The 72,089-nt window shown below is 41.1% G+C and overlaps 1 protein-coding gene across 1 annotated transcript; it reads left to right on the top strand.

The window, feature by feature from the left end:
• Positions 1 to 14,420: 14,420 nt before the first annotated feature.
• Positions 14,421 to 70,777, top strand: LOC136886166 (hemolymph lipopolysaccharide-binding protein-like). Its single transcript, XM_068230861.1, has 6 exons — positions 14,421 to 14,513; positions 50,516 to 50,641; positions 52,702 to 52,837; positions 55,248 to 55,436; positions 59,813 to 60,037; positions 70,583 to 70,777. The coding sequence occupies exons 1-6, from the start codon at positions 14,421 to 14,423 to the stop codon at positions 70,726 to 70,728; spliced, it is 915 nt and encodes a 304-aa protein (XP_068086962.1). The 3' UTR covers positions 70,729 to 70,777.
• Positions 70,778 to 72,089: the final 1,312 nt, after the last annotated feature.

Here is a 72,089-nt window from a genome sequence, read left to right as displayed (position 1 = left end):
ACATGACTTCTCCACAGAAGCTGGTTCACGTGTACCACTTCATTCATCGAGTTCCTTCCTAACTCAGTCTTAGTACCTTCGTGCCATTGTTCCCACCTGTTTGTAGCAGCTATTTCCAACAGCAAACAGACTGGTACACAGATATACTTCTTTCTTACAGAACACTGTGGCTGCGCGGCTCGAGTCACGCACCTGTCAACACCACTGTCGGCAGCCCTGAAGATGGTTGTCCGTGGTTTCCCATTTTTATACCAGGCAAATGCTGGGGCACTTCCTTCCCACTGCTGTCCCCTCGTCATAAGACTTATCTGTGTCATAAAGCAAATTGTAAAATAAATAAAACACACACTGCGAGCTTCACACTTACTGTGCTACCATCCTGGGAGAATACACATCCTAAATAGCTGAAGTGATCTACCTGTTCCAGATTTGTATCATCAACTTCAGATTCAATTCTCATAGGTTTATGGATACTCACTGCATCTATTTTCAAATTACTACTAGGCCACCATATCTCAGTGTTAGAGCAACAAACGCGAAGTTTCTAGATCCCAGGCTTTCAGCACAGTCTGCCAAAGGCCACTTTCTACATTACCACCACTTTATACTTTATACTTTATACTTTATACTTTTCAGTCATTTATCCATTAAAAGTACGAAATACAAACAGTTTTGTTCTTATGTCTGTAACTCCTCAGTCCGCTCACTGTACCCCAGTTGTCATCATAAATGCCTTTGATTGCTCAATTACAGTATACATATATTATTTGCTTTACGCCGCACACGGACACAAGATAAGTCTTACGGCGTCGCTGCGATGGGATAGGCCTACGAGAGAGAAAGGAGCTTCCGTGGCCTTAATTAAGGTACAGCCATCTTTAGGGCTGCCAACAGTGGGATTCGAACCTACTATCTCCCGGATGCAAGCTCAGAGCTACGCGCCCTTAACCACACGACCAACTCGCCCGATAATTATAGCATATTATATTATGATATATTATATTATAAAATTGATTTCGTGTGGCTATTTCTAGCCGGATGCAGCCCTTGTAAGGCAGACTCTCCGACGAAGGTGGGCGGCATCTGCCATATGTAGACAACTGCATTATATTGTGGTAGAGGATAGTGTTATGTGCAGTGTGTGAGTTGCAGGGATGTTGGGAACAGCACAAACACCCAGCCTCAGAGCCACCGGAATTAACCTATGAAGGTTAAAATCCCCGAACCGGTCGGAAATCGAACTGGGGACCCTCTGAACAGAAGATCAGTACGCTGACCATTCAGCCAACGAGTTGGATATTATATTATATTATATTATATTATATTATATTATATTATATTATATTATATTATATTATATTATATTATATTATATTAGCGGCTGAAGAGGGCATAGGCCTTTGATTAGGAGTAGATGCAAAAAAAAAAAAAAAAAAAATACAGCGAAAACATTTTTTTCACTCGGTGACATATTGCTTCTCGCTTCTGTAGTGTAGTGGTTAGTGTGATTAGCTGCCACCCCCGGAGGCCCGGGTTCGATTCCCTACTCTGCCACGAAATTTGAACAGTTGTACGAGGGCTGGAAGGGGTCCACTCAGCCTCGGGTGGTCAACCGAGTAGAGGTGGGTTCGACTTCCACCTCAGCCATCCTGGAAGTGGTTTTCTGTGGTTTCCTACTTCTCCAGGCAAATGCCAGGATGGTACCTAACTTGAGGCGACGGCCGCTTCCTTCCCTCTTCCTTGTCTATCCCTTTCAATTTACCCATCCCCCACCAAGGCCCCTGCTCAGCATAGCAAGTGAGGCCTCATGAGCGAGGTACTGGTCATCCTCCCCAGTTGTATCCCCGACCCAATGTCTCACACTCCAGCACACTGCCCTTGAGGCGGTAGAGGTGGGATCCCTCGCTGAGTCCGAGGGAAAAGCCAACCTGGAGGGTAAACATTAAGAAGGAGAAGACAAATTCATTCCTTCTTAAACGGTTCAGCCTACAGGGTTGCCATTTCCCTCGGACTCAGCGAGGGATCCCACCTCTACCGCTTCAAGAGCAGTGTCCTGGAGCGTGAGACTTTGGGTTTGGGGATGAAACCTCGTCCAGGTGGCCTCACAAAGGTTCAAATAAAGCGTATAGGAATGTTTTGAGATATTAGAGAGCTATCGGCTGTCCTGAAAATACTTTACTGCAGTTTCCTATTTTACTTGCAGGTAAACAGCAGATTCCTTCCAACTCCTCACCCAGTTCCATTCAACTTCATTTTTCTAGGAAAATGTTCAAATGTTGAGGATATTTCCTACATTAAAAATATTTTACCCCTGTTCAATCATTGTTGCCAATGGGCCTTATTTTATCCAAAATTTAACGATTAAAATCTCTCAAATTTTTGTAGTCATATTCCTGCAGATACTTGCGACTTGTAGTCGCTACGCGTTCACGTTGGGAGCTGAAGGCTTCAGCACTGTTTCTTTTACTAATGCATCTATTTTATTTTATTTTCTCAATAATTACTTCTTTGTTGTGGTCTCTTTTGTTTATTCGCACTGCAGCAACGCACTCTGCTCCACCACCAAGCTAAATTCCCTGATTCGTCATCAACTTTCACCTCATCCTTTTGTAGGCATGATAAAGTATTGTTTTCTGCTACGAAGTTTATCAGGAGAAAGAACAGTTCGTAAATGTGAACAACTTCTGCTTTCATCGTGAAGTAATGAGGTTAAATTGTTGTTCTTGCTCTACTTTGTTTCCAATACTTATGTGAAAAATACCACCGAATACGCGTGATAATGAGTCAAGGTCAGAGGAACAGTGAATATTATATATAACGAAAACAATAATGTAAATATTTATTCAGGATTGCTTTTCCTCTCGGACTCAGCGAGGGATCCCACCTCTACCGCCTCAAGAGCAGTGTCATGGAGCGTGAGACTTTGGGTCGTGGTATACAACTGGAGAGGAGGACCAGTACCCTGATAGCCTCTCCTGTTATGCGGAACAGGGGCCTTATGTGGGATCGAAGACTGGAAGGCATAAGGAAGGAAGCGGCCGTGGCTTTACGGTAGGTACCATCCCGGCATTTGTCTGGAGGAGAAGTAGGAAAGCACGGAAATTCACTTCGAGGATGACTGAGGTGGCAATTGAACGCCCCTCTACTCAGCTGACCTCCAGAGGCTGAGTGGACCCCGTTCCAGCCGTCGTACCACTTGTCAAATTTCGTGGCAGAGCCGGGAATCGAGGGCGTCGAGGGGATGGCAGATAATCACGTTAATCACTACACCACAGTGGCGGACATTATTATTATTAATAATATTATTTGTTTTACGTCCCACTAACTACTTTGACGGTTTTCGGAGACGCCAAGGTGCCGAAATTTAGTCCCCCAGGAATTCTTTTACGTGCCAGTAAATCTATGGACACGAGGCTGTCATATTTGAGCACCTTCAAATACCATCGAACTGAGCCAGGATAGAACCTGCCAAGCTGGGGTCAGAAGGCCAGCGCCTCAACCGTCTGAGCCACTCAGCCCGGCGCTTATTAATATTATTATTTTTTTTGCTAGGGGCTTTACGTCGCACCGACACAGATAGGTCTTATGGCGACGATGGGATAGGAAAGGCCTAGGAGTTGGAAGGAAGCGGCCATGGCCTCAATTAAGGTACAGCCCCAGCATTTGCCTGGTGTGAAAATGGGAAACCACGGAAAACCATTTTCAGGGCTGCCGATATTGGGATTCGAACCTACTATCTCCCGGATGATGATGATGATTATTATTATTATTATTATTAGTAGTAGTAGTAGTAGTAGTAGTAGCAGTAGTAGTAGTAGTAGTAGTATTCTTATTATACAGGGGTACACCTTCACCGCCCAGTTAAACTGCGCGCCTTCTATAAGGCAATCTGTGTAAGTGAACTTGAACTATTGTTATACAAGGTACTGGAGTTTGCAACTGTTTAGATGTCGCTACCATCGGTCTAAGTGTCCCCTCTGGCGGGATTAAGGACAATTCATTCCTAATCGAAAGTTAATTTTCAAAGGTGGTTAACCTTAGTTTTGAAGACTGTTTAGTTATTACGTCAAAATTGTAAACACTCCTACAGTTTCCTTCTTCCTTGGTTACCAAGCAACCTGGAATTTGGTGAATATTTTCTCTAGCCAATTAGAACTGGGTTGTGTGCAGGCATCCAGCCTAACTGTAAACAGTTCTGGAAACTTCCCCTCGAAATGCTGTAAAAGCTGAGCGCTTTAAGGCCGTATGGTCATCTTCATAGCTCCAGTCCAGTGAGTGCGGCGTGTTTTCCGGAGGAACGGGCTGCAGGTTCGTGTTCGGAAGACCCAGAAAAACAAGGTAATGGCAGAAGTTCCTTAACATGTGATAACTCCCGTAGATAACTTGAGGGGAAGGTTTAAAACCTCTTTCATTTTATGTAAATTTCTAATTCAATTGTTTAAATGTAGATTTTCGGTGAGTCTGAGGACTGTTCAAATCCCTGCTGGGAACTAAGAGTGTTCACCCTCTGTTGGTTCCCATTCAACTTGGTATGGGGTGACTAAAATAGTCTAACACATTTTTGGCATTTCATATTTCGTGCTCAGTCAGCCCTCTAGGCTTCGAGCCATAAGCTCACGTAGGCGTGCAAGAGTGTTTCTAAAACGAGTGCAAGTGTTTCACCCTCTAGCCTTGTGTTCGTGTTTAACCTCTTCTTTTGATATTAATTCCATTTAGAACTACACCCATTGCCCCTGTTTATTTTGTAACTGTTGAGCGACCGGCGTGTAACGAACTGTTGGGCAGAAGTGACTGGTAAGGTATTATTTGAAATTTGTCAAGCATAACTTTGTAAGAAACTTGTGGAGTTTAGACCCCTAGGCTATGTGGAGCAAACAGGCTCTTATAACATAGTGGACCTGTTCAGAGCTCTTTCACTGTATATTATCGCGTGGTTAGTTCTCTCTAATTACTATACCTGATCGTTGGACTCACAGGCCGCTGTTGCTATCAGAGCTGATGAGCTCATTTAACTGTTCTTTGTCCCAAATCTTCTATCCATCAAATACTAAAGTAAAAACGGGGAAAAAGAAATAGCATTTCAAAATATACTGCTTTATGTTTTGGTCGTTTCCTTGTCCGTCCGTTCACCCCAGCACCTTCTTACAGCTCTGTGTTCCACGAAATTCCCGTATCAATTATTATTATCGTACCTAACTCCATCATCCTTCTCTGTGGTGTAGTGGTCTACACGGCCTCGCAAGGGTGACTGATTACCACCTCAGCTCCTGGAAGTGGTTTTCCGTGGTTTCCCAATTCTCATTCAGGCAAATGCTGCGATGGTACCTAACTAGGGACTCCCCCCCGACAAGGCCGCTGTTCAGCACAGCAGGTGATGCTGGCGAGGTACTAGTCTTCCTTTCCAGGACACTGCCATTGAGGTGGTAGTAGTGAGTCCGAGAGATAAACCAACTAACTGCATCACCATTGTGGACGTGCTCGTGTATTGCACATTCATAGGCTGCTCGGAACACACGAACAGCAGATAATTATAGCTCGCACGGTACAAAGTATGGAACACAAATGATTGGAAATTGCATTTTCCTTAGTGTTGACATGCAGATAGGGCAATGAACCCAGTTAGACGGCCAGATGACCTTCCCGTCGCCAACCTTATGCAGAGGGATATATTTAAGATTGTGTCCAGAATACATCTCTTGAAATGCCACTGAAAACAGAGTCCCAGTGCCTCTGAGCTTCGAGGGCTCACATGGGTCCACTAGCTGAGTCTGGCATTTCTTCCATTAGATCCACCCTCTTGCCCTTGCTTTTCATTGCTCTTCATTTGGTTATCTCCTGATCGGTGGTCATGATCGTCAAGTATAATGTTATTGTTGTTCGTCCATCGAACTACTTTTACAGGCTCCGGAGACACCGAAACGCCGGAATGTTGTCTCGCAGGAGTTCTTTTACATGCCAGTGTACCTACTGACATGGGACTGACGTATTTCAGTACTTTCAATAAACACAGGTCTCAGGCAGGATCGAACCTGCCAACGTTGGCTCAGAAAGCCAGCGCCTTAATCGCCTGAGCCATTTATCCCGGTATATAATATTGTGACAACCATGGTTAGACGGTTCGATTCCTACTGATGCGTGAGGAACGCCATTAAGTCACGAGTTTCCATTTCTGCCTACATTCTGCGCAGTGATCATGTCTTCTGATGCTAAGAATCGCGGTACTCGACACTTTCGAGTCCAGGCTCGGACTCGTGTCGCTTATGAAGACATGTTGCCGGCTCTCAGCCGCTCTTCGATGAGTGGAGAATACTTATTAGTGATCGCTGACGTTTTATGCGACTGCGCTTGATCATCTACTGAAGAGGTTTCAGTGATGAACATCTTGTAATGTGTTGTCTAACATTATCAGTAAGCTGTCGTGAGAATGGTTTTCCGTGGTTTCTGAATCTCATCAGCAGGCCACGACTAAAATCCCCCTCCTGCGCCTTTCACTGCACCGCACGTATCCTGGCCAGAGAGAAAGAGAGAGCAACAAACCTTCAGCCGTGTGTGCTTAATTCCCCGAACTTGGAGACGTCATCCTCTCAACACACCGGTCACACTTTTGGTTAGCAACCCCGCTACTGAGAGGATCTTTATAGATAAACAAAGATTATTTTAGTAAGACGTAGGTCAGTCTTGATGGTGATGTCTTCCCGATACCCAGGATTCGTTTCACATAACGAGCTTTAATTTTCTCTAGCGTTATCAAGTCGTTAATTTTAATTTTATTCCGGATTATATGGATCCCATAAGTTGCTATTGGTGCTAGAGCTGTTTTAAATAGTATCATTGCTGTTTTTGCTGAAAGTTTTTGTGGTTGTTGAATGTTGTAAATTGCTTTTATTGTTGAGGTGGTTCTTTCTTTGATGTGATTGTTAAAAGATGCCAATGTTGTTTAAAGAGTAACTCAGAGATATTTGATTTTTGTTACTAATTCTGGAGGTTTTTTCGAAGGGTCAATGTATCTTTTGGATAGAGCTTACAACTTCTTCTGAAAGTCATTTGTTTAGTTTTGTCATAATTTACGTGTAAGTCATTTTCTAGTGCCCATGAATTGAGTCTTTTTTTTTTTACCATCTGGAGCTCTTCTCTGTCTTATGAACCTATTACGATATCAACTGAATAGAGTAGACGTATTGCTGAACTGTAATTAATGATATTTGTAATGCCTGCTGTCATCATATTGAACAGTAATAGGCTAATCGGATCTCCTTGTAGAACACCATTAGTTTGAATTAAACTCTTATAAGGTGATTTCATCAGATATTTGGATGAAATTGTATTTAAGATGTCTGAAAGCATTTTCGTTATTTGATATGCTTCGCCATTCAACAGACTGAGTTTGCGGATCAGTGTTTCCCTATTTATGAAATCAAAGACTTCTCTGTAATCTATGAAGACTACAAAATATCTTCTCCCTGGACGCCTTATTGTATCTTGAACATGTCCTAGTAAGCATTTCACAGCATGGAGAGTGATTCTTCCCTTCCTGAAACCAAATTGGTTTTCTGGTATTAGGACATCTACTGCATCAATAAGCCTGCGTTTAAAATTTCTATGAATATTTTGAGGAAGTGTATGAGACTGGGTTACAAGTTTACCCTTTCCCTTTGAAAATAACTTTTATTATTGATTTTCTCCATTGTTCAGGTATATTTCCTGTACGCAACCATGTATTGAATAATTATATCTAATGGTCCTCCATCAGATTGTAAGGTTCTTTGAGATGTTCTGTATATATTATTATTTTTTGCTTTTGTTATTGCATGATATATTTCCTGTCTCGTTATCGGGTATATTCTCTGTTATTTCCGTAGCATAATATTAATATGCTGTATCCATATGTTTGATGTTATAATGGTGACAAAACTATTTCCCCTGTGCCCATGGAAATTCCTTTCATTGTTGGTGGCCTTGGTTTTCTGAGTGTTATGAGCGGATCTTTTTGAGCAAGTTCTTCTTGTCTTCTGGCATCTAGATCTATGCGGTCTGCTGTTATAAAACTTTCTTTATTGGCGCGTAATGGTGAATCATGTTTTGCATTGTGGTTTTGGCTTGATGTAGTGCTGATAGGGTCTCCTTCCGTTCATCACAGTAATCTTTGCGATTTCCTATCCTTTATTTGTGTTTGACATGATTTTAAGGTCGTTGTGCATAGTTCTGTTGCTTCTATTATTTGATGTTGCTGTATTAGACGTATTTCTTCTTCTACTTTTCCCTCATTTCCTTTCATTTTTTCCAAATTTCATTCCTAGATATTCTGGTGACTACAAGGTTGATTGAATATAATGGTTGGCTAAAATCACAAGCTGTTATAACTGGTATATATGTTCTTATTTGTGTTATTGCCGATGTTCAAAGTGCTTCCTGTTTAATTACTTTTATGCGTTCTCTTCTGAATAATACAAGGCCTATTGCGCTAGTGCCATTCGGTGCTATGTATGATAACATGTCAGGTTTGTTAATGAGGCTATATCCTCTTTCTAATAGTGTATCTAGGATTAGATCTGTTTTATAGCTCGGATTATCAATTCGTGCATTGCGATAGCCTGCAAGAATTACTCGTTTACCAATAACCGTTCGTGTTAAGGCTTCTGTTATTCGATCAATGACATATACACTCATCTGAGGATCAGCGTTATGCCTATTATTGTAAGATAATTTGTTTTAACTGTAACTGTGTCTTCATCTCGTTTAATTCCTTTATTCATCCTAGAGAAGGTTTAAGGAAGATGGAAACACCTCCTGCAGGTCCACATAAAGTTTGGTGAGCCAACGAATGGATTCCTTAGAATCCTTTTATGTACCATAGTTTCGTCAGGCGGTCGAGCTATCAACACAGCAGACTCTGATAAAGGTATCCTACGACTCGGACATCGCTGGCAAAGTGTTGTACAACCTGCTGGTGACTACTTTGAAAGGCAGTTATTTCCTTATTATAAGTTGTAATTAAATATCTGCCACTATTTAAGTTCCAACCCTCGTAGAATAACAGTATAAGAACTGAAAAGACCTATTAAACTTTTACAACCTGATGTATTACGTTCTACAACACTTTATAATAAACAACCATATTCACTCTCATTCATGCGTCCCATTCACACTCAAGGAAGCTTGGAAGTGCCCATAAAACGACGTTCGCAGAGAGTGGACCACTGGGTAGGCCAGTCACAGATCAGAAGTCCTAAGTGGGCTGATGAACCACATGTCATACCACACTGTTCCTGCAGGATATTGTTCCTGGTCCTAAGCTTGTTGGCTGCTTTAGTCAGGTGTGGCTTGAAGCTGAGAGTCCTATCTAAATTAACTTGGGACATATGCTAGGTGAAAATGGTCAGTTTTAATTTATGTTGGTCAGTTTATTGCTAAGAGGTAGCACTAGGCTCCTAGCTCCTTGGTTAGTGCGTCCTCTGTAACTTGTAGGACTGACAGCAAGGGCCTAATCATCCGAGTATAGTCTCTGCGGTGTATATGTACATTAAACAAGACTGGAGCAAGAACAGAAACTTGTGGTGACCGTTACTAACCTTCCTCTGTGAGCTCATATTGTAACACAATAGATCATGGAAGCTTCTATTGCTAGCATATTACATATAACATTCCCAATTCTTAAGCAAGGAATAATCTGAAGGAGTTTGATCATCAATCCTTGTCTCCGCACAGTATCGTATACCGGTGTTAAATCTATGAAGGCTATTGAAGACTTTTTTGATGTTCCTGGAAATTAGCCTCAATGAATGTTGTCAGAGAAAGGACCTGATCTGTAAAGCTACACTGAGGACAATAACAACATTATTCAGCAGGTAAGTTTTCAAAAACTATATGGCTAATTCGGTTGTTGATCGACCTTTCAGAAGCTTGTATATCATACAATGCAAAGTAATCATTGAGATATGTCGCTTGGATTGTGTGGTTCACAATAATTCTTGTGCTTTATATTGACGGGTTTGAGAATGTATAAAAAGCCAGCCATTTTATTTACTATTTTCTACGGTTGGGAAGGAATTCGGGATGTATACCATCAAAATCTGGCGAACTTCCTGCTCTCATATTTCTAAGGTATATTCTTACTTCTTCTGTAGTGAAAGAGGTGGAAATTTCTGAATTCGAGGAGCTTCTTAACCTTGACTGTGTGTTGTTTGTTTTGTGGGGCTCTTGAAATATAAGTTATATTAGGTGTGGCAGTTTCAAGTGTCTGCAGGCTTTCTACTTGACGATTCACTTAACACGCCTCGCACTATCTAGACTATGCAATAGATCATGAGTTTTTCATCACTTTCAATTAAACAAAAATTATCTCACATTCCTTTGTCCACCCAGGAATATATTTCCGGTGATAGCCTCTTGGGACATATGTTTCCGGTGTACTTATCACAGTTCCAACAAAGGGTTTATAATTAAACCTTGTCAGTAGAATCCATTCCACACATGTACCTAAGTTTTCTGTAAATAGTGTCCAGTTGGATGTGTTTCAGTTCCATTTAAGATGTCGAAATGACCGTATTATTGTGATACTATGGCCCATTCCAAGGATAATTGCTGGTTTTGGCTATGTGGGAAATCTGTCTCGAAGTTGGCAGTGGTTGGCGATTATTGTCAGAAGAGACGGATCAGAAATCAGGATTATGGTCTGTCTTCCAAGCAGCGCATCGGAATAAACATAGGTCTTTAGCATGAAAGACAAGACTGAGGTTGTGCTGTTCTATCTAATCAACAAAAGCTATTCCATTTTCATCATTATGACGATATTTACGCATTTCATGATGACTGTTGAAGTCTCCCTCGTAGGATGGCTGTATGTTATCCGCGGATTTTTTTTTTTAGATATTGACCTCAGTAACTTCACTTACCATAGAAACAATCTCATGAATACCGTTATATGTTTCAGTTAACACAATATATACGTTGTGTATATTACATAGGCTACGTTGCAATACCATATAACTTGTCATATATAATACCAGTTATGTAGCCACATGAACAGGGTTGGTTTTCATCTTCTGCACGTGTTTCTTGTATCGATTTCGTTACTGCACAGGATCTTGTCCAATATTTAGGTCTGCTAAAGTTTTCCATATTCAATCGACAAATCTTCACACAGTGACCTAATTTTCTGGAGAGCAGGTCCCCAGAAGGACCATTTACTGACCCACTTTCCATTTTGTATGGTATGCCAGGAGATCCAAGGGATCATCTTACACCCAAAACATCAGAAACATGTGTACAAAAGAAGTTCATGAACTAACAAATACAAGGACAGGAGTGGACATTAACAACTGCTAACTGAACACAGTGCTATGATCTTGAGGTGACTTACTTAGAAACAGAAGGTCCCTCAGTTCTGAACTGAGGGGTCTAAAAACAAGAACGGCAATCTCCACTTTCGAATGTTTTGAGATATAAGCCAAAACTGTTCCAGGTACAGTGTATGCTAATTTTCATCAAATAATATGCACCGGTATCCGGAAATATATTCTAAGCCTCGAGGGATAATTAGAGACTAATGTACTGCTCAGTGATACAAAAGATAGCATTTAAAATCTGGAGATAGCCGCGTATGCTGGTAAAAGATAGAGATTGCCATGATTGCAGTGGTAAGTAAAACACATAAATGATTTACCGTTATGCATTGTTTAAACAATATATTTTAAACACTTCCAAAATAGAAATATATCGTCACACACTATTTAGTCATTTAGTTCTTCAATTTGGTCTGAAGTGTCTCGTTAATTCTTAAATTTGTAAGCAAATTTCAGACACACGTAGCATTTAAATCTGAGTCCCCACGCCACTAAGTTATCCAATTCTTCAATCCTGTCGCACAATGGCTCTTCCTTCCGTTCATCCCTTACAGACAGATCACTGTCCGCTGACGTTGTACCAGTCTTCTCCGTAACGTTTAATCAGTAAATTACGGATGTCATTCTCTTTCTTTTTAACACGATTCTCTTATCGAATTACCTATATCCAATTCGTAGTCAGGTTGTCCTCCCTTAACGGCATTGATACCCGTTCTAGTTCTCCTTAAGCGGAATCTCTTGAATTTGGAAATTTGATAATGCCATGATACAAATATTCCTGGACAACATTTTTCCAATTATACCCAGAACAATTTGTTTTCTAGTTTTACGACAGTAGTACGCTCATCATCTCATCAATAATGTCTAGGTAGTCACCAGACGTTACAATCACTTCATTTATGTGGATATCTTATTGAATATTTCCTAAAATGTTAACGTGCAGAATGAAGCTATGTCCCACTAGAGTAAAAATTACTTCCATCATCTTCAAGTTCTTAGGATTTTGTGTTGGGTCCACACTTAGGATGTTCTGGCAAATGATTTACAGGCATACTTAAAAATGAAGCGATATAACGTAATATTATTAGCAGAACTGATAATATCATACATGTGCCTTGCTATAGTTATGTACATTTGGAGAATATAATGCCAAATAGAAAGAACCTCAAACACTTTGCTACATCTTTTCCTCGTCTTTGGTATCCTCCTTGCATTCGTTGGTGACACTGGTAATTCCATTCTTGAATGCTCTTGTCTTCACATTAACATGTTACAATTGTAGCACAATAAAGGAAGGAATCAAATTCAAAAAACATTCAAGACCGTCGAAACGTGTTCTCCCACACTCTGCGAGCAGAGCAGTAGACTGTGTCACGTGATACCGGTGCTGTTCAGCGACTGGCTGTGATGGAGAGTGCAGTCTTTGCAGTGTAACATTGAATGGAAAGTGCCGTGTTTGCTGTTAATCCACAATTTCCTGCCTTCGTAAAACAGCGAGAAAGTCAAGTATGCTACGTAAAGTTTGAGGACATGGAAGATAACGCTTTCAAATATTATTATCCAGTGTCAGCTAAATTTCCCAGAAAAGTGGAGATTGCAGGGATTGCTATTAGACCCCTCAATTCTGAAGCAACATTAGGGATCAGTACAGATCTTTCACAAAGCCAAGACGATGATTTTAGGTCAGTGTGTTGAATGTCAGGGTAGACGTGTTCTATATGATCATCAACGGTGTATACCAAAGCGCAGAACCCACCCGAAATATCTATCACATTTTTCTGATCGTTCACCAATTTCAAGCGACGTCCTTGCGAATTCATCTGCCCTGTGATCTCTCCTAAGTTAGACTCACTTATTAGATGTCAATGAATGCCGCTATAATTAAGAATATTTCAGGACTTCAATGCTCCCCTTATGAGCCAATGTGAGTTCGTCCAAATCAAGAAGCCGGCAGTCATTCAACACTTGGATGATGTTCGGGTGTTCTTTCGTTTAGAGATTTTGCACGAAAGATAATTAACTGCGAGTGTAGCAGCAGCACGTGAAGATGATAGTGAGGCTGGTCTTTCCGATACCTCTTGGATCATCCCTCAAGATGAAACTGTATAAAAACTCCTTTGGTCTGCTGTCAAACATTTGCTCATGACTTATCTACCACAAGTACTACACATTTTCTAAGATTATACCACGCCACGTAGACTTGGGTAGATCGTACTTGTCGAGAGTGCCTCCTGCCATCCTAGGAATTGTATCCCCGAGCAAGACAAAGGCTCAGTTGAAAATTCTTTGTACTAGCACATTAGTGATTTCTTCCGTGAAAGATACTCTTTCAAACTGTTGCGTTCCGTCTTTTCACGTTTTTCGACAGAACTGCTGCGTCAATCGCCTAGAAAAACCGTAAAATTATGGCTAAAATCTCTCCCACAAAATAAGTTTATCCCGAAACAGCACCAAGTTGCAAACTTTTATGGCAATGACTGTAATCTCCTAACGGACAGAATGATTTGTTGGGTCCAACTCACCACTTACAGTTTTCGGGTCATCAAAGCAGATTGGCCCTCGTACATGTTGACAGTGTATTTCGAGTAGAAGCATTTTAAGTTGCTTGAATGCACGGTGCAAATCCTGACAATCTCTCAGTCATATTATACACCAGGATGTTTCGGGAAGGGAGTTCCTTGCTTCCTTCTAATAACCGTATTATTTCTTCATAAATAGTGCGTGCGTCGTCAATATAGTTCAAAGGAGGACGTGAATGTTGTATTTGCAACATCGTCCCTAGTAAAGTAGATGCGTTGTCCATATTCCAAGTGACTGATGCATTATCCGAGGAAATGGTTCGCGAACTGCAAAAAAGAAATCTCCCAAATGCTTCCGGGGTGCTGTCTGTTTGAAACTTACGAAATTCATCTCATCTGCCTTCTGCGGCAAACGTAGTCTGGTAACTTCCTTTGTTCGTATACCCACAGACGTATTGGGACGCAGCACGTGGGGGTATAACCTCTTCCCCTGCTACGACAGCACAGTAGGTTCGTGGTTAATCTGCTGTAACCTGATGTCGTCTACCTCTCCTGGATTATGGCTCTTGCAACTGTCAATGGCTTCAATGCAGAAAAGCCGTACAAGATGACTACACTAAGTGTTCTCGTCGTAAAATTTTCAAATCTGATGGTGAGTTTTACCACTTTCCACGAGCTGGTGGGCAATCTGTTTAGCTGTTACATTCGCATGACCCCCTCTAACTGCTGGATCACAACTCAGATGCTTAAAAAACGGCTTTCTGGCTACTATTCCTTAGATCAGTCTCCTCCATCGCTCCTGTTATTAGATATCGCTTTTTAGAGATCTTCCCTAGCTCGGACGGTATCGGTGCTCAAAGGATCGTTGTCAAAGAGTTCACAATATCTTCTCAATATTTCCCTACTTTCTGTATATAGTGTGCAGCCTCAGGGAATTGGGACGAGAACAATGCTTCACGATATTTACAAAGTCATCATATGATGGAGGAAAAGGTTCTATATTCAGAATGTTCTCGCCCAGTGAAATAGTACATTTCTCCCTACGAGCCTTTTTAAAATGATATTTTCTTCGGAAAGGAACTAAGATTCTAACGATTTAAAGACAAGACGTATAAAACTAAGACCAGGCCACAGAACTAGTTGCATATAGGGGATTGTGGTGGCGTTTATTAAATTCACAGAGAGTCGCAGACTGAACGCTGAAAGGCATGACAGTCTGTAATGAAGATGTCTGTGTGGAAAAGAACTGTCTGCGGTTAGATTGCAGCATATATCTCACATATAACAGGACGATGAGGGATTGCTTGCCCCACTGATTTCGGTGATAACTGAGATATATGCATGCTTACGCAGATACTGAGATACTCTATGTTAATATCTGGATTATATCCATGCCTCCATCTCGCAATGCTGAATCATGCTGGAAGTTTGTTATCATGCAGTAAAATTAGATCACACGAACCTGCCAATTCTACCCCTGCCTCTCCGCTTTTGCCGGTACCTGGGTAGCCCCATGTTATAGTATGACTGTTGAAATCACCAAATACAAAATTCACATATTGACGCTGCAAGGCTCCACAAAACTAAATACAGTACCTTGTGGCTTATTAATTGGGCTCTACTGTGAGAGTTTCAATGTCATCACGGGAGAGGATCTGGACGTTGGATAGCACTGAGGGTGTTCAATCACTAAACGCATGCTTTGATTTTTGGACGGCTAAGATTCTAGTCTCGGTGAGTTTCCTGAATGCATGTTATTAGCGTGTTGAGAAAATTTTGTGTTCTTTCAGATTCTTAGCATTAAGTGAATAATAGAAATAAAATAATCAAAATACAAAATAATATTATGTCAACTTGCGTAAAATAAACCGAAAAATCCATCCATCCATCCATCCATCCATCCATCCATCCATCCATCCATCCATCCATCCATCCATCCATACATACATACATACATACAAACAGAGGACGACGATGAGCACAAAATGGGAGCTGATAAAAGTTAAATAAGGTCTGTGTATTCCAGTAACTTGTAAAAAGGAGTCTTGGGTATTTTGCTATGTGTAGGGCTGATTTGACCTTGTATAATTTTAGTGGAAGTTTATCACAATTTCAACTATTAATTTTTGTGCTGAGAAGACACGAGGCGAAATTTACAATTGGACGATATCGGAGCTCGAAGGATCGTTGTCTAAGACATCAGGATAGTTTCTCATTATTCCCCTAGTTTATGTATATAGTGTGCAGCATCAGGGAATTTAGGTACGAGAACAATGCTTCACGATATTTACAAAATCACCATATGATTCAGGAAAATACTCTATATTCAGAATGTTCTCGTCCAGTGAAATGGTAAATTTCTCCCAATCAGCCTTCTTAAAATGATATCTTCTTCGAAAAGGAACTCAGATTCTTACGATTTAAAGATAAGACGTATAGAACTAAGATGAGGCTGCAGAACTAGTAGCAAATAGAGGATTGCAGTTGCGGTTAGTAAATTCACAGATGGTCGTAGACTGAACGCTGAAAGGTGTAACAGTCTGTATTGAAGATGTATGAAAGGGAACTGTCTGCGGTAAGGTCGCAGCATATATCTGGCATGTAACAGGATGATGAGAGATTGCTTTCTCCACTGATTTCGATGATAACTGAGATATGTCTCAGATGCTGTAAGTTAATATTTGGATTATAGTGATGCCTCCATCTTACACTGTTAAATGATGCTGGAAGTTTTTTATCATGCAGTAGAATTAGATCACACGAATCTGCCCATTCTACCTCAGCCTACCCGCTTTTGTAGGTACCTATGTTGTATTACGACTGTTGAAATCACCAACCAAAACTTCACATTTTGATGCAGGAAGGCTCCACAAATCTTAATACAGTACCTGGTGACTTATTAATTGAGCTCTAATGTGAGAGTTTCAATGTCATCACGGGAGAGGATCTGGATGTTGGATAGCACTGAGCGTGTTCAACCACTAAACTCATGCCCTTGATTTTTGGACGGCGAAGATTCTAGTTTCGTTGAGTTTCCTGAGTGCATATTATATTAGTGTGTGGAGAAAATTGCGAGTATATATATTTTGTGTTGCCTTTCAGATTCTTACAGTTAAGTCAATAACAGGAATCAAATAATCAAAATGCAAAATATTATTATGATAACGTGCGTAAAATAAACCAGTAAACCCATACATACAGAGGACGACGATGAGCAGAAAATGGGAGCTGATAAGAGTTAAATAAGGTCTGTGTATTCCAGTAACTTCTACAACGTAGTCCGGTATATTTTGCTATGTGTAGAGCTGATTTCATCTTGTATTATTTTGGTGGAAGTTTATCACAATTTCAACTATAAATTCTTGTGCTGATAAGACACGTGGCGAAATTTTCTATGTTTGCGTGTGTTACAAGTGTCACTGTGTTATAACAGAAATGTTGTCATATTTTTCCTCAGGATGGGACGTTGAATTTAGTGCATTTCTCATCGAATTTGTTCCGACGTAATGAGGAACATAATTGCAATAGAGCAGTGAAATTTAGAGAAATTTTAAGTACGTAAATTTGCGAGATTTCATGTCCACATACATAGAATAAGTTGTGTATGCAAATTACAAAGTTTTGCTCAACTTGTAATTTGTAAAAATCAATAAATAATGATTAATTATTTATTTATTTGGCGCATCGCTACATCACTAAAAAGAATTAATCTTTACAATAATTATCTCGTACTAACAAGAATAATAATTGATTCCATCACGCTAGTAAAGTGAAGACAGCGGAAATTTCGATTTTATCTATCTCAACAGTATAACTAAGGTATTTAGCATTAGAGGTTGCGTCAAGACATTATCCGGCAAGCTAGTTAATGATAAAATTAATATCAAATATTTATCCTTCGAAGATGTTCTAATTATTCTATCAAACAATAGGCAAGAATGAATTCAATACCTGGAAAAACTTCACGCAATTGCATCTAAAACGAATCTAAATCTTATATAAGAAAACCTGATACAAGGAAGGATCTACTCGATACTTACACAAACAAAATCTGGTAACTAATCTTGGCAAAATTTCTCAGTTAAATAATTTCAAGTACATGGGGAAATCATCCGACCATCTGCATTAAATAAAACAGCAAACAGAAGGAGATTTCTATATTACAAGCAGGCCATAGAATCACATGGAAAAGGTACAACAAAAAATCGATATCCCGGAATGCTATATTAAAGCATTATAACACCGTAATTAAGTCTGAAGCATTAAACACGTCTGAAACCTTGATCACTGGAAAAAATCGCTATCTAAAATTATCAAAAAATCAAGAAAGAGATGTCCTCAGGGAAATCTTTGGCCCAGTATGCATAGAAGGAGTGTGGATGAATAGGAGGTCTCCGGAGTTATATCAACATAATGAGAGAATATGAGATACAATTGGAAAAAGGCGATTGAAATTTGATGGCCATATTCAAAGAATGGATGACGAAAGACTCACTAAATATATATTTAATTATGCCTCCTCACTAAAAGTCAAGAATAATTGGATAATCAAAATCGAAAAAGACCTTCAAGAATTCAGCATGCCAGATGAAATTATATGAGGCACGCCTAGCTTTAGAACGTTGGTGAACAAACGTCATTTTGCTAAAAACCCAAGATCAGAACACAATTGCATGGACTGAAGAACGGATGAAAAACACAGCGAGGGAAGAAGAGAATCTGGGAAGAGAGCACACTCCTCTGAAAAATAAGTAAAATCGCGCTCCCTAGTTGGGCACACCATTTTGAAATACTAATAATATTAGGTAGTGGAATTAGTAATAGTTATTATCCGTGCGGTATGCTTTGTTTTGTGAAAGGTCAGTCTCCTATAAATTTGTCAGGAGGTAATAGCACGGGGTTCGGTCTAATGTGTTTTTCGGTCGATGTTGAAGTCAGTGTCATATGCGTCTGGAGTAGTATACTTCCATGGGAAGTAAGAAACTTCATAACTCTCCATAACTGTCGGTGCTAGATATGTTCTATTTGTGCGTGTAGTTATGAAACCATACGACTCTGTGAGACATGTTCCTAGTAGATATCCGAGAGGTAACAATGTAGATAATGCCGAGGTTACTTTGTAAAAGGCCCGACGGAAAATCGTCAAGACAGAATGGTTTCAAATTTGGTAACAGTAGTGTAAATAGGATAGTTCGGCCGCAACCTCCACCTCTGGCTCTCCGGAGAGGCCTCCACCTACCGTGGGAAAATTAAATTTTGGCGGCAAATTTGAATTTTGGCGCGAGATTTGAATTTGTAAAGAAAGCCACGTGCTTCTTGACGGCTGTCATCGACAACAACGCATCGCTAACCTCACTGCTGCCATCTTGACGGGCCTAAACCTCAGTGGTACCAACTTAACCTTACTAGCGCGAGATTTGAATTTGTAAACAAATCCACGTGCTTTTTGACAGACAACAACGCATCGCAAACCTCAGTGCAGCCATCTTGACGGACCTAAACCTTAGTGGTACCAACTTAACCTCACTAGAGCGAGATTTGAATTTGTAAACAAATCCACGTGCTTTTTGACAGCTGTCATCCGACATCTTTAAACTACAGATCACCGTGCTGCCCTCTTTATCGCAGTAGCTGCAAATTCGTCACCTGTCATCCGCAGTGCTGCCATCTTAACGGGCCAAAACCTTAGTGCTACCAACTTAACTTCATTAGCGCGAGATTTGAATCGGTAAACAAAGCCACGTGCTTTTTTGACAGCTGTCATCCGCCAACTTTAATCAAGAGAGCGCCGTGCTGCACTCTATGTGGTGGCGGATAATTTGAAAAATGCTTTTTACAGCAGCCATCTTTAATCCAGAGAGCACCGTGCTGCCCTCTTTAGCTAGATAACTTTGAAATGTGGTGGCAGGCAATTCCACGTGACAGCAGCCATCTTTGAGCACCGGGCTGCCCTCTTTGTGGCGGTGGCAAATTCCACGTGCTCTTGATTGAAAACAAACTCACGCGCTTTTTGTCATCCGCCATCTTGCATCACAAACCTCAGTGCTGCACTCTCTAGCTAGATACCTTTGAAATGTGGTGGCGGCAAATTCCTTGTGCTCTTGTTTGGAAACAAAGCCACGTGCTTTTTTGACAGCTGTCATCCGTCATCTTTAATCAACAAAGCACAGTGCTGCTATCATGCGGGAAATTTCGTCAGCTGTCATGCGCCATCTTTAATCCACAGAGCACCGTGCTGCCCTCATGCGGGCAATTTGAAAAGTTCTGTTAGCTGTCATCCGCCATCTTTAATCAAGAGAGCACCGTGCTGCCATCTTCAGCTAGATACCTTTGAAATGTGGTGGCGGCAAATTGAAAAATTGCACGTGCTCTTGTTTAGTAAACAAACTCACGCGCTTTTTGTCAGCTGTCATCCCCATCTTACATCGCAAACCTCAGTGCTACACTCTTTAGGTACATACTTTTGAAATATGGTGGCGGATAATTTAAAAAGAAAAATTCTACAGCAGCCATCTCTCGACGCTAATTGCACAAGATGGTGGCTATACAGGACTCCTCAAAGGTGCTTATGCAACATGGCCGCTATACATAGGTCCTTATGAGACCCCCTTGGGATGCTTGCGCAATATGGCGGTTATACAAGGCTACTTATGAGACACCCTAGGGATGCTTGCGCAAGATGGCGGTTGCTCTTATGAGGCGGCTTAAGGGTCTTTGCACAAGATGGCTAGAGACGCCCTAAGGATGCTTGCGCAAGATGGCGGACGCAAGATGGCGGCTATACACGACTCCTTATGAGACGCCTTAAGGGTGCTTGCGCAAGATGGCTGCTGCTCTTATGAAGAAAGCTAGCTTAGAGGCTAACATGTCATGCTAGTTCGATTCATAAAATTTGGGGCTTAAATGCAAAATGTTAAATATCTCGAAAACGGTGCATCGTAGAGCAAAACGGACAAAATTTTTCTGCCCAACACCTCGGTTCGACGTATGAGGAACATGACAGTATACGAAAAACATAGTCTAATGATGAGATCAACGGTTCGGTTCCTACTTAGGCCCATTGGCATTCGCCCTGTTTTAGCTTGTATTGAAGCAAGTCTTCGTAACATGATCAGGTCTAGCTCTGGTAGAGAGTATAACGTGCTGTGCAGGTCCGATTCATTAAATTTGAGGCTTAAATGCAAAATGTTAAATATCTCGAAAACGGTGTATCGTAGAGCAAAACGGACAAAGTTCTTCTACCTAATACCTAGGTTTGAAGTATCAAGAACAAGAAAAACATAGTTTAATGATGAGATCGACGGTTCGATTCCCACTTAGGCCCTTCGGCATTGGCAGCTATCTAATTCTACAAGATGGCGGCTATACATAGCTTCTTATGGGACAGCTTAAGAGCGCTTGCACAAGATGGCTGCTGCTGTTATGAGACTTCCTAGGGGTGCTTGCGCAAGGTAGCAGCGACAAGACGGTGACTATACACAGCTCCTTATGATACGGCCTAGAGGTGCTCACACACGATGGTGGCTGCTCTGATGAAGAAAGCTAGCTTTGCATCGTGCAGGTATCTTTACAGCACTAAACCTCATACCTTTAAAATGTGGTGGCTGGTAATTTGAAAAATTCTACGTGCTTTTTCTTAATAGCAGCTATCTTTAAACAATAGCGGCTATACATAAGCTGTTAAGGCCTCCTCTTATGTCAAGACATAGCTCTATCGAACAAGTTTCAACCTGCGTCGGGATAGCTAGAGTAAGCCCGTGCCGCAGTGATGATGTCATTATGCATGTTTAGACTTGCAAATCACTAAAGAAACATAACAAGACTAGAATCGAACACTGCACTCTATGCCGTTAACTTTATCATGTGATCGGAACATTGATTGAAGTGTTTAGAACACTAAATAAGTGATCAAGACTAAAATAGAACACTGTACTCGATACAACATGTGTTTAGAACATGTCAGGGAATACCTTTGTTCTAAGAATATTAGATTACCACACTTTCCTTGTAGGGCTAACGGGCAAAAGGGCTAAAGGGCTAATGGGCAAAAGTGCTAAAGAGCTAAAGGGCTAAAGGGCTAGGGTGCCTCTCCTCTCTTTATCCGGGCTTGAGACCTTCTCTACAACTAGATGCGGAGTTAACACCCTATGGAAGGGAGAATGTTGGGAAATAATCTATACGAATATAGCTACTCGATCGACTATATACTACAGATGGGTGACTTAGGTGTGGGTAAGCGCTTACTTAATAATACCTACACGACGTAATTCATGTTCTATTTCAAAAATATCTTCTTTGTACTGTGTGTAACCAGTATCATGATAGGCTCTTAGCAGTTGTAAACGTTTTACGAGTACATAGGGTAACAGAGGCTTGTTGTGAACTTTGAGTCTATATGCAGATAGTTGATGTGTTGGGACTTGTTTTGATGTAATACGTGCTTCAGCAGTAGCGTTTCTAGGTACAAACTTAACTTGTTTCGATAGCGATGAAGCGTTGAAATTTCCTTCTTCTTTACCTTGCATCTCTTCTTGAGATGTTTGCACTGCGACAGAACGTGTAGTAGGCTTAGGAAGTGAAGTAAAATCATCAGGCTGTAATGGCAATGAAACATTAAGATTTTCTTCTTCTTCTACGTTCCCTTTACTACTGTTTTGATCAACATCATTATACTTATTATCATAATCATGACCTTGCCTCTCTTTATCTTGAAGTTTGTGATTAGTAACAGAACTTGTAGGAGGCCTAGACAACAAGGAAGAATTAAATATCTCTCGCAGAGGTGTACTTTGTAAACATAAATAAGTGTTCGCTTGAATATGGTTGAGCTCTTTGTATTTTGTTCCCGATGAAACTACATTACACGCGGTTTCATGACGTTGAGCATTGTATGCGTTCCTGAACTCTCTTCTACAATGTTTGCATTGAGAAATTGTCCTACATGATATCTCATGACGTCTCTTGTGATAGCTTCGGGAAAATGCGTTTCCACACTCTTCGCAAATATACCTAGAAATAGGTTTTTCCATGACGGACTTTTATCTTCTGCTAACAGATTCTTCTTTAAATCTACTTGACACTTGTTACTCTGTGCTTCGATGATGCGAACAGCTTAGCGATTAACAGTAAACTAACACAAAAGCGTATAACCACGGTAGCAACAGTAAGGTTCAAGCCCATCAAGATGGCAAGAGTGAGGTTATCAATGTTCTGCTGTTGGATTTTAAATTCCGCACTATAACATGCATAAGGTGGCAGCCTTGAAGTTTACCGCCGTCAAGATGGCAGCAGTGAGGTTAGCAACGCTCTATTGTCCTTTAAAGTGAGGTTAGGGTGCGTCAAGACGACAGCTGTCAAAAAGGCACGTGGCTTTGTTTACTAAACAAGAGCACGTGGCCTGACGGCACGGTCACGTGGTATGCAGCGTCAGCATGCAAATTTCAATGTCTACACCTACTTAATTAACACTCTGCTATGTTCACAAGATTTTTTACACATAATTATTCTTTATACTTTAAGTTTGTGTACATAGGTTATGGTAAGATAGCAGTAGGTACAAGCGATGGTCACACGCTCTAGTAGAAGATGCATGCATTATCAACCCTTGCTATTCTTACCGCTGCCATGTTCACAAGATTTTTAAACATCGCTATTCTTTGTACTTTAAGTTCATGCACATAGGCTGTGCTATGATAGCAGCACAAACACATGCGAACTTTGTACACTGTAGTGGAATAAGTTTAGTACTGCGTGCATCATAGATACATGATGTGTACACGCAATTAAACATGGCTATAATTAATGCTGCTGCTATGTTTACAAGATTTTTATGCATTGCTATTCTTTATGCCTCAAGTTCGTGCGCACACAAGCGATAGTCGTACGCTCTAGCAGAAGAAGTTTAGTACGATAGTCGATGCATACATTATCGATAGGTGATGTGTACACGCTTTGGAACATAGCTCTTCTTTGTGCTTTAAGTTCGTACACATGGGTTAGGGATACACAAAAGCGATTGCTGCATTCTCTAGCGGATGAAGCCTAGTACGATAGTCGATGCATGTAAAATCGATAGGTTATGCTAAGATAGCAGCACACTTACACGATTTTAGCACAATCTAGTGGAAAAAGTTTAGTATGATAGTCGTTTCATGCAAAATCATTAGGTAATGTGTACACGCTTTGAAACATGGCTATTCTTTGTACTTTAAGGTCATGCGTATAGGTTATGCTAAGATAGCAGCACAATCTAGCGGAAGAAGTTTAGTACGAGAGTCGATGCATGCAAAATCGATAGGTAATGTGTAGACGCTTTGAAACATGGCTATTCATGGTACTTTAATTTTATGGGTATAGGTTATGCTAAGATAGCAGCACAATCTAGCGGAAGAAATTTAGTACGAGATTCGCTGCAAGCAAAATCAATAAGTAATATGTACACGCTTTCAAACATGGCTATTCTTTGTACTTTAAGTTCATGTGTATAAGTAATGCTAAGATAGCAGCACAATCTAGCGGAAGAAGTTTAGTACGATATTTGTTGCATGCGAAATCGATAGGTAATGTGTATACGCTTTGAAACATGGCTATTCTTTGTACTTTAAGGTCATGCGTATAGGTTATGCTAAGATAGCAGCACAATCTAGCGGAAGAAGTTTAGTACGAGAGTCGATGCATGCAAAATCGATAGGTAATGTGTACACGCTTTGAAACATGGCTATTCTTTTTACTTTAAGGTCATGCGTATAGGTTATGCTAAGATAGCAGCACAATCTAGCGGAAGAAGTTTAGTACGAGAGTCGATGCATGCAAAATCGATAGGTGATGTGTACACGCTTTGAAACATGGCTATTCTTTGTACTGTAACTTCATACGTCTAGGTTATGCTAAGATAGCAGCACGATCTAGCGGAAGAAGTTTAGTACGATGGTCGATGCATGTAGAAACGATAGGTGATGTGTACACGCTTTGAAACATGGCAATTCATACTGCTGCTCTATTCCCAAGATTTCTAAACATAGCTAATCCTAATGCTGCTCTTAACGACGTAGAGCTAAGGATTGATTGCGTGACCGTGACGTCACATCCATGTGCTCTTGTTTAGAAAACAAAGCCACGTGCTTTTTTGACAGCTGTCGTCTTGACGGACCCTAACCTCACTTTAAAGGACAATAGAGCGTTACTAACCTCACTGCTGTCATCTTGATGGCGGTAAACCTCAAGGCTGCCACCTTATGCATGTTATAGTGCGGAATTTAAAATCCAACAGCAGAACATTGCTAACCTCACTCTTGCCATCTTGATGGGCTTAAACCTTACTGTTGCTACCTTGGTTATACGCTTTTGTGTTAGTTTACTGTTAATCGCTAAGCTGTTCGCATCATCGAAGTACAGAGTAACAAGTGTCAAGTAGATTTAAAGAAGAATCTGTTAGCAGAAGATAAAAGTCCGTCATGGAAAAACCTATTTCTAGTATATTTGCGAAGAGTGTGGAAAAGCATTTTCCCGAAGCTATCACAAGAGACGTGATGAGATACCATGTAGGCCAATTTTTCAATGCAATCATTGTAGAAGAGAATTCAAGAACGCATAAAACGCTCATCGGCATGAAGCCGCGTGTAATGTAGCCTCATCGGGAACAAAATACAAAGAGCTCAACCATATTCAAGCGAACACTGATTTATGTTTACAAAGTACACCTCTGCGAGAGATTTTTAATTCTCCCTTGTTTTCTAGGCCTCCTACAAATTCTGTTACTAATCACAAACATCAAGGTAAAGAGAGGCAGGATCATGATTATGATAATAAGGATAATGATGTTGATCAAAACAGTAGTAAAGGGAAAGTAGAAGAAGAAGAAAACCTTAATGTTTCGTTGCCATTACAGCTTGATGATTTTACTTCATTTCCTAAGCCTACTACACGTTCTGTCGCAGTGCAAACATCTCAAGAAGAGATACGAGGTAAAGGAGAAGGAAATTCAACGCTTCATCGCTATCGAAACAAGTTAAGTTTGTACCTAGAAACGCTACTGCTGAAGCACGTATTAGATCAAAACAAGTCCCTACACTTTAAATATCTGCATATAGACTCAATGTTCACAATAAGCCTCTGTTACCCTATGCAGATATAGGATACTCTAAAGACCTCAACGTACTCGTAAAACGTTTACAACTGCTAAGAGTCTATCATGATGCTGGTTACACACAGTACAAATATGATATTTTTGAAATAGAGCATGAATTACGACGTGTAGGTATTATTAAGTAAGCTCTTACCCTCACCTAAGTCATCCATCTGTAGTATATAGTCGATCGAGTAGCTATATTCGTATAGATTATTTCCCAACATTCTCCCTTCCATAGGGTGTTAACTCCGCCTCTAGTTGTAGAGAAGGTCTCAAGCCCGGATAAAGAGAGGAGAGGCACCCTAGCCCTTTAGCCCTTTAGCTCTTTAGCACTTTTGCCCATTAGCCCTTTAGCCCTTTTGCCTATTAGCCCTTTAGCGTATTAGCCCTACAAGGAAAGTGTGGTAATCTAATCTTCTTAGAACAAAGGTATTCCCTGACATGTTCTAAACACATGTTGTATCGAGTACAGTGTTCTATTTTAGTCTTGATCACTTATTTAGTGTTCTAAACACTTCAATCAATGTTCCGATCACATGATAAAGTTAACGGCATAGAGTGCAGTGTTCGATTCTAGTCTTGTTATGTTTCTTTAGTGATTTGCAAGTCTAAACATGCATAATGACGTCATCACTGCGGCACGTGCTTACTCTAGCTATCCCGACGCAGGTTGAAACTTGTTCGATAGAGCTATGTCTTGACATAAGAGGAGGCCTTAACAGCTTATGTATAGCCGTTATTGTTTAAAGATAGCTGCTGTTAAGAAAAAGCACGTAGAATTTTTCAAATTACCAGCCACCACATTTCAAAGGTATGAGGTTTAGTGCTGTAAAGATACCTGCACGATACAAAGCTAGCTTTCTTCATTAGAGCGGCCACCATCTTGTGTGAGCACCTCTAGGCCGTATCATATGGAGCTGTGTATAGTCACCGTCTTGTCGCTGCTACCTTGCGCAAGCACCCCTAGGTCGTCTCATAACAGCAGCAGCCATCTTGGGCAACCGCTCTTAAGCTGTCTCATAAGAAGCTATGTATAGCCGCCATCTTGTAGAATTAGATAGCTGCCAATGCCGAAGGGCCTAAGTAGGAATCGAACCGTCGATCTCATCATTAGATTATGTTTTCCTTATGCTATCATGTTCCTCATACTGCGAACCGAGGTATTGGGCAGAAAAATTTGTCCGTTTTGCTCTACGATGCACCGTTTTCGAGATATTTAACATTTTGCATTTAAGCCTCAAATTTAATGAATCGAACCTGCACGGCTCGTTATACTCTCTACCATAGCTAGACCTGATCATGTTACGAAGACTTGCTTCAATACAAGCTAAAACAGAGCGAATGCCAAAGGGCCTAATTAGGAGCCAAATCGTTGATCTCATCATTAGACTATGTTTTCTTATGCTATCTTGTTCCTCATACTGCGAACCGAGGTATTGCTCAGAAAAATTTTGTCCGTTTTGCTCTACGATGCACCGTTTTCGAGATATTTAACATTTTGCATTTAAGCCCCAAATTTTATGAATCGAACTAGCATGACACGTTAGCCTCTAAGCTAGCTTTCTTCATAAGAGCAGCAGCCATCTTGCGCAAGCACCCTTAAGGCGTCTCATAAGGAGTCGTGTATAGCCGCCATCTTGCGTCCGCCATCCTGCCTAAGCATCCTTAGGACGTCTCTAGCCATCTTGTGCAAGGACCCTTAAGCCGCCTCATAAGAGCAACCGCCATCTTGCGCAAGCATCCCTAGGACGTCTCATATGGAGCCTTGTATAACCGCCATCTTGCGCAAGAATCCCAAGGGAGTCTCATAAGAACCTATGTATAGCGACTATCCTGCATAAGCACCTTTAAGGGGTCATGTATAGCCACCATCTTGTGCAATTAGCGTCGAGAGATGGCTGCTGTAGAATTTTTCTTTTTAAGTTATCCGCCACCATATTTCAAAGGTATGTACCTGAAGAGTGTAGCACTGAGGTTTGCGATGTAAGATGGGGGATGACAGCTGAGAAAGAGCGCGTGAGTTTGTTTACTAAACAAGAGCGCGTGGAATTTTTCAATTTGCCGCCACCACATTTCAAAGGTATCTAGCTAAAGATGGCAACACGGTGCTCTCTTGATTAAAGATGGCGGATGACAGGTAACAGAACTTTTCAAATTGCCCTCTACTACATGTCATAAAGAGGGCAGCACGGTGCTCTGTGGATTAAAGATGGCGCATGACAGCTGACGAAATTGCGCGCATGATAGCAGCACAGTGCTCTATTGATTAAAGATGGCGGACGACAGCTGTCAAAAAAGCACGTAGCTTTCTTTCCAAACAAGAGCACATAGAATTTTTCAAACTGCCGCCAGCACATTTCAAAGGTATCTAGCTAAAAAGTGCAACACTGAGGTTTGTGATGCAAATGGCGGATGAAAGCTGTCAGGAAAAAGCACGTGAGTTTGTTTCCAAACAAGAGAACGTGGAATTTGCCACCGCCACATAGTGGGCAGCACGGTGCTTAAAGATGGCTGCTCTCACGTGGAATTGCCTGCCACCACATTTCAAAAGTAACTAGCTAAAGAGGGCAGCACGGTGCTCAAAGATGGCTGCTGTATTATAAAAACATTTTTCAAATTAACCACCACCACATTTCAGCTGAAGAGGGCAGCACTGTGCTCTATAGATTAAAGATGGCGGATGGCAGCTGTCAAATAAGCATGTTGCATTGTTTCCAAACAAGAGCACGTGGAATTTTTCAAATTGCCGCCACCACATTTCAACTAGAGAGTGCAGCACGGTGCTCTCTTGATTAAACATGGCGGATGGTAGCTGTCAAATAAGCATGTATCATTGTTTCCAAACAAGAGCACGTGGAATTTTTCAAATTGCCGCCACCACATTTCAACTAGAGAGTGCTACACGATGCTCTCTTGATTAAAGATGGCGGATGGTAGCTGTCAAAAAAGCACGTGACTTTGTTTCCAAACAAGAGCATATGAAATTTTTCAAATTGCCGCCACCACATAGAGTGCAGCCCTGTGCTGTCTTGATTAAAGATGGCTGTTGTCACGTGGAATTTCCTGTCACCAGAGTGCAGCACGGTGCTCTGTCGATTAAAGATGGCTGCTAACAAAAAGCTTCTTTCAAATTATCCGCCACCACATTTCAAAGGTAAGTAGCTAAAGAGGGCAGCACTGTGCTCTGTTGATAAAGGATGGCGGATGTCAGCTGTCAAAAAGCACGTGGATTTGTTTACCGATTCAAATCTCGCGCTAGTTAGGTTAAGGTGGTACCACTAAGGTTTAGACCCGTCAAGGTGGTAACGCTGAAGTTAGCGATGCGTTGTTGTCGATGATAGCTGTCAAAAAGCACGTGGTTGTCAAAAAAGCACGTGGCTTTGTTTACCGATTCAAACCTCGCGCTAGTTAGGTTAATTTGGTACTACTGAGGTTTAGGCATGTCAGGATGGCAGTACTGAGGTTAGCGATGCGTTGTTGTCTGTCAAAAAGCACGTGGCTGTCAAAAAACACGTGGATTTGTTTACAAATTCAAATCTCGCGCTTGTGAGGTTAAGTTGGTACCACTGAGGTTTAGGCCCGTTAAGATGGCAGCAGTGAAGTTAGCGATGCGTTGTTGTCGATGACAGCTGTCAAAAGCACGTGGCTTTGTTTACAAATTCAAATCTCGCGCCAAAAATCAAATTTCCCGCCAAAATTCAAATTTCCCGCGGGAGTTGGAGGCCTCTCCCGTGAGCCGGAGGAGGAGGTGGCCGCAGAGCCATCCAAGTTTTACTACTTGTTAATTTTCCGTCAGGTTGCCTCCAGTAGCTCTGTATAAAGAAATTACGAGAAATGTTTGTAGTCGTCCTATGATGGACCATCCAGATGATTGTCTGTTATATCCTATCTGGTTTATGGTTCAAGATTCACGTTGCAGTTGTATTTCTGTTCCTTTTTCACGATCTGTTTTCTATACGTTTCTGTTCTTTTCTTGTTTTCTCTAATTTTTTTTTGCTAGGGGCTTTACGTCGCAACGACACAGATAGTTCTTATGGCGACAATGGGATGGGAAAGACCCAGGAGTTGGAAGGAAGTAGCCGTGGCCTTAATTAAGGTACAGCCCCAGCATTTGCCTGGTGTGAAAATGGGAAACCACGCAAAACCATCTTCAGGGCTGCCGATAGTGGGATTCAAACCTACTACTTCCCAGATGCAAGCTCACAGCCGCGCGCCTCTACGCGCACGGCCAACTCGCCCGGTATATTTTATACGAAGGGTATGGGCGAGTACGTTCGTTTCCTTACAACATCCTACGATCTTACAGCCTCATAGGGTCCAAGTCCGCTTTCCACACTATTCCTGTATGTAGTTGTCATTTAGAACCTTAAGTTTTTAAGCATCCTAATCCGCATCTTTTATGTTATTTACGATTTTATTCTTAAAGTATGTAGCCAACCTTATCCTTGCTTCGTTGTGTTTTGATAACTTGCGTGATATCGTTAATACCGTATTGCTGGTATCGGGATATTGGTGATAATTATCTTTTACTATTATTATTACTTCGACGTTCACATTTTATGCCGCGAAAAATTAACACAGGCTACATTTGAAATAAATTTTCACCGAGAAAACAAAATAAAATTACAATTTCTTGATGTATAGAAAACAGAGATTGCCGTCCAATAGTTCTATTCATCCAGAATAAAACGTTTTCTTGCAGCTCAGGTACCATGTCACCCACTACGGGTTACAACAATGACGATTGGAAGTACTAAACGCACAATCACTAAACATACAAACAATCTCTTACATAATTTGTTAAAAGTATTACAGTGAAAATACAAAGTGTTATTAAGAGGTTTTAATATTTCTGGTGGGTATTACACAGTGGTGAGTGAGTGCCAACAATCAGAGCTGAACGTCCAGGGATCTTAACCAGCTGGCGGCTTGACTATATAACTTTAAATTTCTGGTTGGTTAAAAGTTACGTAAGTGATTAGATTGGGTGCTGAGATCACCCCAAAATTGTGCTGTGATATCTCGGACTAAACTTTTACAGCAAATTTCTTACTTATTTTGCATACTATTCACATCCTTTTTACCCGTTTTCATAACCTTACAACAATAAATGAATTAACAAATAAATTGAAATCTCTGGAAGGTATACTTATGTTTTTAGCTGCTTGCTTCTACACGTTGCTATTTTAAGCATTTTGCGTTGGTTCATTTCTTAAGAAACTTCGGTTTTGTGTTTTACTAACCTAAACATAAAACAGCACAATTTTACCAAGAGAAATTTGGAAAAAGAAGGAGACTGAAAATCTTTAATCCAAATTGGTATTTTCTGTATTTAGTACCAAAGTTAATGTAAAAGTCATTCGCTAATGTAAGGATTGTATTGTATTTTCATTAGTGAAATGTTAAGAGCCATCAGCGTCATCAGAGGAAGGATCATAGCAGTCCGTGCGGCACACGCTCTCCGTATGATTCACGCACATGTAGCAGAAGTGTATGGGTTCCTTGTCTGACTTCCAGGGACAAACAGTGCTCCTTCTTTTTCTACGGTTATCATCTTCGGGAGCTGGTGGTACTACGCCTGTGTCAGCCACTTTGTTTGCCTTCAGCCGAATTAACTCAAGAACTGAGGATGACAGTTCTCTCTTCGCAACTTGAGGTTTTAGAAGTCCTTGGCCTAACTGACGAAGGAAATATCACCTTTCAGTGGTAGAATCAGGATAATTAGCCATAAAAGTCACTTGCGCATTGATGCACGCTAGGTCTTTCATCCGGAAAAATACAGCCGATGGCCATCTCTTCGTTATACTTTTTGTAGTGTAAGTAGCTGACATCTTGTCCACCGTTTCTACTCCACCCTTTGCGATGTTGTAAAAATGATTAATACTGGCTTCTTCTTGTTTCCGGTAGAGGGGTGAATGTCTGATGAATATTCTTGCGAACGTACGATAAGCATGTGTTGTCGTCACAGTGTGCAAATTTAGTGCTGTAAATATCTCTCTCCTTGATATCAGTCAGTGCCTTTGGCAACTGAGGTTTATTTTTTCATGGTGACCACAAGCGTTAGTCTTTTCTTAAGTAGTTCTTCTGCTAGCGGTATGCTGGCAAGCCAGTTATTACCCGTGATATTCCTGCCTGTACCATAGATATGCTCTGGAAGTATGAGGACGACATCTTTTTCTGAATTAGAGACTCTGAAATGACCATCGGGTTGTTTTCAGCAATAAATTTCCGTGAATGGTGTATACCAAGTTCTCGCATCACAGAGTGTTTGAATCTTGATGCCATATTCGGGTGGTTTAATCGGTAGGTATTGCCAGAAAGGACATTTCTCCTTAAACAGTACAACTGTTCATCAATACCCGTGTGTTCTGTAAGGCAGTAAAAATTTTGACAGTTCTCAGTAAACACTGTAAACAGTTCTTTGATCGAAGCTTATTTATTCAGTTCTCTACGCTATGCACGATCATTAACATCGTCAAACGTTACACATCTCAAAAGAAATAGAAATCTTGTCAGCGACATGGTAGTGTTGAATATTCCTACTCCTAGGCCATCTGTAGAAAATAAATCCTTCAAATTTAACTTTTCTACTCAGTAGGACACAGCTATGATCAGTAATCCCAAGAATGATCCAATTTCCATTTCATCAGTTTTGGGACAACACTCTGGTTTTTTATGTAACTACCCGTAAATTTTTCAATATATAGGTATATTTGTATATTGAGTGATTGCTCTGATTATAACATCGTTCATGAGAACACTGAAACAATCGTGTGGTGTTTTAGCAACTTTAGCTTGCAATCCCTTGCATGGTAAATGCGTTATGATATTCTGTGACCTGGTGCGTACGTTATCGTTCATTCTAATATTTCGTAACCACTTAATTCTTCTGCCGCTTTCCAACCATAACTTCCGTCACTCCTGTTGCAACCGGGTTTGAAGGAGGAAGAGTAAATATAACTGGAGATGAAGTCGTTTCAAGCTCATTCATTCTATTGCTCACTTTTAGCCAATCAGAATCGCTACATGAAGCATTCTCCTTTTCGGAAGACATGGCAAGGCAAACAAAGCTTCCACAATGAACTGGCTGTACAATCTAAAACGACTTTGCCAACAGAGATATTACACAACTTGGTAGGTGGCGTGTGGATAGTTTGTTTATTATGGCCAGGTGCTGAGCCCGCCACCAACATAGCCAACATAACAAATAGTAATGCTGCACCCCACATAACAGGTGTCACCACAGTCAACATATGGTCCAGAACCTGCACTCGCTTCATTGATGACCAATCTTTCGTGGTTGGTTGAAACCAGGGTGAACCTAGTTGGTCAGAATTGATCAGGGTTCTTCGCGACAAGCTTGATTCGTGCTAAACAGGGACTCAAGCAGCCTCTCACCTCGCTTCATGACGGAATTCAATCTCCATTGGTAGTGTTGCACACAGTCTTGGTGTGTAGAGAGACATAGATTTCACAACATTTCTGTTTGCCTTCGAAGACGAGGAGGATGGATGTTGGACAAAACAGGAATGCCGTTCTAGGGTACGGATTTGATGGTGCAAGGTGCTGTCCACTCTGACTTGTGTGTGCTCTACTGAGCCATACAGTACTGCAGAACCTCACAAGGGGAAGAGCTGTTGTTCTCAGAACCGTTGCATTTGCTCCACAACGTGTACCACTAAATGTTTCTCTCTGCTGTTCTGTACAGAGCTGTCCAGGTATTGTACTTCATGTAATGAGTTCCGAATTCTACTTGGAGCGCGTAGTTGGCGTCTAGTGCAATCAAATCTACCAGTACTAAGTGACGTGCTAACATCAACCAGTGCAGATCAACCAATCAATCAATCAATCAATCAATCAATCAATCAATCAATCAATCAATCAATCAATCAATCAATCAATCAATCAATCAATCAATCAATCAATCAATCAATCAATCAATCAATCAATCAATCAATCAATCAATCAATCAACCAATCAATCAATCAGTCAATCAATCAATCAGCCAATCAAACAATCAATCAGTCAATCAATCAATAAATCAATCAATCAACTTACACAGGTGGCAGAATCCCTGTCAATTGTTTTCACAGCTTTTTCTTAAACATTTTCCCAGAACTTGGAAAATGTATCGAACATTTCCCTTGATAATTTAATGCAGTCCCTCAGTCCTCGTCATATAAATTAACATTTGTCCTCTTGAATTCCAACTTCATCTTCATATTATGATCCTTCCTACATTTAAAAGCTCCACTCAAGCTGATTAGTCTACTTGTGTCATTCCAAAACAACTCTCCACTGACAGCTCGGAACATACCACGTAGTCGAGCATCTCGTCTCCTTACTCCCAAGTCTTCCCAGCATTTGTGTAACACTACTCCGTTTTCGGAAATGCTTTCCTTTGATTTTCACCGTTCTGGTATCAAGTAGTCGTGACGAGGGTCTCATAGACTGGCGGTCTTACCAGAGACTTTAACGCCATCTCTTTTACATCCTTACTACAACCCCTAAGTGCTCTCATAACCAGGTGCAGAGATCTGTAGGTTTTGTAACAACCTTGTTCTTATGTTTTACTCAAAGAAGATCATTCCTTACATTTACATCTAGGTACTTAATAGCGTTCCCCAAGAGGTGCTATCGCCCCATCAACACGATAATTGAAACTGAGAGCACTTTTGAAACTAACAACTGGACTTCTCATTCCGTCCATCTCCCTCTGCAGTCGCTCTCAACCTGCAACTCATTTACTGCTCTAAACAGTAAAACATTATCCGTAAGTAGCCGTATCTGTGATTCCATTTCTTTACTCTGATCGTTTATACAAACAATAAAACTTAAAAGTCCAATAATAATGCCTTACGGCACCCCACACTCAATCATTACGGGATGAGATAACACCTGACCTCTCTAATTATCTGAGTACTATTTACAAAAACGTAGCCATCCTTTCAACCATATATTTATCAAGTCCAATAGTCCACATTTTCGTTCGTTATCTCCCGTAATCTGCTCTATTATAATCCTTGGATAGGTCAATAGCGATACAGTCCATTTGACCTCCCCGATCTAAAATATCTCCTGTATCTTGTTGGAATCTTACGAGTTGACCTTCACACGAATAACCTTTCCTCAACCCGAACTGTCTTCTGTCAAACTAGTTAGTAATTACACAAAAGTGTCTAATAAAATGAGAAACAATATTTACAAACAACACACATAAAGCGGACTACACTGTAATTATCCGCTGAACTGGGGGAAAATAAAAGAAATAGATATTCATACCCAATCCTCCGACATATGACAACTGCGATACGGGAAATGGGAAGTTGGAAATGTTATTCGACGACTTCTGTGGGAAGATGGGGCTAGAACAACAAGCTCAGAACATTTACGGTCCATTACCACATTTCTCCATTTAAGGAAATTATCTCGACACACAGGAGAGTCTGTAGCTGAAGCAGTAAATATACGGTAGTAATAACTTCTAAATAGACACAACACAAATACAGTATCAGTCACACATGTGTGAAACTGAACCTGAATACAAAGCAAACGTGTCGAGTATCGCCATCTACATGCTGTCATTGTACTAAAAACTCGCAGCTGTACCCGGCGTTGCCCGGATAGTTTTTGTATGTTTACCTTTAAGATTTGTATTACCAGGTAGTTATGTGTGAAGTGAATTTTTACAGAATTCCTTTTTTGAAATGTTGACTGATATTTTACGAGCACACCCATCACAGCTTCGCCCGTGGTAATAATGCGCCGAACTCGTAATGATATATATTAATTAATAATGATGTGTGTGAGTACATTGATGAAATCGTTTTGTGATTAGTGGTAATATATATACAAACTCACAAAATTCGCACTCTTTCTTTTCTATATTAATATAGATAGGCAGATTGGTAAACCAAACTGGTGTCGTGTATGTAAGTGGACATTATCAGTGGTATTTCCTCAGGGACATAAATGTTTGCACATTTGACCGTCGCAGTGAAATAATTTTATAACCGGATCACTAGTACCCTCCATATGAGAGCAAACACAAAATATTCGCGCTCTCTCTTTATAATATTATTATGGATTATCATATATTTTGTAATTAAATGTGTCCAATCACTTTCTACCAATGTTCCAACTTAATTTTGTAATGTACGAATTAATCATTGAATCTCTTTCGTGTAATCCCCCACTCGGCCTATTTCCTGAGTCTCGATTTTTCATCTCTACCCCCCCCCAAACTCAGCCCCCCTGTCTCAGTAACTCCCGCCAGCCACTATTCCGCTCATATTTCAAATTAATTTTTAATTTATAAATTATGCTCTTTCCTCCATTTCACATCCCCACTCCGCCGTCTTTTCTAAGTTTCCATCTTCAACAGCCCCCTCAGGCACCCTGTCACGCTAACCCCCCTACCGTTTCTGCATTCAGCTCAAGTTCCAAGCTTATGTCTCAATGTACAAATTAAATTCCTTCATTTCATACCACCACTCCGCAGTCTTTCCTAGATTTAGATATTTAACCCTGCCCCGTAACCGTTGGGGGTCGATTTCCAAAATACGTGTTCCTAGGAAATCTGTAATCGGAAAGAGAAAATGCTTTCCAAATTTAAAGTCTTTAGCTTCCATGATTGCGGAGTATTCCTGTTTACTGTATCAGTGAAGTGACATTTTCCTGCCACACGCCTTAATGTGGAATGGAATGAGGGTTGTAGTGATATTGCCGTTGCGGAGGACATACCAGGCTAAACGGTGTAGTTACCTGTACGAGTGGAGACACAGGGAGGATTTTAGATGTGCATATTGCCAATCATGTGAAAACCTGAAAAGTGACGAAGAGAACATGAGGTTAATAATGACTGTGCAATAAGTTATATATGAGTGAGTAGTGGAATGGAAACAGAAGGTGTTGTATACATTTTTGAACGCTCTCTTGAAAAGTATTGTGTTAGGTGATAGCAAGGCCTATGAGAGAGTTTTGGAAAGTAAACCATATGGAAACACAGAAATATCAAAACCGGAATGTATCGGCCGCGTCCAGAAACGCATGGGCACACGCCTCAGAAAACTGAGGAAAAGCAATAAAGGTAAGCGTCTCGAGGACAACAAACCTCTAACAAGACAAGGTAGGCTCTCTCAGAAAAAAAACTGACAGGTTTATGAGCAGGCTATAAGAAGCAATAAAGACAGCTTGGAAAGGATGACGCAGCAGTTTGGGCAACTTTTTTCCATAGGCTTTCTACCGGCAGTGAACCAGTACATTATCTTTGTCCAAAAGGTGAAAAATCACGCTGCAAATATAACAGGGCTCAAATTACTGGCGAAGAGTACAGTCATCACCACATTCCTAAACCTGTAGCAGACAGTATTAGGTCTATGGGAATTGTGGACAACCTCTTCAGCATTCTTTCTGCTGCGTCAGCACATAAGGTCATTGGTCACATGACGTCATGACCACGTGACCATGACGTGGATTTTGACAGCTGTCAAAGATTAGAGCTCTTGGGGACAAGTGAACATAGCTAACCACAATGCTCTTATCTTGACTGGGCCTAACCTCACTGTTGCCTCCTTAAGCATGTAGAGGCGCGGAATTTAAAATCCACGTGCTCTTTTACAGCTGTCATCTTGACAGGTCCTATCCATGTGCACTTGTTGAAGAAGTGAACGCATATAACCTCACTGCTGACATCTTGATAGGGCCTAACCTCATTGCTGCAAACTTAAACACGCAGGGGGTCGCGGAATTTAAAATTCACATGCTTTTTGACAGCTGTCAAGATGACGGGTCCTTTGAGCGCGTGGGCGCGGATTTTGACCAACTGAACAAGGATAACCTCAATGCTGCCATCTTAACAGCGAAAACCTCACTGTTGCCAGCTTAACCACGTACGTGGGCCGCGTAATTTAAAATCCACATGCTTTTTGACAGCTTTTAGGTCCTTTGAGCACGTGGACGCGGAATTTGAGCAAATGAACGTGGCTAACCTCACTGTTGGCATCTTAACACCGCCAAACCTCACTGCTACAATCTTAATCGTATAGGAAGCGCGGGACTTAGCCACGCCGCGGATTCTTAACGATCCTAAAGCCAGGGGTCTAACCACAGTGGATTAAGACAAGCTGCCCTTCTCGACATGACACCATCTTGGGGAAGGCCTAAGGAATATAGTTTAAGGCAAGCTGCCCTTCCCGAAAAACCCTTCCCGGCATGGTTTCCATGCAAGTTGCCCTCCTCGACATGAATATTTGACGTTATATTTCATCGTGTGAATATTACTAAAGGGATTTCTGTACCTCATGTGTTCTGTTTTTGGTAATAGCGATACGCACGAATTTTTTCATATATTCTTTCTTACCTATATATGACTTTATAGGTACTTCAGGTACCGTATTTCAGCAAAATGAGCTCGCGAAATATGATTTATTGCGCGAATTACGCAAATAATAACGAAATATACCCCACTTGGTACGAAAAGTGCTAAATAGTTCCAGAAAAGCTCTCCAATAAATGTTGACAACTTGAATATTTTAGTTTCCTGTCTGTTGCTTGATAGGCTGTATATTCTCCACACAAAGCGATGAGGACTGTGTATTCAGTTCCGCGGTCTCTAAGGCAATCAATAAAAATCGGTATATATTATCGATTACGGCAAATAGCGTTGAGGTCGAGAGTTCGCTACTGGCAAATGTCCATCATTTAAGTATTAAAATGCCGAAGACTGAAGTCACAACAGTTTTTCCGAGGGCCGAGGAATACAACAGTAAGGCAATCTATGTGTTTGGTGCTGCAAGAAAGATTCCAATGTGTAAGTCCTGTAATGTTCGTATTATGTGGAAACGAAAAGACACGTGCGATAAACACCGCAGAGAATCAGAAACACACAAAAAAGACGAATGAAGCAAATAAGCGACAAAAATATTCGACGATATTTTACACATCGCAAGGAAGATGAAAAGTGACAGGCAGCATTCCTGTAGAAATACTCGTAAAATACGACGGTATTAGTAGTAATAATGTTATTGTTTTTGTCCTCGGAGGCGCCGAGATGCCGAAATGTTGTCCCGTATTAGACGGGGCTGACGTATTTGAGCACCTTCAAATACCACCGGACTGAAGAGCGCCTTAACCGTCTGGTCGGGCAGCACCAGCCTATCCACGAACATCTTCCAGGGCTATATGGCAGTGAAAGCACATCTAAAGACAGTATTAGTGAAGTTTTAGGAGCTTTGAGAGAAGACCACGGCCGACCCCGTGGTGTAGGGGTACCGTGCCTGCTTCTTACCCGGAGGACCCGGGTTCGATTCCCGGCCAGGTCAGGGATTTTTACCTGGACCTGAGGGCTGGTTTGTGGTCCACTCAGCCTACGTGATTAGAATTGGGGAGCTATCTGACGGTGAGATAGCGGCCCCGGTCTAGAAACCCAAGGATAACGGCCGAGAGGATTCGTCGTACTGACCACACGACACCTCGTAATCTGCAGGCCTTCGGGGTGAGCAGCGGTCGCTTGGCAGGCCAAGGCCCTTCACGGTCTGTAGTGCTATGGGGTTCGGGTTGGGTTTGATAGAAGACCACAGTGAATTCGCATTCATGTGTTCGCAAGCATTGTTTCCGTCGTCTAATGTGGTCAAGCTTCTCTGCTTACACAAAGATACTTTCTGATTGTCGCACATCTCTGCATCCTGATAACGTTAGCTTGTGCTTTGTAGACAAGTAACTCAAAATGGAAAAATATGTAGGCTATGTATAAATTCATATAACTTCATTTCGAGGTAGCAGTGGTTTATATACCAGCATTTATTTCTATAACATTTTGTATATTTAGTTGTTCTAAGACTTAATCACAATTTAAAACATTACAAGAGTTCACTTTAAAACCCCTAATCACAAAATCAGTTAGTTTTACCCCATACTACAAGGAAGGAAGTTACCACAAGGAACACAGATCACTATGACAACTTATTTCAAGAAATACCCACCGAAATAGGTCAGTTTTGACACCGAAATCAACAGATATATTTCACCAAAAATACGAGCCTTAGTCATCTAAGTCATCTATATCTATCTATATCTATGGGGTTCTATATAAGCAGGTCGGTCTGGAGCGATCTATATGTAAATGTATAAAAATGAAAATTTTCGCGAATTTATGAGGCACTTCCAGAAATCTCAGAAATGAGAAACTTTGTACCGAAGAAGCTGGCGACCCCAGGACCCTTAGAAAAATCGAAAATTCTCAAAATTCTCCGAAGGGAGCACGCTGGAGGCCTTCAAATTTTGGGCTCAGCGTAAGAACGCATTCGTATAACTTTTCCAAAGCGACAACCTATTGGTTTCGTCGTCTTACAAAAGTTTCTTGGATTTCCTACATTTTCCCTTCCCCCCAAATCAAGGTGGCGGCACTATATGCCAGACGAGCTAGAAAATTGAAATTTTGTGAAATTATAGCTCTTAGCCTGTAACCGATGTAAAAAATCCAAGATGTTCAAATTTTTCACGTTTTACCACCCAAAATATCGAAACATGGACGCAACTTTAATGACTGTTCAGAAATTCTTTTGAGCTATTTGCTGGCTGAACGTTAAGTCGTATCACAAAACGGATGGCACAGTTCCGGCTCAATTTTCAGTGATCAGCAAATTTGGTCCTGTGACTTTTTGTTGTATCTCTTTCCCTTATACGTTAGAATGGACTGTATTTCCGGATTGTTCGTAGTCATCAAGTTTGGTGCGCACATTGACACAATTGAAAGCCATATGTGGACCAAATTTCATGATACTAGCTTATATATAAGTAGGCGAAAATTAATATACGAGTGTTAAAAATGTACCCATATTTCACCCAATTCAAATTTTCGAACTCCCTTTAACCCATAAATATTGGAGATACGAGAAAATGTTTTAGAACCAAACATGTTGAAGGGTAAAAGGGGCGTCTGATGCCGCAAACCGTTTGTTAATATGATGTACCGTTTAGGAGTGGTGAACCTCGAAGTGGACATCTGCACTCTAAAATTCAAATTTTGGGCTCATCATAAGAACGCACACGTATAATTTATCCGAAGCGACATCCTATAGGTTTCGTGGGCTAACAACAATTTCATGGATTTCCTAAATTTTATCCCCATTCCCGCAATTCAAGATGTCGGCACTATCTGCCAGACGAGCTAGAAAATTGAAATTTGACAAAATTATACCTTCTGGCCTGTAACCGACGGCAAAATTCCAAGATGTTCTAATTGTTCACGTTTTATCCCCCAAAATATCGAAGTATGGACCCAATTTTAATGACTGTGCAGATATTACTTTTGAGCTATTTGTTGGCTGAACGATAAGTCGTATCACAAAACGGATGGCACGAACTCTGCTCAATTTGGAGTGATCCACAACTTTGGCCCTATGATCTGTTTTCGTATCCCTCTCCCTTATACATTAGATTTGGCTTTATTTCTGGATTGTTCGTGAATACGGTTATTTTTGCAATATATTTCACTGTTTGACACACTTATAAGAAATATAGTGTCATCAAGTTTGGTGCGCACATTGGCACGATTGAAGGCCACGTGTGAACCAAATTTCATGTTTCTAGCTTATACATCAGTATACAAAAAATGTAAAGCGTAAAAATTTACCCATATTTCACCCTATTCAAATTTTCGGACTCAATTTCAACCATAAATGTGGGAGGTAGGAGAAAATGTTATAGAACCAAACATATTGTTTCTAAATCACTGAATTCACTGCGGGTTTATACGAAATCGAGACCATGATTTTCCACTCCCACAAAATATACACAACCAAACTTAATTGAAATCTGCCTGCCTTAATGGAAATAAATTTCTAAACCTTTTTTCCTCATTGGTCGTTTACCAGTCAGGTTAGTCTTGTATACAATGTGGGAGAGTTAATTCACTATTTCTGTTCCAAATAAACCCCCAGTCCATTCCGGGAATTTGAAATGCCATGAACCTCGAAATATACCTTGGATAGGTGGATGCTAAGTATGAAGTTTGGTTGACGTATCTAGAAAATTAAGGATACGAATAACACAATGAGCATCGCGTCTAAAAACGCTCAGATTCAGTCACATTTCGTTCATAACAAGGCTGAAGAGGAAGAATGGACAATCGTGAAGAAGAAGATCAGTAGGTCAGCTTAAAATAATTTAGGAAGAAAGTTAGGATCAAGTAAGAATCAGAGATATTCAACCTGGTTGATGAACAAGAACACAAAAACTGAGGAGGGAAGAAAAGAATGCAAGCGATTAAAGAACGAAGAAGATATAAAGTGCAGGACAGCTAAGGAAGAATGAGCTCAACTCGTAACCACTTCTGGGAAAATAGGACAGGGCAGAAAGATGCGGGAATTCAATAATTGTATCAAGCAGAAGAAGAAACTGTTGATGCTGGTGAAATGGGAGACCCAGTTTTTAGGTCAAAACTGGACAGAACTCTGCGAGATGTAAATAGGAACAAGGCACCTGGAACTGATGACATCCTCTGCCATAGGAGAAGGTGGAGATTTATCACAAGGAGAAGTGCCACCCGATTTTATACAGAATAATGTTATACCAGGTGCTTACAAGTGTTAAAACTACCGCAACATTAGTTCAGTATGCCACGCCTGCAAAATTTTAAAACGTATTATTTTCAGAAGAATGGAAAGACAAGTTGAACCTGAGTTGGCAGAAGATCAGTTTGGCTTCAAAAGAGATGTGGGAACACCTGAAGCAATCCAGACTTTAAGTCTGATCTTACAGGACCGAATTAAGGAAGACAATTCCACGTACAAATCATTAGCAGATCTAGAAAAAAAAACGATAATGTCGATTGGACCAAGCTACTCGATATTCTGAAGCTGATAGCGTTGAGATACCAAGAAAGATTCTACGATCTGTAGAAAAAGCAGTCTGTACTAATAGGAATCGTAGGCTGTGAATAACATAAGCAGCAGTCCAGAAAAGAGTCAGTTTGTCCCCTACCCTGTTCAATGTTTACATAGAACAGGCAATGAAGGAAACAGAAGAGGAATTCGGGAAATAAATCGCTATCCAAGTAGAGGAAATCAAAACTCAAGGTTTGCCGATGATATTTTATCTGAAGCAGGAGAAATCTGGAGAAATTTCTGAATAGAATGGACAGAGTCTTGGAGGAGTACGAGATGAGAATATGGAGCGCAGGCATGAGATGCAGGGAACATTAGATTAGGAAAGGAGTTAGTGAATAGCAGACTTCTAACAATAATATAGGAATTATGGCAGTGAAACAAGAAAGAGAAGAGAAGCTTTCGAAATGTGGTCCTATAGAAGATGAGTTGGATAGATTGAATCAAGAATGAAGTGATACTGAATCGGATTGCTGAGAGGAGGGCGATTTGTCAGAATTTGATAAGAAGAAGAAGATAGGACACATCTTAAGACTCGCAGGATTTGTTCAGTTGGTTTTGAGGTAAATATAGGTGGTAAAAATGGCAGCGGTAGTCAAACGTTTTTCGTGGAATATTCACTACTAAATTACACTTGCACCTCTTCCTGTCAATAAATCAAACTTCACAGAGAAGGACGCTCGAGAAATCGTTAACAAAAGCCACAAAGTTGTAAATTTAGGGAAGAATGCCGACACTGTGTGTTCAGCTCACGGGAAGCCTACACAGTTTAAAAAGCCGCACATATTTCGCTATTGATCGGGTCAAACCTAATGTTAAACTAATTATTACCTTAGTATGGAATAAATGTAACTTTTCTAGTCACAAAGTGAAAGAGTTTTGTTAGAATCTGCTCTTTATTCATAGTTTCTTGTTACAGGCTCGCACAGTGAGTTTTTTGCGTGGTAAACCTCCGCTCGGTTATCAGAATATGACGTCGAAGATTCTCAGAGGTCATCCAGTCGGCCAGCGAGCTGGCAGCATTGAGCATGCGGGGCTTTCTTAACACTCAAGTCAATGAAATAAATAGCAAGCCAGAGCTAAAGATACCACTATCAGAACTCGTAAGGATGTCACTTCTCTTGGTGAGTGTTTGTTTATTTCTCTGTAGCTGATAACAAGGGGTCAAGGGAGAAGTGATGTCAGTCTTGGATTGGAAATTGAATACTACTACTAATAATAATAACAACCCGCCTCTTAGTCTTGATCGTTGAGGCTTTGAGGTATAAACGCTGTGACACGGCGGTTATTCGGTTCGAGTCCCGTTGCTCGAATGTTTGCTGGCAGGGTAGAGGTGTTGGCGGCATGCAATTTCTAATCACTAGATTGCGTGTCCAATTCCTGGATTAAATTGTAAACGTCTCCGCAGTGCTCATACGGAGTGAGGCCATATGACGCTGTTACCTTTGATTCGACCGTCGGGTGGAGATGTTCCGTCATAAGCAGCCAGCTTGGTGCTATTCGTCACGAGTAGGCTATGTGCCGGCACCAGGTTCCACCCTCTCCTTTCTCACTATCATATGTCAGGTAATTCATTTCATCTCTTTAACATCTCTGATCATTTTGATGTCAGAGGATATCCGGTCAAAAGAAAAAAGAACCCGCCACGGGACAAGTGTTGGACAAATAATAATAATAATAATAATAATAATAATAATAATAATAATAATAATAATAATAATAACCCAAGTAAATGTCTTGGAAAGAATCGCCAGCAGAACAGCTTAAGAATTTCTGCGGAAAAAACAAAATTTTAACAAATATTTGGGATGCACCAAAATTTCTGAAAACACATATTGGCCAAATAGAGAGGGTAAAAAAATTCAAATATCTAGGGGAAATAATCCATGAAAATGGTTTAGAAAAATCTGCAGTAGAGGAGAGGGTACATAAAATGGAGAGAGCTTATGGTGTCACCAAAGATATCTACAATAAAAGATGCCTATCCAAAAATGCCAAAATAAGGCATTACAACACTGTAGTGAAGCCAGAATGCCTATATGCAAGCGAATGTCTGGCATTAAACTAGAATTTAGATAAACTAGAAATACTAGAAAGGCGAATCATGAGGAAAATATTAGGCCCACAAAACACAGCAGAAGGTTGGAAATTACGAAGTAATGCTGAAATATATAAAAAAATAGAAAATATATCAGATGTAATGAGGAAAAGGAGACTTATGTTTTTTGACATTTATATCGAATGCAGGATAGTAGATTAACCAGTAAGATATTCAGATATTTGTGGGGTAAGGAATCAACGACAAGCTGGGTCAATGAAGTAAGAAAGGATTTAGAAAAAAACAATATAACAACGGAAGAAATAAATGATAGAGAAGGCTTTCGGGAAAAAGTATTGAAAATAGAAGGATTCCAAGGTAGGAAAGTAAAAAAGACTGGTTCAAAGTGGTCTGAAGACAGAAAGAAGAAACATAGTGAACAGATGAAAGCGTACTGGAAGAAAAGGAAAGAACAAAAAAGAAGGAATTGAAATTGGCACGTGGTCCTCTGGTGGCCCATTCGAAATAATAATAATAATAATAATAATAATAATAATAATAATAATAATAATAATAATAATAATAATAATAATAATAATAATAATAATAATGGCGAATAACCTCCGAGCACGCATGGTGCAGGTCTTATAGGCGACCTGCATGTCTCTGGGGATGCGGCTCCTACTTCAGAAGACATGACAAATACACGGCCCCCGATTAAGCAAATAAGGTTTAAATCTGGATAGGGCAGCTAATCAAACCCGATACCCGTTGTACCAAATCATTTCGCCACGGAGCTGGGTAATTTAAGTATGGGATATCTCTATAGATTAATGGAATTTTCATAGAATTTCGGTGGGATATTTTATGGTTGTTGAATGTTCAAAGGGAAAGTGATATAACACAAGAGTGCGCTGTCAGTGGTGGAGATAAGTCGGAGGAGAGCAAAGAGAGGCTCTCAGCAGGCACCAAGCAATACAGTTAAGTGCGGTCTCTTCACATGAGCAATAGAGGGACAATTTGTTATTAAGAGTACATAATTCTGTGCTTGCAGAAATTGTCAATTCTACTTTCATCCTCCCGTCCCATTGGACGCTCAGTCTATCGGAATAAATAGCATCACACTGGACAGAGTCCTAGTGCCGTATCCGTCATCGAACGTTGGCGATCTTAGTTTTGTTGTTGGCTGAACCACAGTCGCAGGTTCCCCAGTCAAGACGTGCGGGGTCTCCCAGGACCCCTCTTCTCTCGATGTTCCCTTGTATATTTATTTGGAGGAGGGCGCCTCATGATATGACCTTAGCAGCCCAGCGCAGTTTTACACCTCCTGGTCAATACAGCAGACCCACATTTCAATTGCTCCTAATCTTTCCTCATAGTCCAGGACTCTACTCCATACACACAGCCCCGCGCTATCCTAAGACGAAACTGCGGCGCTCGTTGACGGCGATATTCTCAGTATCGGAGCTCCGTTGACCCACAGGGCCTTGCTCACAATAATGTATTGGGTCTTCTTTAAGTTCAGGTGTAGACCAAGGTTTTCACATGTCTCCAAAATTTTCACGAAGATCTGATGCAAGTCATCAGTCTGTTTCCACAGCATTCTTTCCTCAAAGAATATGCGTATAAAGTGTCTAAGATGACGCTTAGGTCATTCAGGCAAAATACATAAAACTCTATCCCTGACAATTTCCTTGTATAGAGTTAAGTGTGGTGATGTATTGCTAATCAAAATAATGTTGAAAATGTTCGTCTCCTTACTCACAAGTCTTCCCAGCACGAAGTTTCCAACGTAACACTGCTCTTTGTCGGACGCCACCCAGAGCAAATTGCGCTGTTCTCATCTGGATCTTTTCATGTTGTTCTTGAGTCAAGTAATCTGGTGAGTCTCTCGTACGCTGAACGGGTCTTGCCAGTGACTTATACGCCTCTGTCTTACATTCTTACTACAACTCCTAAATACACCCATAACCATATGAAGAGATCTGTAAAGATCACCTAGGTACTTGCAGTTATCCACATGTGCTGCATTCACAGCATCGAGGCAGTAATTAACATGCAAGAAAACAGTAACATTGGCTTGCGGGATCCACTCTTAATCAGAGTATAACCCGACAGCGTTCCACCTATTCTAAGACATTGAGTTTGCTTTCTGGAAATGTCGCCACATATTCAGTTACACCTTGTCCGGTCCAAAGGCCGTCTCTTCCTTGTTCTGCTCTCTCGATAGACTTTGATTAGGTCAATACCGATGCAGTCCATTTGGCCTCCTGAGTATAAAATATCTGCCATATCTTGCTTGAACCCTTCCTTAGTGGAATGACTTTTCCTAAACACAAATTTCCTTCTATCAGAGCAGTTTGAAACATTGTGTGCAATGTAACAAGAAGGAATGCTTTCCTTATCTTACGTGCATCACATGTCAAGCTATCTGGACTATAACTATCCCCTTTATATGTTTGTCACTTAGTCACTTGTAAACTGGGTATACTATAGAAACTCTGAGCTAATTTCGTATAGCTCCTTCACGCAAACAGTGAAGTACAGTAAATGGGGAGGTGCTCCAAGGTAAATAAGTAGTTATGCCCAATTATGACACATTTAGAGAGGTGTATGGTGGAATCCTACAGGAAAACTTGTAGGCATTGCCGGCATTTACGTTCACTGCTTCGATATTGCGGCCTCGTGAAGTTGACTATGCTATTACCTGTGTGAAGTGCCTTAAACCGTCAGATATTCTAGTAGTTTGACTTCCGTGACAATATGTCCCTAGCATCGATTTTGGACTGCTCCCTGGCGTTAAAAGCACTTTATCAGCCTGGGAGAGAAGTGGTATTTTGAAGTTGAGTAACCTATCGGCAGTAAGTTATTCTTTTAATCATTCAGAAGTTATCAAAACTGTGATCAATTCTGTACCGGGCGGTACACCTCCACGCCGCTAATTCAAACATTGCGCCAGTTGAAACTCCTCTACTGGAGGAAGCCTGAACTTTAACAACCACATTAATTTTAAGATTTCTCAGAAGATGTCCCTACTGTAAATTTTGAAGTGTTCTGAACTAGGTCAGTTTCGATTCGTTTTTGTTTTCTCTGTAGCAAGAAGTGTGAACATTCTCTTCTAGATGGCACCACTTAAGAACTACAATTGTGCACCCTAGTGCGAAGTGAAGGAACTTTTCTTTTCAAGAAATTTTGTAGTCATAAGTTTGTTCTTTGTTAAATTTCTTTCTGTCATTGTTTGTGTTGGCAATGTTAATCCGTTCGTTCCGCCAGTTTTGAAATTAGCCAATCCCGAATTTCTTAAATTAATTTTCGACAAATCGGGGCTTTCTTCCCCAACCTGCTCTGTAACTGTGTTCGGTAACCAATACAACTTTGTGGGTGGGTTGTAATCATTCATGAAACGTCTCGAATCTTCCACGAGGATATATAAACTGCTGATTTTCTGGTCTCGGTGCCACTTCAGTAACATCTATCCTAGTGTGATTATGTAGCAGGGGGCTGGAAGCGCCTCTTTCTTCGGGTAGCAGTTCATCCATAAGGTAATGGCCTTTTAATAACTTATTTTCTTGCTAGCTCATCAGTTTAACCCTCGGGGCAGGTTCGAAACTTTTATCATGTAACCTTCCTTTAAAATGTAAAAGACACTTGATATAAATTCTGTCTCTTTAACTACAAATTGGGATAGAGAGTGCCTAACCCTCTCGAGCTCCCACTCATATTGTTTTGAGGTGACTACATTTTTACAACAGTTTCCCATCTCTTCGTAATGTAATAAAGTTTTATTTCGTGTCACCTCCGTAGTATGGGATTAGCCCTTGCATAAGCGGCCTAGGGCCAAATTAGGTTTTAATAAAGTGTATTAGGAGTGCTGAGTACGCCTCCACTCAAGTTGGTATTTTGGGGCCATGTCATTGTCCTGTTTCTTTACTGAATAGGCCTCAGTAGGTTGGGTATTTTTACCCCTGTTTTTATGTGTCCGGAGGACAGCTTGAAGATGGAGTTTGGTGTGGCCGTTGATGGGCTTGAACTTTGAGAGCGGGTTGCTCTTTCTTAAATTTGGTTTCTGTGTGCCTCGAGCAGGCTTTACTGGGTAATTGGGAGCAAGTGCTCCTGGGCATGATTGGGGTTTTCCGCCCCTTTGTCAAACCTTGTATTTGGGTAAAGTTGGGCTAATTGCTCAAGAATTGTGAGTCTGGGGCTCGAAGCCCAAATCCTGTAGCAAACTGTAATTGTACATTCTTAATTGGTTGATATGCTACTGAATACCTGTTATACTTGTTATTTCTTGATCTTGAAAAGAAAATATAACCTTGTTAAATTTAAATTAACTTTAATTTCGTAAGTTGAGACCTATTCATCCCAGCACCTTCTTTCACATCTAACTACCACGGAAATCTCCGTAACAAATTCAATCAGCCCATCAAATGATATAATATTAAATTGATTATTCACTCAAAATGTATGAAAGTAAATCCTTCAGGAAACATCGGCTAATACTATATTTAAATGTGTCTGGTACTGATTGACTTGTGTGTGTAATAAGGGAGAGGAGACGGGGGAGCAGGTAATTAACAAGGTATTGCAGAAATGTAATTATGTGAAAATTATGCGTGTGAAACTCGGGAGGATTTAGAAATTTTAGTAAGCTTGTAACAGTTAGTGTGTCCGCATTTCCCTAAAATTCATGAAGGTCCCATCCTCTGTTGTTTGGTTCCACTAATACAGAGAGGATAACCAGGTATAACTAATTATGTAATACACCCCTTCTGCTTTAAGGGTCTGTTTAACGTACTTTACAGTCCCGACACCGGGCGTATTGTAAAATCATTGTGAACTAAAATTGGAGGTTCAAGCCCCGTCTAATGTAAAACTAGGAGCAATTGCTCCTACCGATTCTGAGTACCTTTTTTAAACCCAAATGTTAAGTGAACTTCTCGATTCGAGACCCGACCTAGGTAATGTGCTTTGGAAGCTACGGCTTCTTTTTGTGAATTATGTCTTTCCAATTTGTAAAGGCAAGCCTGCGGGTCATCAGACTGTGATAGACGCAGATATGTTGTAAAGTATCAGAGATTTCGAGCTCCTCATTCTACATTTCAACTTGATGGTTCACGTTCCAGCCATTGTCCCTAACTACAGTGAGTCTCTGCACAAGGCACTCGTTACTTGGACTAGTCGGGGCTCTAGTTTTCAAGGCTCCGTTATAGGAATATTGGCCACGACAGGGGAAAATGTATCAAGGGCTGTGGAATGGTCAGATCATTTAGCATGTACTTAGAACCAAGTTCATGAAGCTCTCGTCACAATAATTAACAAATGCTTAGGAACATGTTAATAAATCCTGTCAGAATACTTGAAATTGTAAAGGGAAGCGGACGATTAATTTACACAGTAAAATATTGCGGGCTGTTTTCTTAACTGACCATCAAAGTTTTCAAGCGGGGCTGACGATCTAAGGTAATGTATTTGTTTGACTGAGGATGGATAGCGAATGAAGCTGAAATTAGTACTCTGCATTGAAGTGCCATATTTTATGTCATAACCTCCTTTAGGCTGTAATTTTAGTCACAGTTAACTGTTGAACTCTGTACTTGTTCCAGGTTCTCTTGCCCCTGACGCTAGCAGTTTCACTGGCGAGCACAGACCACTGTGCATCGTCTGTGGGCTCGAAGTTGGACCTGTCTGTGCATGGCCACAGGAACGCCAGTGGACACTGGATAATAACGGTACCGTGTATTATCAAATTCAGAGTTGTGTTTCCGTGTTGGATGGATAATATTGTATGTGATTAATACACGTAACTTATTGCTGTGTGTAATAAATATTTTCATGCACCATTCAAATTTCAACCAAATTTCAAACCACAGTACAGTTTGCGGAAGTAATCTAATATGTCCTTGATATCATTGTGCATCAAACACTAACCTGCTTTGCATGTGTTAACCACTAACGGCTTAAGAAAGTGGAGTAACTCATAGCAGACGTAATTACTCACGATTGTGTTGTTATTGCTGGGAAAAAGTTCCGTGTTTAAAATAATATCTGCATGTTGCTAATACGCTTGACCCAAGACAAGCAGCTAGCTAGATCGAGAGATCGTCACAGGAGGCGCTAGAACTTAGTAGTTAACTGAATTTATATTTCACAGACATTTCACACAGTTTGTCTTTGTGACAACAGCCTATGTTAATCCCGCACTGAACTTGTTAAATAATATAATAACGGTAACACACAGGTTGTGGGTTTATGGAAAATAAATAAAGTAGAAACTAGACCTTCCCTTTAAGAAATCATTCCAGGAGCATCGGTCTGGCTGGAAATATCTCGTAATGGTCCCCCCTGATTTACGATGAAGTCTGAAAGGTTTGTCCAGCCCAGATGGAGACCCTGAGGAAAAAAAAGAGCTCCGTTGAAGTGGAGACTGCCGCAGTCTTGGGTTTAATGAAGAAGTCCTGCCAATCGATATCTAGTGCAATATTGCCTTGAGCAGTAAGAATAAGCCCAGCCAGGTCATATACTGCTACACTGCCTGGAGCTGTACGAAGTAGTCCAGCCAGGTCATATCTATTGCTACACTGCCTGGAGCCGTAAAAAGTAGTCGAGCCAGGTCATATCTACTGCTACACTGGCTGGAGCCGTACGAAGTAGTCCAGCCAGGTCATATACTGCTACATTGCCTGGAGCCATAGGAAGTAGTCGAGCCTGGTCATATCTACTGCTACACTGCCTGGAGCCGTACGAAGTAGTCCAGCCAGGTCATATCTACTGCTACATTGCCTGGAGCCATAGGAAGTAGTCGAGCCTGGTCATATCTACTGCTACACTGCCTGGAGCTGTAAGAAGTAGTCGAGCCAGGTCATATACTGCTACACTGCCTGGAGCCATAGGAAGTAGTCGAGCCAGGTCATATCTACTGCTACACTGCCTGGAGCCGTAAGAAGTAGTCGAGCCAGGTCATATCTACTGCTACACTGCCTGGAGCCGTAAGAAGTAGTCCAGCCAGGTCATATCTACTGCTACACTGCCTGGAGCCGTAAGAAGTAGTCCAGCCAGGTCATATCTACTGCTACACTGCCTGGAGCCGTAAGAAGTAGTCGAGCCAGGTCATATCTACTGCTACACTGCCTGGAGCTGTACGAAGTAGTCGAGCCAGGTCATATCTACTGCTACACTGCCTGGAAACGCATCTACGTCTTCGGTGCCGAATTCCCGAACCGATCCCTGAATCTCTCCGTTATATTCACTCTGATATGTGATTGTGATTTCGTCCACTCCACTTCCTTTGTCTCGAAACTATGGTCACTGAAGCCGGGCTTGGAGACATCAGAAGTCTCGTTTGATAAATGAATTTCTTTCTGGACATATTGTCTCTTTTTACAGCAGGAGAATGATGTCAAGAAATACCGAAATTCCGTGCTTTAAACATTCAGTTCTAAAACACACGAACAATTGTACCGAATTAAATGAAACTGGGATGTTTTAGTAATATCTAAGAATAACGAACAAACAGCATCTCTGGGAGTACTTTATAGGTTTTCCGTAAGTTACGGCTCCGATTGCCACTATAAGGTGCGGCGAAACTCCGAGTAAAGCACCAATTGTGGTTGTGTGGTGTGGTAGTTGGGCATAATGGCATCTCATGTGACGTGCGAGGAAGGAAACAGGAATGTGAGTAGGAAGGGTTGTTTCAAATGGGTGCTTCATACTCACCTTGGAATTATAGTGGATTGTGAACTGAATGTGGGCTATAATTTTCTATGTCTTAAGAGTTCAATATTCTTTACAGGTTGATACGCGGCGATTGACATCGACGGAGAACGAATGGGAATTAGCCGTGAATGTCCACCAAGAAAGAAGATCATGTGATAGCAGTGAAGTTGAGCAGCTTGTTTCGGTGACTTCTGTACATCCACCAGTACACGGTAAGACCTGATCGTTGTCATAGAACTCTCATTCACACTCGGTGTTCCTTACCCCAAAGAAGTAGGACCCCAGTGTTTGTGGGCGGTATCACCTCCGTGTCCAGGGGCAATCAGCTAGGGAACGTGCCTGCGTCAGTCTCCTCCCTATTCGATATTGTCCACGGGACTAGGCGTTCTGAAATGCTTGAGAGGATTGGAATTACAGGGAACGAAGAGTAACACAAACTGCAGAGGTCAGCGAGCGAGGCAGGTGCGTGGTCTGCCTCTCCTTCAGTTAAATTTGTATATAGAGCAGGCAGTATTGGATATGGAGGAACGTCATTGTTGGAGGATGTCAAGGGCAGTTGAATGTAGTAGATAAGGTCAGGTGAAGCAAGTGATATAAGACTAAGAAATGTACTCATAAAGGTAGTGGAGGAATTTGGGTGGCTAAGAAGTAACATAACGAATTAAAGGAGAAACTATCCGTTCATTTACCGAAAAAGAATATTTGCTAAATATAACTGAAATATATATGAAACACTCTACTCAGCATAAATATACAATTCAGGCCGTCGTTTGCCGAAGTATTTGTCTGTAACGTTAGAGTCATGCTAAGGAGAGAAATAGAGTAGAGGCCTTTGAAATGTGGTGTTACAGAAGAATGCTTTTGGTAATAATGGGAACTCGTGTCCTTTTCCGAATTTATGCAGTTCTTTGCAGCAGCACTCCTAATCGAGGTGATCATATTTAACTACCTACCTGCAGTCCTGCCAACATTACATTTCTCAAAGTAGTGGGAAAAAGCGTAGACCACGTGCTTTGCAAGTAATTGTGCTAACCGTTACTCTACGGAGTTTAAGGTGAGATTGGACGATCATAGCCCAAACAAAGAGCAGGTGACGGGAGGGAGATATGGGATAAGTATGAAAACGTGTTTAGGCTGTTGACGTAGAACAGGAACAATGTACAGGGTGCGGTGGGAGGAGAAGTTCTGAAAGACAGATATGCTAATAGTTTAAGGGGGAGGAAACTGAGGGCAAAGGGATAAAGTCAAGGGCAGTTATCACTAGGGTATCCGTGAGTAACCGCTGGTAAACACAGAGGGATATAGGGGGAAATGAACTTGTTTCAGAAATGTGGGGGTAAGAGAAAAGGTACAGTAGGAGGAGGGGAAGAGGGGGTGGAACAGGGTCACGAAGAGGAGGAAATGGAGGAGAAGGTATGGTCTGCAAACATCAGGGAAGACTATTGAGACTAGTAGGGAAGCGGATATAATGAAGTAAGTGAGGTCGAGACTCTGGTCATCGAGGACCCCATAGTTAGGCTCGGGGAGAAAATGCACAGAGGAAAGGGAACCAAGGTAGAGGAATTACGTTAAGACAGAAGATGGGGAAAGGGTGTGGTAGTTTTCCATGTTGGTACGAACAACGTACGACATAGTGTGGGATCTGTTATGAAGTTGAATGGAGAGGAAATTATTATCAGTGGGACTTTAAATGAAACTACGGGGTATTTATGTGGGGGACTGGGAGTGCGTGTGTTGTTTAGAAAGGATACATGTTGGACTAGGCAGCGGAAGTGAAAGTACGTGGAGATGGTTGTTACTATTAATTCTCTAGATTCATATTTACCAGACATTGTATAAGGAATTGTTTCATGGTTGAGAAGTGACGTAATGGAGGCGAAGATTCTTCCAAAACTGGAGTGTTTTTGTAGAGATGAGATCAAATCGATAGCTGGGGGAGTATTTATACCGGCGGAAGAAGTATTTTTTTGGTATGGAAAAGTTAAAAATGAGAAACATTAAGTTCTAGGTATAGGGCTCATCTCTTTGCGGTGTACAGGTACTGATGAATTGATGCAGACGCGGAAATATTTCACTAGGTAATCAGCGATGTGGGAAGCGTGGCATCAGTAGGCAATTTAGATCTGGCTGTCAAACTGAGTTTTCTTCTGGAATGAATGCCATGTGTGGAGGAGAAATAAATTATATCATGTCCGTTGCTGTATGACTCTGCTTTGAAAATATAGTAATAATATAAAGTGTAAACAACTTATCTTTATTTGTCATCAAATCAAAATTAACCTCCTCCTTCTTAAACTCGTGATTGTGTTCAAAAGGACCTAAGTAAAGAACCTAACCTTTCTTCACTTTCATGAATGATACAACAAACCATATACACCTTTCTGGAGCGGCATTATCATGATGAGTAGTGTTTCAACTGGACAAAATAGAATCATTACAAGTAAGAGTCACACGCACTATTTTAATAATATTGGTACAGGCGATTTTTTGAACATAACCATAATCTGAAGTAGGCCTTGTCGCAGACCATAAAATGATTCCATACGGATTTTATTTGCACAGTTTGCGATAGATTTTCAGGATTATTATTTATCAGAAATTTCATGCGTATTTTTGTTCCAGTTACTTCGACGTCTCAATATATGAAGCCAGTCACACCTGCAACTACTACACCAGCTAGTACTACTACACCAACTACTACTACTACAGCTACTACTACTATAACAACTCCAGCTACGTCTACTACTACTCCAAATACTACAACTACTACAGCTACTATTACTACGAAACCAAGGTCCTGTCCTCATTCAGGTGAGTGATAAACTCTCAAGAAGTTAATCAGATTATCTATGAGTGGTGTACGAGAGACGAACGTGCATGTGTTTCTTGGAGATTTGGATCTAGTTTGTTCAGATAGAAAAGTAAAGCTCTTAATCGTTGTATTCCACGTTCCACAGATAAAGTACTCACCCTGCAGTTACTGTGTAGGTGTTTGCTTGGAGCAGCAGTCTGCAGAGCGAGTGCACGAGTAGAGAGAATATGATAAACTTGTTGTAGGAGGAGAAATGAGAGCGTCTTGGGTCCGAAGTGGTGGCGGGACCCGCTGAGTGTTCCACATATCGCAGCGTACGGCACAGCGGCCCCACACGCGAGCCGATGATACTATCACATAGAGGTTGTGGGTTCGACATCCCTCAAGGTGATTCCGTGGCTTTTCAGTTTTGCATGCAACAAATATCTGGATGTGCACATTTAGTAAGGCACCTTACCGTTTATGGCTCTTTCCTACGGCACGCAGTCATAATATTATTATCTAAGATTGATTCACGATTTTGGGCAGGAAAGCAACTGGAAACTACTTCAATAAAACTACCAGGAATCCATACTTACCTTTTGTTTCCAGGTGAATTGCAATACGTACAAAATTTAGCAACCATCCTTATCAGTTCTTGCTGAACTCCGCAGGACTCTCAGAGAAAGGCTCGTCTCCCTCCTCAACTTATTCGGGGCGCTCTTGAGAACTGCGAACAGTACACATTAGGACTGTAACCGTTCCTCGAATGGAGAATTCCACTTGTAGGGGTTTTTGACTGAAATAGGAAACAAAACCCCTGGGGGATCCACTGGAGAGAAAGGATGTGAGAACCACATATTTAAAATTATCACTTAGTTTACAAAAAAAGTTTTATCATTGATATTTTTTCACATGAATAATTGAATAGCAAATACGTCGAAAGCCTTACAACACCACCTGAAAGCAAGTCGTCTTATATGTCTGACAACAAACAGAGGATAATATTTTTACATTAAACGTTGCCAGGTTAAGTTTAATTCAATGACTTGCAATTTGTCAAAACCTGCGCTGCATAAATTTTACATTTGATAATTTTAGTTGGAGGCACAGCCTTCGTTATAACGAGAGAGAAAAACTGGTAAAATGCCAATAGCAGTTATTTAAGGAAGAAGTTTAACATTGATAAATACACCAAAGGCAGAGCCTTTAAAACTGAAGGAGGTTGCAAAGTGCCCTTTTGGTAGATTCGCTGACTAAATAATATTAACATTAAGAAAAACTCTGAAGGGCACCGCCTTCATCAAAATGACAGAGTAAGACTATAAAATTGGGCGAGGTGCCATAACAGTTACTTTATTGGTTGCTTTCGTGATTAAACATATGTACTAAATAAACAATATTTCGAGTTAAAGTAAATACGTACTAACCCTGGGAAAGAATTATACTAGTGATATAACTTCAAAATAATAGCCGGTATATATGCGTGTTCGTTTGGCAGAGATTCTAAAACTTTGATCGTGTTTTTCTCAGAACATCATTTTCTGACTTAAGTCGTATGTGAACGATTCGATCAAAACTTGTAATTGCTACAACTTCTCTTTCATCATACTTTTCAGTGAACATAACGTTAACGCGGATAACTGTTTATGTCTCCCTAAAGAGAATTACTCCTTTTGATGACCCTAAAGTCACATGCACCCTATCACAGAACCCTGAATGGTTACACACCAGTGACGCATATCCCGCCATGTTTCAATTTGAAGGACACAAACATAAAGATGATCAATATTACGTATGAAAAGAATAATTATCAAGAAATTTTTCTGAAATATTAAATCAAGAGACACGTGAACCATGTGAATTTTTTTATATAGAACATACATACATACATTATCATTATAGACTGTTATGCCTTTCAGCGTTCAGTCTGCAAGCCTCTGAGAATTTACTAAACGTCGCCACAATCCTCGATTTGCAACTAGTGTTGTGGCCTCATTTAGTTTTATATAGAAAACTTGCTGAAATTACAGGTCATCTCTCTGTCAGTCAGTTATTCCAATCTTCCCTCGCGGTTCCTTGGGCACGTGGAGAACATGTGGAAGCTCTTTATAGACCTTGAGGCAGACAGTGGTCAAGCTGAAGTTCTCCATTTATCTCTTGCGCTCGGTAACTCTCATTAGTTTACTTGGTACAACTGCGGATGCCTTTCCGATGAGTGGCACAATATGTGCGGGTTCAGGACGTTCTAAGACGACATGACCTGGCCTTTGTTTTCTTTAACAGTATTATTATAATTCGGTCTGAGAACGACGGTTCTTCCCAAGTGTGGATGCCGTTGATCAGTGCTGATGTTCTCAGTTTTACTGACTGTCATGTGTGCTCCTGTTTTGTGTAAGTGCTCGTTTATTCTACACTAATGTATAACATGGGCCTCGCAGGCCAACACAAAAAGCTGCATTTTGTGACTTATCAAGGCGTAATGAGGTAGAAATACTGATAAATGCAGTGTTGCCAACCGCTGAGATTTAACTTTTAAAATATTGCAAAATAATGTCTCGTGTAATTTAACCAAAAGTTGTACAATTGGTGAAGTTAGTAATATGTCGTTCACTTTTAAGAAATCCAATGTGAACCACATTCTAGTGGTTCTATTGCTCGCAACTATTGGAAATACTGTACATAGTAGAAACTTTTCAGTTGGAGAAAAGCCTACTCTAATGAGTGATTAATGTAGATTTAGGCGGCTCCACAGTTATTAATAGTGAGCAAATGGAGGTGGCAACAAAACAGAGGAAATGCAACTAAATTCAAGAGGAAGTCATTAATACATAGTGCGTCTTGCGTTGTGTCTTACTGCGCTTGAAGACAGTGCCGCATGTTTCGTACACATAACCGATCATCTTCCGGTAGCCATTTAGAGCAGTGGGAGAAGGCTGTCCGAGGAAAGGACACACATCCGACTCATAATTTGCTTTTTTGTGTGATACCAATTTTTAGCATTACTTCTTGATAAAAATAAAGTAATTTACGGAGATCGATGAAATTTCTCCCGAGGACAGTTAGGAAACGTAACTCTCCAGAGAAGGGGCAATCCACGCGGACAGATATCTCTATAAAAATCCCGAATCTGAACATAAGTCAACAAGAATAGGAAATAATTATATTCTATACAATGTTAAAGAAATATCAACTGAAAGTTAAGAATGGAATGCATTGCCTCGGATTCTCTTCTTTTAAAACAAAATCTCCCAGTGGTTTTCGGCACCGCTTAATCATCACGACTTACCGCCACTTTGCCTACCGAAGCTCATTTGAGTGAAGGGCCTTAAATGATCGTGCTACTGCTGCCATAGTGCAATGTTTGAGTGGAAGAAGGAGCATGGACGTTGATATTACACGAGCTAAAGCTTACAGAAGGAAGTATGTTTAACTGTGAATCATTACAAGTGAAGGTTTTCTTATTAGGAAGCATTTATCTCAGAAAAATGAAGATCAGTTGGCATATCATGGCCTGGTTTCACGTTCATTCCTTGTCTGTACAGCTGGATCCAGCCCAAGGCAATGCATGCTGGACTGAACTTCACCCCTGTTGATATAATTGAAAACATTCTAATTCATATCATCATACAATTAGAGCAGGCGGGTGTAGGAATCATTGGTTTCAAGTCACATGGTAGCCGGTAGAATAAAACGTTATGGAAATCGTTAGGAATATCCGGCAACATAAAGAATCTAATATGTCCAATTTCCAGTCCAAGTTACTCAGCTGAAAACTGGGCACTTTCAGACGCGCCACACATATTTAAGTATCCATGATCAAGTACAGAAAATACGACAGTGATGTTGTTGATTATTCATTTTTCACATCTCCGGAATACGAAGAGAGCTAAATCATCTTGAAAATACTCCGAACGGACCAGCTCCGGAAATGAGCTGCACAAATCAGTTTATCACGTAGACAGAAGCACTGGTCCGCCTGCTGGGCAAGATGCTTAAGGCGTCCCGTTGGTCGAAACAATTTTCACCATCACATTGTTGGCCAGCCGGGTGGGAGAGGTGCTGGTAGATTGCAAAATCTTGGATTCATTCCGAACCTCACCACATTGCTCATTTAGAGTGAGGGCGAAGTTGAGGCTTGAGCAAATCACTTGCTGCTTTATGAGCGAAGTAGGCTGCATGTCGGCACCGCGTTTCACCCTCTCCTTTTCCGCTATCGTACCTCACGTCCTTCACTTCGGTTCATTATGTCCTCTTCTGTACGCTAAGGTGTCTCCTGACCATGTCATGCATCGAAGAGTACGACAAGTAAAGAAGGATCGTCATTTTCACTCGTAGGATGATCTAAAATCTGAAAGTGTGAACTATTTAAATGTGATGTTCTATCTGCCCACAGGTTACCGACTGTTTGAAGGTTTGAACTGTTATAAGACGTACAGTGAATCAAGGAGTTGGAGTGACGCCAGGGAGCAGTGCAAGAGAGACGGAGGCGATCTCATGGTATTCGAGAGTGAACGGGAGAGAATCGAGGTGGTCCCTACAATGTACGAGAGTGTGCGCTACGACACCTGGATGGGAGTTTACAAGCCCGAAGGTGAAGATCGTTGGGTGTCTGTGAAAGGTGAGTTCTCTCTATCTCTCTTCTCCTGAATTACCGAATGTCGGACGGAAGACATTTGTCATATTAAACAACAGAAGCCGACATTTAGCTGTAGTTAGTGATGTCACTGGCTGACGACCACACCGTATTGCCTATAATCAGGGGAGGAATGAAGAAGTCCTGCCCTCAATAGCCCAAGCTGTAGGCCGCTGGAGTTCTGAGCCCAACTTGGCAGGTTCGATCCTCGCTCAGTTCGGTGGTATGTCAGTCTCATGTCCGTAGATTTACTGAAACATAAAATAAACCCTGATGGATAAAATTCCGGCACGTTGGCGTCTCCCAAACCATACGAATGTAGTTACTGGAACATAAAGTGAATAATATTACTTATGTCTAAATGAAGGGAAAGAGTCGTAAAGTGAGGGTATGAGGACATTCATCTGTAGGAGGAAGACGTTAATCCTTGAGCAGACCTCTCGGTGTTCTTTGACAGGAGTAGGCTATGTGCTGCATCAAGGAGTGCAGGTTTATCACGGACGTCAACTTGAGAGTTGGACACGCTGGGGTCGTGGTAGGGACATCATCATCATAGACTGCTGTTCCCTCGTTTGGTTCCACACCTCCTGTCTTTAAATAATTAGAAACTGAGTCCTGATCTCCTCTACTGCTCTTACCCTCGATGGCTGACTCCGTTATTCTCGCAGGTAACCCATCATCCTCCATTCACCTCACGCGACCCCAACACCGGAGTACCGCTTCATCAATGGAGCTTATGCATCACTTAGCATTTATCTTCTCATTCTGGGTACCTTCCTGTCATTGTTACCACCCGGTGTTTCTAGACTTCATTCTCGCTATTGCAATGTATATTACAACTAACGTATGGACGAGATATCCTGAAAACAGACCGTTCCATACAAGAGCTCACTGCATTAATTTTGCTGCACTTTGCTTCCTGGCAGAAGTTCCAGTTTTGTATCTCCGACCTGACATTCAGTTCTCGGAACTTTCTTCCCCACTGACATGACTTTATTCTTGGTAATAAAAAAAAGCGAAGACATCTCCGTACAGGCCACGAAGGCCCTGGGAGTGGTGGAAGGTAAAGGCTTCCACTATTCGTAACCTCGGCACTTGATGGGGTAGAGTTGTTAGCTCTACGCCCGGCCGCCTTTGCCCCCAAGAATTAACCTGGTACTCATTTTTGGTGTAGGATGAGTGAACCTCAGGGCCATAAGCACCTCCAGAAGTGGAAATCTAATTTCCTAAAATTTAAGACTTTCTGACGGGAATTCGAACCCAAGTCCTTCCGGGTGAACCGAGTACGCCTTTATCGCCTCGGCCAGGGAGCCCCTTTATTCTTGGTAATGCCAATATTAATGTCGGACTCACTGCACCTACCTTCCAGTAGATGATCCTTGTAAACTACGAACAACAACATTGAAGATTACAGCCATATTCCACCCCTGTAAGTACCTTGAATCAAGAACTCGTTCTACCTTCAACTTTCAATGCCAACATAAGTGAGTGTTATTGCTCCCAATAATCTAGGCTTAATCCTATATCCTCCCAGTGTGGCTGACATCCTTCCCTGAAGTACTCTGTCATATACCTTCTCTAGATCTACGAAACATAAACACAACTTGCTATTCATATCATAGCACTTTTTACTTATGTGACGAATACTGAAGACCTGACCATGAAAACCCCACTGAGGTCTGAAACCACACTGGTCTCATCCAACAGAGTATAAGACATTTATTGGTTTCTCCCTCATGAAATACTAGTGAATACCTTGCCCGGTGCACGAATGAATCACCATCATCAGTGTCGTTGAAGTACCTTGATGGTTCTAGCAGTTCTCTTGCTTATAAATAGGTGCAATTTCTGCTTTAGTCAAATCAGAAGGACCTTTACTAACTTTCCAGGCTCATCTTATTACTCTGTGAGCTTCGTTGTTCGCGGCGTCAAGATGAATATTTCCTCTTATATTCCTTCCACCTGTACCATTATTTGCTCGGAAGTACTATGAGTTTACCACATTAATCCAAAACATTATTTTTTTCCTTTTTCCCTCCGTACCCCGCACACCGCCCATCCCTTTTCAACACTTGTTAAAAGCATTTGATTTTCTCCTATCCCTTCCTCATAATCTCCGCTTACCGAAATATCATTATTTCCTAACTCTTCCTAACTCGCCCATTTCTACTTTACTTGTTATTTTTCCCCATTACTGTGGGTCGATAGATTAATATCGAATACCTTTTCTGTCACCTCTTTGCTTCCAAAGAATCCTGCACTGTCAAAACGAATTGGAAATCCTTCACTCCCGGAGGCTTGCTTAAAATATTCTCAGCTCGGTAATTTTGTGAGACAGGCTGCTAATCTACTTACACATAATCCAAGTGAAAGTCTCTCCTTTGACAGGTTAGCGACCTACGGTTGATTCTATAGTCCTCGCCTCTTGAGCACAAGGAGGGCCATGACTCAGAATATGTCCGAGGCGCCCAATACTACTCCCGACTCAAGTAGGTCCATGACTCAGAATATGTCCGAGGCGCCCAATACGCCCAATACTACTCCCGGCTCAAGGAGGGCCATGACTCAGAATATGTCCGAGGTGCCCAATACTACTCCCGACTCAAGGAGGGCCATGACTCGGAATATGTCCGAGGTGCCCAATACTACACCCGACTAAAGGAGGGCCATGATTCAGAATATGTCCGAGGTGCCCAATACTACTCTCGACTCAAGGAGGGCCATGACTCAGAATATGTCCGAGGTGCTCAATACCACTCCCGACTCAAGGAGGGCCATGACTCAGAATATGTCCAAGGTGCCCAATACTACTCCCGACTCAAGGAGGGCCATGACTCAGAATATGTCCGAGGTGCTCAATACCACTCCCGACTCAAGGAGGGTCATGAGTCCGAGGTGCCCAATACTACTCCCGACTCTCAGTAGCACTTACTCGTCCCCTCAGTCGTTGCCCATAGTTCAAGTACTAGGACGTGACTGCAGTCACTCACACGACAACAGTACCCTGGGCTCATGGTTGGACACGAAACAGGTTCAACAACGAAGCAGCCGTCAAAAACGCCTTCGAAAAGTTTCTCACCATGAGACGGTCGATCAGGTGGGAAACGGGTGCGAATGCTCCTGCATCGCGTAGGGGAAGTGAATTGCATTTAATGATGCACATCCTAATTAATAAGAAATCCTCGTCATGGAGTTACCGTTGTGAGAATTGTTACTACCAACTAGTAGGTACAAGGTGTTTCTTGATCACCAAGACACTCATGGCGAGAAGAGGACCCACATGTGCGACGATAAGTATTACAGGTAAAGCTCGTAAACAAACAGCCCGAGTGAATAAGAATGTGTCGCTTCCTGTTTAAACGTACTGCCTGTCGTAATATTTCATTATTCTCTTTATAACCTTTCTTTTCACACACACTACCAATCATCAGCAGCTGTCAGCTACTCCGATCTCTATTTATAGCTGATGTCGTGTTTTACCGATTTCTTACTAAACATTTCCTTATTTTCTGCGAATCACTTGAAGTAATTCGTGAGGCAGGGCCCAGAAACATGCTTACAATATCCATATTTCAATTTTCACTACTAAAATGTACTTTTCGCTACTAGTTCAGATGGTCTCGAACACAGTATTTTTGTATATAACAAACGGTTTTGAACGATGACGACCGTACGTAAATGCTGTCTCTGTTTCAGGATATATATCGCCGTGAATTAGCTAGAAGGATACGCGCACCACCGTTATCACCTTGATTGATATTACTGAGCAGAGCCAGAGCGGGAATGTCTTTACTTTGACACGTGAAAATGTTGGAGGATCCCTCACAGACTTTAAGTGTTCTAACAGGCAGCAAGCTACAACTTTTTAGATTGCCAGATTACCAGGTCTCATTTACATCAGAGCCAGAACTTCATATTCCTCCAAGATATTGATTTATCTCAGTCTCAAGTGCAGAAACGCAGTCCCGTGTTTTGTCGCAGACTTTCTCATTTCTGATCAGTAGAATGTGTGGCCTTGTTCTTACCGTTTGCACTCATAGAATGATGACCAATTCCGTTGGTGATAAAACAGCACTTGTCTGGTCATCACATCCTCCTGAGACACACAGCCGGATCGCCTTCCTGACGTGGGGAGAGGTGTTCTCTATTGTGTGAGCTGAGAACTTTCCTCTTAGGACAAAACGGAAACCAGATTTTTAGAAGTACCGAATGCATCTCACAGTGGACACAGACCGAGTGAGGAGCAGAGTAAGTACACAGATTGTAATTTTACAGGAAGTTAAAAAAACGTTTTACTTCGTAACCAAAGAAGACATGTCAACATTCTAAACAGCAAAATCTGGGTATTGAGGTTATGTTCCCGAATCAGTCATCATTGGAATCATTTCCCAATACATGAAGGCGTCATTCCAATTATAAAATTTCACTTAATACGTTTTGAACCAATTCGCTGAACAAAATACGTTTTGATTCAACCTTTTATTCAGATAATACGATTTGAAACGTTCAGATTGTTATTGTTAGCTACAGCGCATCATGTACAGTACATTGGATGTTTACAGTCGGTCTACCAGTATCTGACGTTGAAACATAAACTCCTTCCAGTTGTCTTCAAATCTGGTTTCCAGCAGGTTCTCGACGTCCAGTTTTTAGCGTGAGGTTTATCGATTACGGGCGGTTCATGTACCTGAGGGGTCATCAAACCTGTACGTCGGTTCCATCTTTACGTAACGTGCTACTGACCACTATTCTCGCTTTTCTTCAGAATCACCGTCTTGTTAAAATGCTTGGCGAAGATCTTGTAGTCCCTTCTAACCATTCTTTTCCTCGATGTTTTACATCTCTGGGTATTCCTCGAGAGTAACGATGTCAGAGCACTTACGAAGAAACTTTTCTACAACACGAAAAACCTTGTCTGCGTCTAAAAAGGAATGCTATATGACAGGAAAGATGACAACAATCATGGAATTGTTAGCGGGTGCTTTGGTTTGTAGCCATAAACTAGAGCATGGATAATATGCGTTCTTGTTTTGGCCTCCACATCCGTCTGCGAAGAGCCTGATACAGGTGATCGATTTATCGAAATGTACCACATCTAAAAACGAAGTAACAGCTGATGACACCTCGTTTTGCCCTCTTTCAGCCTCAGTCTTATTCCATACACAAAATTTCGGATTCTGAATACTGATATCGCTAACACACCGTGCGCAAAATGATATTTGGAGCGAATAGAACGCTTCGCCAATTGATAATTTAGGAAGCGGTTGAACCTGTTGCACATCAAAGCAGAAGAACGTTGTGTTAGCAGGTCGTTCTCTCATAAGTTTGTGAAAAGCCTGTGAGCGAATATTATCTGCTCCCATATCAGCTAGCAAACGATTCTTTTTATCACTATCTTTTTTAATCTGAAACAGCATTCGAGCGCAGTAATTTCGAACTTCCGTGGATGGTGTCCCAAAACCAATGTTGAACTGCGTACGGAAAATATTCAGAAAGAATCACTTTTTCACTTTCAGGTCCGCGGAAACACTCACCTGCGGGTAAGTAGCCCTCCATGGTGATCGAAAGTGAACGGGCATGCAAGCAAAACCACACTGTAAAGTACGATATAAAAATACCAGGACCAAGCAACAAAAGAGCGGGATAAATACAGGCTGGGAAACATTATCCTGAACATAATACGTTTTGAAACGATGCTCCTCCAGTGTCCGTAAAGCTCCGTTGAAAAACTACTTGGTGTGTTTTGTACTTGAGATTTTCAAATTATTGATCTAAATAATGCAATCACATCTTCAGACCATCGCAATCAGACCTTGTAAATATATGGATCTTACTGTTCAGCAAATGTCTACAAAGCGGAAAATCTCCGAGGACTGGAGGAAATCGTGAGTAAAGACATTATATAAAGGAAAGGACAAGGCAACAACTGAATCTCATACTGAGCGATTGCTCTAGATTATAATATCAGAAAGACTAACGAACTTCACTGACCATAAAATATAAGAGTATCAGTTCAGATTAAGAAGGAAACGATCACCTTCACATCTGGGCGGCTTAAGACACCCGAAAGGCAAATACTGTACAGTCTTCACAGACTTTAAAAAGGCATTCGACATGTTGGACAGGAACAGTATGGACCCCATGACAGAAGACAAGGCAATTGTAAAAGTCATAGGAAACTCCTATCACAAAGCAATGTAGCGATAAACGACGGGATAAGTATATCAAAAGAAATCCTTCAAACAAATTGAGTACTTCAAGGTGACCCAGTTAGTCCCTCCTGTTTAACATTGCTACATCTGACGCAGAAAATCCATTGAAAATATGAAAACGGTGTCGCTCTATATGTATGCTCATGACATGGTCCTAGGTTCGCAGACCGATAATGACCTTCAAGAAGCCTTAAACAAACTGAACATTTGAGCTGAAAACAACAAATTCGTCATAAACCAGGAAAAAGTATACATATGGTTTTTCGAAGAGGGGAAGGTTACCAACCGAAGACAAGATCTTACTAGGAACAAATACTTAGGACTAACTCTAGAGACATCAGGAACGTCATACAGGATCCACATCAGGGAAAGAGCGATAAGAGCTATGACTCTGTTCAGCGCTAAAATAGTACCAATTATCACGTACGACTTGGAACTGATCTGGGAATTTCTAGAGACAATAGAAAAAGTAAAAGTCCGCTTCCTAAAATGAGCCCTCGGAATAGCAAAAAAGCGCCCTCAAGGCTTGCGTATGAACCTGCAAGAGAAAACTGCTTCAATGAGGACTTGAGATGTCACTTAACCAGCCAAGAAAATAATTATTGACCCTCCGACGAGACAAGCGGACGAATGTAGAAGAGAATTTCTGCTCTACAGATGCCATCATTGATAGAGGATGGACAAAAGGAAACCACGACGTGCGTTCTGCACTGACAAGCCTGGCGATACGTGTATACCACCACAGAATATGCAAGAATACGAAATACCATGAACCCAACAAGGACTCTTCGTGTAGTTTGTGTGACAAATAATACTTCTCCTGTTGCAAGAATCGCAAGAGAACACTACTACATTATACCAGAGAATAAACACCCACACTTCTCTATGTGCATTTGTATGCTCTTATTAATTAATTAATCAAAAGTGCCCACATGTCTCGTCGTCAAAGTATAATAGATACGTAGTGTTCCTAACTTCGTCGTAATCGCCAAGAACTCAATGGTGTCTCTCTGTACTCGCACGTGAACAGTAATTTACAAATTGAGATGCTAACACTTCGGAGACATTGAATGAAAGTTGTGTGGCAATATCATCCATATCCCTGGTAACGACTACGGAACCTGGTGAACCTCAGACCAAGTAGTGACATCGTCGATAGTAAGATGACCAAAGCCAACTTCGCTGTTCTAATAGTCTCTGTGATGTGATCCCAGAAATGTTTTCTTCTGAACAGATGACGTCTAGACGTGAACCGCGGTGTCTTCACTTAACCCCAGGTTAACTAATCGATACATATGTGCTTGCTCTCTTCACCTTCACATCATCGACTCCCGAAGCAGTTTCTACTTTCTGGTGCGCTTGAATTTTCATATTTTTTGTGATATTTGAAGCCGTCTCCTTCCCGTTTCTTCTCAGTTATAATAAAAGAAATTGCTCGAATTTGTTGTGAATCTCACTGTGCTCCCTTTTCAGCTTCCTTATTGCAGCTACTACAATTTCCGTTTCTCTTTGAGTCAGCGACTTGCACGTTTCGGATCACTGTATTCCCAACAAGTACAGTCTGACACTATCACTCCACTGGGGTGACATTTGCACTGTGCCTTTGTGTATTTCGTTCATCGCAATTATGATTCTCATCGCTACACTTTGGCTGACTTTTGGGTGGTTCACTGGTTTGTGTTGGTTTTAGATATGTTCGTGTCTGTTATAAAATGTGCACTACGGGTGACAGATCGGGATGGGCATAGTTTCGTCAGTGGGCGTGCTCAATGAAAGTAGAAAAATTACAGATGGGAAGGAACCTCTTAGAAGACCATCGCATGAAGGAGTCTTGTTTATCTCTGATGTTACTCAGTGGAACACAGGATGGCACGTTACGATATGCAGGTGCTACCAGCACGCCGAGTGCTAGAAATCGGTGGCTGTGAGGAACCTTGACCAGATCTTTCATGTATTAAATCCTTATTTTGTTTGTCGTTCAGGACGATATTGAAATAATGAGAATGTTTCCACAGTTATAGACAGATGATCATTTCTGCGAAGTGATTGCCTCGTGTGATGATGTACATAGCTACAACGGCATTTCTCTTGCCTTACACAAAGTTACTGATGAAACGGGAATCATTAGCACCAGTTACACATTACAAGATCTCGAACTGTTAAGTGTTAAATACTATCTCTCAGTGAATGGATCATTTGCACTATGAAAACCATGTTTTCTCCATAGTATGTATTAAAGACTATTAACATACATACAAAATCATTATAGACTGTTATGCCTTTCAGCGTTCAGTACTTCCAGGGGTAACGACTATCTGTCGTTTCATAAATACATTAACATGTGTGGTTCTTATTTCCAATTACTTGTCGTACAGCACTAGTCGTTTATAATGTTGTGAGTTTCTGACAGCACGGCGCGATTCTTACTAAGTGGACATTTTAGGTCAACAGATGTATAAAAAGGCAGTGCCACAACTTCTTCAGACGACAGTGCTCCAGGCATAGTGGATTTGATCTTGGTTTGAGGAGCATCAGCATGTACTTCAACTTCTTCTCTGGCCTATTCAATCACTCGAACCACTGTGGTACGTTACAGCGACAAGACTTCATCGTCTCTGAGGCAGCTCGGTCAATATTTCATGTCGGCATTTGTTACTTATTACTATTTTCAGTTATTGGGTGGTGGTAAGGAGGTATTTGTATTTTATGAGGAACTAAAATTGGGCAGCCATCAAGTAATGGAGCAAAAGTACGAAAAGGGTCGACACTTCGAGAGATGAAGGTATCGGCTAAAGAAAGGGAAGGGGGAGATGCAAGTCTCGTCAGGTATCGAAAATGTAATATCGCCGTGGTCGGACAAGAACGAGAGTTAACCAAGGATAGATGAAAGTGAGGAGCCTGAAAAAATTATGTGGAAGTAATGCCAGGACTCAGCTAACTTCCCCACGGTCACTAAGTCACGCTCCAAAATGAAGAGCTCCTGGGGCGCATTTTTTTATCCTCTTACGATTGGCAGGGAATACCATGGATGTATTCTATGGTCCCTACCCACGGGGTCGTACTTATCGGGAAAATAAAACATCAATGTTGTCGCAACCTCAAAACACACGGAAAAGAATTACGAAACTTGAAAATGTTGAAAATATACCGAAAGCGATGACTGTGTCTTATAAGGGACAAACTATTTATTAATAGAATTGAAAGAATAAGTATAACAAATCAGAATAGAAATACCGCGGTGCGTAATGATAGGGAATACAATTCAATACAGAAGAGCGGAACAGAATGTGGGAATGCACGTAATAGAGTACAGGTGCAGGAAGAAGTTGACTGGCAGCACACGGCGTATCGCCATGAAGTACCAGCTTCGAAACATCAAAGTTATCGGATTTAAGACTGGAGCACGAGATGACATCCAAGACTTCGTTATAAATTTCCACAAAGTGCTTCAGCTGCCTGTGAAAAGCGTAGATAAAATTGACATCGCTCCAATTCGTGGATCTGTGAACATATTCCGATCTCATTTACACGGACCTGGTTGACTTCATGATAGCAATATGTAATACCAGTTTGACGAACCGCTCACGTGGTAAGTTGTTGCCATCAATAGAACATCAGTGAATATTGTTTTAATAGGAATACCACTGGGAGACCATCCTCTATTAACAAAATCAGAAGCGGTCCGGCACTTCTAAAAATTGAAGGTACCGGAAAGATAGAGAATCCCCACGACGGTCGTGATTATGAAAGAATCCCAAGGCCGTCGGTGTCGGACTAGAACAAGTGTTGACCCAGAGAGGTCGCACAAGAAAGATAAGAGAGAGGAGCCTGACAAGAATTTAGTGGGGAAAATGCCAGGCTCAGCTAGAGGAACCGTGGTCGTCAAACCACGGTCTCAAGTGAGATCCAGTGGTTGACCTTTTAGTGTCCTCTTACGGCAAACAGGGGATAACGTGGATGCTCTTCTAACTCCCATATCTACTGCGGGTCCTGAAGGCTGAGGTTCGAATCCCGCTCTATACTGGGTTGATATTTTCATCCAGAAATGCGCGTGTTGTCAGGAAGTCCATCTGGCCGTAAATCTGAGGCGAAAACCAAAATGAGTCTGGGGTGTTCCAGTGACCTCGGAAATAACTGGGATAATCTGAAGAAAAATAAAGTATTATGGATCGAGTGTACGACACTTATGTCCTGTGTTTCCAGGTGAGCCTGTTCCCAGCAGTTGGTGGCTGCAGTGACCTCGGAAATAACTGGGATAATCTGAATAAAGATAAAGTGTTATGGATCTACTGTACGACACTTATGTCCTGTGTTTCAGGTGAGCCTGTTCCCAGCAGTTGGTGGCTGGCTGGTTTCCCGGAAAACAGTGCTGGTAGGAAGTGCGCCCTAACTGTCGGGCCAGCTCTGCTGCTGAACTACTATTGTGCTAATCTCCGGCGCTTCATCTGCGAGATCCCGCTGTGAACAGATCTCATGTACAGTGTTGATATATAAAAAGGATACTTGTAATTTACTCGTGACGTTCTTTCTCCTGTTTCAACACTAACTACACGGAAACTTTACAGAACAACGAGGTCATCAGTCGTGTATGTTCAACGTTCCCTTAAAAACAACAAGGTAATCAGACATCTAATGTTCTACCTTTCTTTAAAACATCAAGGTCATCGGACATGTAATGTTCTACATTCCGTTAGAAACAACAAGGTCATCAGACATGCCATGTTCTATATTCTGTTAGAAACAGCAATGTCGTGAGACATGTAATGTTCTACCTTCCCTAAAAACAACAAGGTCATCAGACATGTTATGTTCTATATTCTATTAGAAACAACAAGGTCATGGGACATGTAATGTTCTGCCTTCCCTTAAAAACAAAAAGGCCATCAGACATGTAATATTCTGCCTTCCCTAAAAACAACAAGGTCATCAGACATGTCATGTTCTATATTCTGTTAGGAACAACAAAGTCATGGGACATGTAATGTTCTGCCTTCCCTTAAAAACAAAAAGGCCATCAGACATGTAATGTTCTACCTTCCCTAAAAACAACAAGGCCATCAGACATGTCATTTTCTATATTCTGTTAGAAACAACAAAGTCGTGAGACATGTAATGTTCTACCTTCCCTAAAAACAACAAGGTCATCAGACATGTCATGTTCTATATTCTATTAGAAACAACAAGGTCATGGGACATGTAGTGTTCTGCCTTCCCTTAAAAACAAAAAGGCCATCAGACATGTAATGTTCTACCTTCCCTAAAAACAACAAGGCCATCAGACATGTCATGTTCTACATTCTGTTAGAAACAACAATGTCGTGAGACATGTAATGTTCTACCTTCCCTAAAAACAACAAGGTCATCAGACATGTGATATTCTATATTCTGTTAGAAACAACAATGTCGTGAGACATGTAATGTTCTACCTTCCCTAAAAACAACAAGGTCATCAGACATGTGATATTCTACATTCTGTTAGAAACAACAATGTCATGAGACATGTAATGTTCTACCTTCCCTTAAAAACAACAAGGTCATCAGACATGTCATGTTCTATATTCTGTTAGAAACAACAAGGTCATGGGTCATGTAATGTTCTGCCTTCCCTTAAAAACAAAAAGGCCATCAGACATGTAATGTTCTACCTTCCTTAAAAACAACAAGGTCATCAGACATGTGATATTCTATATTCTGTTAGAAACAACAATGTCGTGAGACATGTAATGTTCTACCTTCCTTTAAAAACAACAAGGCCATCAGACATGTCATGTTCTATATTCCGTTAGAAACAACAAGGTCATGGGACATCTAAAGTTGTACCATTC

Source organism: Anabrus simplex, chromosome X (genome assembly GCF_040414725.1).
Source record: "Anabrus simplex isolate iqAnaSimp1 chromosome X, ASM4041472v1, whole genome shotgun sequence".
NCBI classification, from domain to species: Eukaryota; Metazoa; Arthropoda; class Insecta; order Orthoptera; family Tettigoniidae; genus Anabrus; species Anabrus simplex.
The sequence above is the reverse complement of the archived record's forward strand: the minus strand, read 5'-3'. Positions and strand labels throughout refer to the sequence as shown.

What these genes read in the sequence shown, in the direction of transcription:
- LOC136886166 (XM_068230861.1), top strand. Translation starts at nt 14,421, where the DNA reads ATGGCTCTTGCAACTGTCAATGGCTTCAATGCAGAAAAGCCGTACAAG. An exon ending in GTGGACACTGGATAATAACG is followed by an intron (nt 50,642 to 52,701) that starts GTACCGTGTATT and finishes TATTCTTTACAG; the next exon opens with GTTGATACGCGGCGATTGAC. An exon ending in TGTACATCCACCAGTACACG is followed by an intron (nt 52,838 to 55,247) that starts GTAAGACCTGAT and finishes TTTTTGTTCCAG; the next exon opens with TTACTTCGACGTCTCAATAT.